The sequence below is a fragment of the Tetrao urogallus genome (genome assembly GCF_951394365.1).
Source record: "Tetrao urogallus genome assembly, chromosome: 14".
Taxonomy (NCBI): Eukaryota; Metazoa; Chordata; class Aves; order Galliformes; family Phasianidae; genus Tetrao; species Tetrao urogallus.
Genome location: NC_136827.1, coordinates 12,363,090 through 12,433,142, shown reverse-complemented (window position 1 = coordinate 12,433,142; position 70,053 = coordinate 12,363,090). Strand labels below are relative to the sequence as shown.

The following is a 70,053-nucleotide window of genomic DNA, read 5'->3' as shown; positions in this document are numbered from 1 at the left end:
TGGCTTTGGCTGGGACTTGTCTCAACCTAGACATTGGTGGATTAAATCGCAGGACACAAAAGCATGGGAAAATCCATATGATTTCATGGTCCAAATCCTAAAACACAGGAAGGGTGGACCCATGATCTTGGATACTTGGGGTTGGCAGTGAAGTTGAGTCAGAAAAATCTGCTGAAATTGCAGAAAACGCAGCTTTAAGGTCACTAAAATTCTTTAGATTCTTCTATCTAGGGAATAGTTTGGACCAAGAATCAGAGAGGAAATATCACCCCAGAGTGTAGATAGGGGTTGCCTTGGTTGGGAACCGATCTGTCAGCTTCTTGCTCCTCATCCTGCGCTACAAGCTCCTGCTGGGAGCTCTCCTTACTGCCATTTAACTCCACTTGGAAAATTATTTGGGTTCCAAGCTGGTCGTGCCCTTCCAGAAACTGTATGGGATAAATGAGAAGACACATAAATTCTGTTGGTTTTACACACTCGGCTTCTCCATTTTTTCTAGCTGGTGTAGTCAGATGACTTGCAGGGAACTTGAAGAAGCTTTGAGGATTATGAAAGTGATAGCAGATTTCATAGTAGCCTGAAAGTGCCAGTCAGCTCTTCATGACAATGGGTAGCCAATGGTGGGTGGTGCATTTCAGAAGAGTGAAAGGAAAAGTTCCTCCACGTGGCTGCATCTTGCAGCCATGGAAGGCAAGAAAATCTGGTATTGGTGGGTAGATTCCAATGGGGCTGAGACAGGGCTCAGCACAATGCGTGTATTATATTTAGACACACCAAAGTACAAATGAGCCAACCTCCAGCTTCAGGGCATCAGCTGACTGCTGCAAGGGTTGCCTGCATTTGGAGCCTTTCACAACTGACCATGTGCACCATTCCTTTCTCCTGCATCTGAGGCCACAGGTCACTCCAGAGACCACAGAGCTGGGGGCCTCGGTCTCATCTTGTGAAGCAAGTTGGGAGCCATCAGCTAGCAAGGGTGCAGTGCTGTTTTTCATTGAGGCAGGAGGTTACTGTGCCACCCACAAGACAGATGTCCTTTTTGCACTCTTTGCTTTTACAGGTGCTGACAGAAGCCCTCTCTCAGTCCCCTTTCTTCACTGCAGTAATGTTCATCGAGGCTGCTAGTGCTTATGGAAGAGCCACGTATCAGGCAGAACCTGCAGAGTGGTTGGGAAGAAGCTTAGGGTGTCTTTGAGATGGGCCCCTTACAAAATACCCACAAATGCCCAGTGAATATGCAGAAGCCACTGGCAACTCCACCTCATGGCCAGCAGACTGGGAGCACCGGGTTTTCCATTCCACAGCAGGGGCAGAGCCCTGTTAACAGCCTTGTTTGCTGTGGAGGGCTGCAGGGAACTTGGTTCCCCTCCTCAGAGAAGTGCTCCCTGATTACAGAGTGGAGAAACATCGAAAGATATGATCTCAAATATAGCTGTAAAAAAAAAAAAAAGATTGCATTTGGGGGATGCAAATCCTGAGCTGAAGAAGGACTTGTGCCATGAGGAAAGAAGGCAGAAAGATGGAGCTATGCATGGTGCCTGGCTTTGCCCTGAGTGCTGCTTCACACTGCTCAGACAGTAAATCAAACAAGCCAACAAAAGCCCATAAGCGGTGTCAACATCTCACCCCGCAACGGCTCTCAACTGGGAGCTTGACGTGGTGGGTGCCACAGGCATGGGGAATGTCTGGCTCTGCCACCTCACTGTCGAGGTGCTCCTCTCCCTCTAATCACAGCAAGAGATTTTGTTTCCTGGTTCCTCCCAAGATCTTCAGCTGATAGCACCAAGACGTTCAGCTGCAGGTTAGATGCACGCAAGGCGTTGTGCAGATAAGCGGCATGTTGGGGCTGGGTAAGGGAAATCACCACGGGCCTCTCTGGACCAACAAAAAAACACTTACGGGGTCCTTGCTGCCAAAGGCTATGCCTACTGGGTGCCCAAGCAGTTAGACCTGCCACCTCCTAAATGTGTGCTGTCCTCTGTGTGGCCCCTGTGGACATGGGGTCAGGGCAGTGCCATTGAGATGTGGCACTGCAGTGCTTCTCCAGACCCTCATGCCTTCAGAAACAGACCTGAGGGTAAAATCCCTTTATCCTGCAAGGTGCTTTCTAGATGGACCCAGCTCCCATTGCTCTTCCACAGTGTCTGATTTGTTCAGGCCACCTCTAAATCTACACCAAATGTCCTCTCACTGTGTGCCAGGATCGGAGGGCTGAGGTGAGCTGTTTCCTGCAGGGACAAACGCCTTTTGTTTCCTCTTTCCAGAAGGAGATCCAACCTATGGGTCTGGCCATTAAGCCTCGGTATCTGCTGAAATGCTCTGTGGGTATGTTTGCCGGGGAGCGTGCAGAGACTTGCTAGGGAAGGGGCGATTATCTGCCTGGAACAACAGCAGCCTTTTCCCCAACAAGCGGGAGCTTGTGGGTGGGGAGGATCCAGAGCTGTGCAGGAATCGGCTGCCTGTGTTTGTGTGTGCGCCGAAACCTCACTGACCAGCACCGACCATCACCCTCAGGGAGCTGCTCCCAGGTGCCAGGATGGATCCCTTGCAGCTGCAAACCCAGAGGTTTCTTACTGGGAGTCCTTCTCCATTGCACAGAGATTTAAAGGACAGAGATGTGCATTTTCCTGACTGGAAGTCAACTAAAGAGTGGGAGGTGATTAAAACTCACTTTTCTCTTGGCCTGGTTTTGCTTAGTTGGGTGTCTCTGGGTCCCAACATCGAGCTCTGCAGGCGTGCTTGGTGAAGCCTTCTATGAAGCATGGTGTGGATGCTTTGCTCCCTTTGTAGCTGCTCCTCTGAGCGGCACCCAGAAGCTCTGTGCCACAAACCTGGTTCTCACTGTGAGACTCTCCTTTTTTGTCTGATACGAATTTCAGATGGAATTTCCTTGGAGCATCTCTAAGTTATGCTGACCTGAGGTACGAGAGGATTCTATTGATGGGTGATTGGAGTCAAACCCATCATATGTTGTTTAGGGGATAGAGGTTGGTGGAATGCAAATATGAACAGTGTTGATCAACTTACTATGCCTGGTCTCCTTAGCATCCAGTGCAGGTGACACATTTTTTATTTTTGAGGCTGAATGCTGGTCAGTCCCTGCCCTTACATGCACAGCAGTGCATTGCCACAGAGCTCACGCTGCATTCGGTCCCTTGTTCTCCATAGGGTTGCACAGAGTCATCATGAGGGACAAACCTAACAGGTTGTAGAGGATGAGGGTCATTAGGTTGGTGTTGATCTTGTACTGGAGTTCACATTTCTTCAAGCCTTCTGTGGGGTCGTAGCCACTGCTGTGCTATGCTCCCGTTGTTGGCTTCGCCATCAAGGACGACACGCACTGATTCCCACAGGTGCTGCTGACAGATCCATTGCCCCTTTAAAAGGGATGAAGTCATCTGCCTCCGAAGCCATCTGGCACCAGGACAAAGTCAAGAGCTCAGCACAACAGAAGGCTGGGATGCCAGCCCGTGGAGGGGATGTCATCACTCTACAAACAGATGGGACCCTGATGGGATGGGGTGAGATGCTGTGCAAGACCTCAGGAGAAAGTGGTAAAGACCTTCTGGCAGGGAGCACCCGAGTGTGTTGCAGTCCTGCTTTCATCGTATGGGCCCAGTGGAACCCCATGTCCATTCACTGTCTTTCTGGGATGGCATGGGCCAGATCACGGCTCTCGTCACGGGATGAGCTAGCGATCAGCGTGCCTCCCTCCTCCCACTCCATCCGTCTGCACGGAGCAGCATTATCTCACCCTGAGCCAATCGGCCTGCACCGTGTGCCGGATGGCTGAGCTCATCGTTGGCGGCGGTGGCAGTGACTGAATCTGGCACGGCGTGTGCCTGCGGTCCCTGCAGGGTGACCGTCAGTCCACCATGGCCCTGCAAGATACGGGGAAGGGATCTCCAACAGATCTGCCACTGGACCAAAAGGGTGGTTTGATCACAACAAACTGGGGATGAGAAATCCTGCTGCAGGTGTCTCTGAGGAACTTCGTCATCCTAGCTTCAGTCTGGAGTTTGAGCAGAAGAGCGAGCTTGGTGGGGATAGCAGTGATAGAGAAGGGAGAGGAGAACATGGGCAATGATTGGGTCTTTAGGGGGCGGTGGGGAAAGAGGACAGAGAACTAAAATTATCTGGAGGGTAAAGAAGTGATGAGAGGTTAAACTACAAGTCCATGAGTCCACGGGGAATGGGCTGTTCAAGGCGGTGCCTCTCTCTCCTCACTGACCCTAAACAAGCAACTTAGAGTGGTTGTTTAACTTCTACAGTCCAGTGCGTTGGGTCGTATGTCAGGGATTGCACAGGCACTAGGAGGCCAGGATGGGCAGAGCAGGCACTGCCCATTCTCGTTTCACCCCGAGGTCCCCATTACTCAACCAGAAAACTCTTTCAAAATAGAGTTCAATTTTCATGCAGTGAAATAGCTTTTGTTTGTTTTGGTTTGGACGTCAAAATATAGGACCACCAACCCTTTGATTTTGGAAACACCATTCCTCTCCTGCTTCGTCTAGCTTGGGGAAAAGTCTGTTCTACTCCAGCCCATTGTCTAAAACCTCTTCTCCCATGTCATATCTGTTTGTCTTCATTAGAAATGTTAGATACACCTCAGCCCCAGACTTCTCTTCTCCTGTTTCAAGCCACACTCTGTCCCGCTTCTCCTTCAGCTTGCTGCTGAGACCTGATGCCCAGTCACACCTGCAGATAGCAAGCCTTGCTCCAAGGACATCATGAAGAGGTGCCATTGTGCAACGGAGCCTCGTACCAGGAATACGATCTGGGTGATGATTATCTTGATACCATCCTCACTGAACCAGGGGAGCCTGAGCCAAAAGAAAAATTTAGAGCTAAACAGCTCTTGTTTACAGGAAGCCAGAGCACAGTGTCTGGGCTTGTACCAGTGTAGCAGGAGATGTTGCTATTGTCTCACACTGCAAAATATTTTGCTGGTATTGATGGATGGTGTGTCCCTGAGATTTCCCAGGGATGCTATGGGAGCAATTTCCCTCATTTCTGAAGGATCTTGTGCAGCAGCCTGGAGGGAAAAGCGTTTGCTATGGTTGAACTGGACAATGAAGCAAAGGTCACTGGCTTTATTGACTGTTATTTTTGGCCAAAATCACTGTAGGCTTTGCAACCTACACACCACGACTAGTATTGCTAGAGATGAAAGTAGGGTCTCAGCCGTGTTGTAAAGGGTGATGGCCACCCATGAGCATGGTACTAGTAGCCCAAATCTCCATAAATTTGTAATAGTATACAATATTGTATACTATACAATAGTATACAATAGCATACAATATATACAATAATATACAAATACTACCCAAACTCCCACCAATTTCTCACAGGTTATCAAAGGAGAGGGGAGACATTTCTCTCCCAGCAATGAAGCTGTTTCTCTGTGGGCGTCGTTACCTTCCATCTGAGTTTACAAAACTGTGGTCCCACGGGCAAAAAGTTGGTAAACTGCTCTGCAGAAGTGCACGAAGAACATCATCTGCAAGGCTTGCCCTGCTCTGGGGCAAAGCAACAACGGAGAGGCAATCAAAATGGCTGACTGCTGTCCAGATGTGGGGGAGGGCTTGCCCACATCTGGCAGGGAGTGTTTTGTGGTGGGAACAGTTTTTCTTTGCCCTCAGCACACAGCTAGGGGCGGCTGTTGTGCCCACAAACAGGACGGTCCAGTTCCCGTGGAGGCAGAAGATCTGTTGGGCCAATTCCATGAGTCAAAGAATGTTTGCTGAGACCTTACGGTGGCAAGAATGGTGTTTGGATCAAACCAGGAGAAAGTTAAAAACATCTGACAAGTGAGAGAAATGCAGATTATAGAGGCATTGCCCCAGACCTAAGAGCGTGTCATAGTGCTGGGGGACACCATCCAGCCCAGTGGGACAGGCCATGAGATCCACCAGCCCATAGGGGTACAGATGGAACTTTCAACCTCTAGGGGACACCTCTAGGCCTGCAGCTTCTCCCAGATGTTTGGCATCTCCCAGTGCCTGCATCCTCTGAAGGATGTGGCAGGACTGGTTAACCTCCTTTACATAGGAGGGGAAACTGAGGCATGCAGATGTTCATCTATGCTTATGAAGCCAAACAGGGATTATGTGGCTGAGGGGAAGCAGAGGGATGGAGAAGGAATGCGACAGTCCAAATTCACCCAGAAATGGAGTTTCTCCATTTTGTGCAATGCCAGGGCTCTGTACCATTGTTGCTGGTTTGGGGCTTTTGCTCTGAAACAGCTTTGAGCCTCCACCCCCACCTCCTCCCCCTGTTTTGTGAAGTTTTGGGTAGAGCAAGAAGGGGCAACCTTCGTTAGGATAAATATGAGAGGCAGTCTGCCAGAAAGATAAATAGAAAAAGGGCTGGGTGAGAGGTGTGGAGGATCCCTGAAGCTGAGGGGCTCTGCATTTATTATCATATTAAGTGCCCTGAGCAGCCAAAATAACCATCTCCATTTTAAGGCACGTACACTTAAAAAAAAAAAAGAAAAAAACACCTTCTTTAATTGCTACACTTAATTCATTAAAGGATTATAGTGAAGGCTAAAGGAAAAAAAAGTGAAGTATGACGGGTGGTTTGGCATCCAAACCATCTATGTATGTTTTGGATGTCGCACAGACTCAAACGTGACTCCCCCGCCTGGCGTTCCTGACGCTGTTCCCAGCAGCGCCCCAGAGCCTGGACTACTGGGAGCAATGGGTGTGAGGAGCACGGCCACAGGCAGCACCCTGCTCAGCACAAATCCTTCCCTTCCCTTCCCTTCCCTTCCCTTCCCTTCCCTTCCCTTCCCTTCCCTTCCCTTCCCTTCCCTTCCCTTCCCTTCCCTTCCCTTCCCTTCCCTTCCCTTCCCTTCCCTTCCCTTCCCTTCCCTTCCCTTCCCTTCCCTTCCCTTCCCTTCCCTTCCCTTCCCTTCCCTTCCCTTCCCTTCCGCATGCTGCAATAAGAGTCAAGGTTTATTTATTTTTATTTATTTATTTTATTCAAAATGGATTCTGTCTTGATACGGGTTGAGCTATAATAATGAACCCAGGAAGCTGGTTTATCCCCCTGTCCTGTTTTTTATTTGGGTTTCCAAAGTTTGGAAGCAAGGTTGATGTACTTCATGCTGATGTACTGGTTGAAAAAGGGTTACAGGAAGCAGTGCTGGTGGCTGGTGCAGGTGGGGGCAATTGGGACCTGATAAATGGGAGGGGAGTGGGTCCTGGCTGCTCTGTGACTGAAAGGTTATAAGAGCTAAATGAATGCAGCCTGTCTGATCATTTTTGTCTGATTTGGGCTATGGTTGGAGTAGTGGCTTTGGAGCAGGGGAAAGAAAAGCATAAGGGTAAGTCCATCTCAGTGGAGATGTTTATCTACTGGCTAAATGAAGACTGGCTTCTGCAGCTGGGTGGAGTGATCCCTGTGGGTCCCTTCCAACTCTGTTCTGTGATTCTGAGCTGCCCCTTGTGGCTTGGTGCTAGGGCTTGGTCATGGGAGATGATGCTGTGCTTGAGGAGTTCAGGGTAGTGTGATAGTCCTCAGTGAGGTTGTCCCATATTGCATGGAGTGTATTGCCTTTCCAAATCAGGGTGGGCTGGGGAGAGGTGTTGCAACCAGTTTCATCCAACTGAGTGCAGATAAGCCCTGAACAAACAGGGTTGTCCTGAGGCCATGGCTTGGTCTACAAAGAGACCTGAGCATCTCCTGCTCCTGTGGAGCCTCATTTTTCCCACTGCTGTCAGTCAGTATCTTAACAACATCAAGAGTTATCTGCTATGGTGGGTGACCTGTGGTGGAGCTCCTGTGGCTGTTGGTTGCCTTGGACTGGAAGGACAGTGTTTGGATGTGTTTGGATGGCCATAGGAAGAGATAATGTGACTGCTCTTCGGAGCTGTCTGCAATGCTGCTGCTCAGGTTACAGGGGTATTATGCAGGGATTTAATTTGGGGAGTTGTCAGCAGTGCGTGCTCACTGGGGACTTCTTTTTGCAAGTGAAGCTCTTGCAGCTTTGGGTGTAATGTTCATTGTTTGAGATCTTCCCCCCCCTGGAGATTTTCCCTACCAACTCTTATCTGTCTCCGCCATCATAAATATTGTCTCATTTTCTCTCTTTCAAATGGGTCCTGGAATGAATGCTGTGGGCTGTCTTGTACCCCAGCCTGGGGAATTTGGATTTTATTTGCAACATGCCAGGGAATTTTGCTTGCCAGTAATGACTTGTGCTGTAATTGTGAACTTCCTCTTATGGCAGAGCTCTATCTCTTTGCTTCTCTGGTGAATGCTTGCTTTAAGAATGGAGGCTGGAGCCATGCTAGTGTTTTCTGGTATTCTTTTTGGAAGTCCCAAAGCATAGGTCTTGGTCACTTTTGCAGCACAGCATCTGGAGGGAGAGAGTTACGGCTAGAAGTGCCGTTGCAGCTAAACTTGCCCTGCAGGATGATGGGGAAGGCAGGGCCCCCTCTTACCCCCTCCATTTCCCCACAGCTGCACGCCTGCTCCTGTTTTCCATTGCCTTTGCCTCCTCTCCAAGCTCTGCCCCACAACCTGGCCCTGGGCCACCTCCGAATCAGGGCTGGGAGCCAAACTCACACCCGGGGCAGCAGCAGGAACGCAGCGCTCCATGCACGCCGCCCTGCTTGTGCCTGCCAGTGTCGTCTGTTGGCTGCAATTAGGGCAGGAGGAGAGAGTTTACTTAGCCAGCTCCTGCCAGACCCCAGGGTGATGAAAGTTGGTTTTAAAGGCGCTGAGATAGAGCCAGGGAGGGGATCAAAGCACCCTGCCTGCCTGTAGCCGCAGCAGGCGATGCGCGGTGCTGGCGGAGGCGATGCTCAGCCTGCGAGGCTGCAGGAATTGCATTTCCATTCAAATGCAGCTTGTGCTGCCTGGTGAGCAGGGAGCTGCCTCTGTTCCCACGGACTTATTTACCTGCTTGGAAGTGGAAAGTGTTCAGTACCTGGCGGGCTCTGCTGGGCTAATTAATTTATTTAATAACGATGCTTAGCTGCTCTCCAGGCCTGGCTGCTTTGCATCCCAAAGGCTGTGATGACTTTTGTTTTGTTGGTTTTTTCTTTTAGAAATTCCCAGTGGAGATGCACCCAGCTGATTTATGTTTCTTTTTGTTCTCCATTTTGTACAACACCTTGTCCAACACGGCTCTGATGTGCTGCTGTCATCCCAAAGCACATCCCTGGGCTCTGAGGAGCCTCCAGGAATGCGATATCAACAGAGTAATTCCTAGGGGTCCACGAATCTGTTGAGTTAATGGTGCAGTCCAGTTTTCCTAAAAGCAGGAGGAGGTTTTAAGGCTGCAGTCGCTAGAGGGAGATGGGAGCCCCTGCTGCTTGCCTGGATCTGAAGGATTCATGGGCACCCTTTTCCCTTTCCCCTGCAGTCTGTGGGAAGAAATCCAGCTGGCTTGGAGGGTGCAGGATGCCCTGCCAGCTTCCTACCATGGCTCTTGTCATCTCGACCTCCCTGCTTCCTGCAGACAGTGGCTGCTGGAAGTGGGTATCAGCCTGTGCCCCAGATGAGGGGCATGTGTGTCCTAGCAAGGCTTTCCCAATTGTTGCTACCTTAAAGGGAGCCTCTGCCCACTTTTCCTGCTGCCCCTGGCAAAGCTGTTGGGACAGCTCATTTCAGGGAGCCTGTGTCTTATTGCAACATTCAATGGAAATGTTGTCTAAGGTTGCCTTGCCTTCAGGGACAAGCAAGAAAAAAATGGGGTGTGGGAAAAACCCTGTTATCCTGTAGGGTAAGTGCAGTGCATGCAACTAGTATTACCCAAAGCACTGCCTGTGGAGGTATGCAGGCACTGGGGACATTGATTTCCTGCCAAGGCACGGGTGCAGGTCCTGCCCCAGGGACTGGGGAGGAGAGGAGAAGGTGATGTTGGTTGGGTTGCCGTAGCTTTGACTGGTGTGGGAGAGCTTTGCCAGAGCCTGTGTTTCCAGCACAGGTCTGCAGGATGAGCTCCAGCACCACCCAGCCCAGGTGTGGGTGACCATCCTGTTTGCGTGGGGTTTTGTGTGAGCAAAGCGTGTCCTGAAAGAGAAGAAAAAGCTTCCAGAACTCTGGCTGAATGCAGGTATATCTGAGCACAGCTGGGATGCAGCAGCCCCATCGGCGTAACAAGGTGCTGGAGCACAGGTGTCACCTTGCTGTTCTCCACATTTGCTCTCCTTTTCACCCTGAGCCTGCCCTGGGTGTTTCCCTGACTTGCACCCCTGGTTTGTGCCCCAGCGGGTTGTTCTCCTCCTTGCCTTACCGATTCATACCCCAAACTGCATTTTTCTCTGCGGGTGAGTCACACGTTGTGCTGTTGCAATACTCACCTTGCTGCGACCTCCTCAGGAGCCGTGTCCCTGCACGCCGCAGCTCATTTGGGGCTCAGTGATTCAGCTCAGCTCACGGGCCCTGTGCCTCCTTGCTATGCCCAGCTGTGTGTACCCAGGAGAGCACTTCTGCCTGCTGGGGAGTGAATCACCCAGGAGCGGCTCGCCCTGCCTGCTGCCAGCAGGAAGGGAATGGAGGAGAGGGGGAGAGCGGCTGGGAATGCACTGGTGCAGAAACCTTCCTCCAGACCTCGGGTTTGCGGCAGCCTTGCAGTGCAGTGCTTGGGTTTGGGGTGTGGAGGAGGTAGAGTTAAGTGAAGACGTGGCATTGTTGGCAGACTGGTGCTCTGCGGGTGCCTTGGGCAGGTTGGGACAAGGCCACCATCGTGCAGAGGATGTCTGCTTTGTCATGCTGAGCTCCCTTCTTGTTCCCACAGCTCGTGGCTGGAGCTGGAGGCAGGGGGTTTTCCATGGGGGAAGCTGAGATGAGGCTGTGCTCCTCAGCTGCCACCTCCAGCAGCTGTGGGTGGCATTTTGACTGAGCCTCCATTGTGTTTTCTTTCAGCTGATTTAATTTGTTGTGGTTTCAGTTTTCTGTTAGCTGGTGCTTACAGAAAATGGCTAAGGGTGTCTAATTGAAGAACTGCCAGAAGAGATGTGTTGTGGCACTGATAGCAGGCTTAAAGGATACCCACTTGGTGAGTCTTGCTGTTTGACCTGTCCCAATGGTACCATTGTCAGTTGGGAAGGATCCTACAGAAAAGAGCTGGAAGCTGAGGGTAAGGATTCTCTGGGATACTCAGAAAGCTGAGTGAATGGATGAGTCTAATGAGCACACACTCAGACAAAATCCTTTGTTGGGTACCAGGTGGAGGGCTGTTGCTTCCTAGGGTGGGGAAGAGGGCTCACAACCTTCCCTCATATTGTGTCACTGTCCTTCATCCACCCTCATGCTGGCACTGCTGCCATACACCATCCATACTGCTGGTGCTGAGGCACAGCAGGACAGGGGCTCCAAGGTGGTACAGCTACATGCCACCAAATAGCCACAGGGGATGGATCTCAGGTGCACATCTCTAGAGTAAGTTAGGAGACCCACAGCTTTTCTTTTGCAACCAAACATCCTGATAAAATCCCTGCTTCCAACCCCCTGAACACTCAGTGACTGCTGTGACGCTATAGCTGTGGGTAGGGAGCTGCCTGCAGACTGCTGACTATTAACACAGCCGTGAATACTCATCTGAGATGATTTTGTTCGTGATTTATCACAGAATAGGCCCACAGAAATGTAGGGAATAGTACAGGTGAGATCCCTTGGTCTGGTTCAGCATCCCAGTGGAATACTGTGGGGTCTGCAGCTCAGGGAGCACGGAGGTGGCACACAGAGCTCACACCCCTATGAAGCTGAGCTGAATGCTCTGTGGTGGCTGCATGATGCAGCTGCCTTTTGCTCAGTGCCTTTTGGAGGAGGATGAGGTAGATGCAGCGCAGCAGGGGTACTCCAGGAGCTGCTGCATGGTGCTGATGCAGGCGCTTCTCCTTAGCCCCAGGCAATTATCTAGCAGCAATTATCTCCTGTGGGTGCCACCCAGAGTGAAGCTCTCACTGGGTTTTGTTTCCCAGACGTCTAAAGACTTGCCTGGAAAAAAAAAAAAAAGAGTCCCACTGAAAAGCTTGCATCACTCCTCTTGGTGCGTTGGAGTGAAGGTATGCAGCTGGCAGCAGACCTGCAGCAGAAAACACTTTGCAGAGGGCACAGAAGCAGCACAGCGGCATCTGCATGGGCTCCAAAACATCATGACTGTGGGTTTAGAGGAGTGCGTGTCACTTATGCAGTGGCGTAAGCTGCTTTCTTTCTCAGCATCCTCTGAGGTGGATATGCTGTGGGGTCCCTGCCCCAGACTGGCTGAGAGCAGAGAGCTGCTGTGGAGATGCTGGAGAGGCTTCTGGGTGTCAGGCAGCCTTGTCACAGGGCATTAACCTAAGGGCATGCCCACGGGCTGCTGGGGGCTGTCCATGCTTTGGGTGGCAGAGCTGATGCATGGAAGTGTTCTGCCCTTTTCTTTGGTTCCAGAGGAGTGTCTCCCATCAGCTGTGTTTCCTTTGTTATTAATTACCCATATTGCAAAATCAATAACTCTGGGAGCACGCTGAGCTTGGAAAGGAAAGGAGGACAAAACCGAGGTTTGCTCTCATGACAAACCAGTACCATGCATCCTCAGAGCATGAGGTTATTTTTCATCACTGGGGTCTGAAGCTGTCTCATCTTTGGCATGGAACTAAATGACATCTTTATTGGCCATGTATCTGCAGGCAGACAGCTTGGACATCCTGGGTATTGAATCAGAGAGACAGAGTTGTTGAAATGAGTAATTCTCAGCACTAATAGAGCAGGAATTGACAAATAGCATCATGTTTCTTGGCCAACCATGGGAGAACTGCACACTGGTGGCTCTTCGGTGACCAACCCTGACATGGGAGTTTGATGTACATGTGTATAGGATGACGCCGAACAACCTAAACATGACTGTTGGGCAATTGATTGGCTGTTATGCAAATCATGCAGACATTTCACAATGAGGGAAGGGTGATTCAGGTGCCCCAGTGCCTCCACTGTGGCTCTGCTCAGCCCAGAGTCTTGTTTGAGTAATGCTGCAACAGTGTGGTGATCCTAGATGTCACCTTGTTCTGGATCTGGGAGACACTTCCTCAGCCTCTTTTTGTCACTGCTGTTACAGGGACCATCTGACAGTCACTCAGTGGCACAGTTGGTGGAGGGTCCTTCTGTCCATCAGCCACCTGTGGTCCTTCCACATAGGAGCCGTGTAAAGACATGGAAGATGTGGCTGTTATGCTGACATCAGACACAGAACTGTTGTTGGTTAAGCTTGGGGCCATGCTTTGACCCAGTTCTAAGCTTGAGTAACCTCACGTTTACAGCCCTGGGGTGTGAAGAACCTGGAGTGGCTGCAGCTCACTGCTCCAGTGCACATGGGCTCTGCTGCTGGGAGCTAATGGATAGTCTGCTCTGTGGTGTGCTCAGATGTGGCTGAGCACTGACTGATCCCCCATCAGGCCTGGATTGATGTGATTGTTGTCTTAATACTCCCTGGTCTGGTAGTAGAGGAAATACAGAGAGCTCATGGCAGCGCCTAAAGCACAGTCTGCAGCACAGCTTGCTATAGTATTGGCTTCAGCAATGTGCAGCCTTCCCAAATTAATAGAAAATAATGGTTTGTAGCCTTGTTAGGCACTCAGAAAGGATTCTTCTCTGTAAAAGCAGAAAGCTGTGTTAATGGGAAAATAAATAAATAAAGTGAATAGGAGTGGATGCAGATGATCCAAGGGGTTTACAGAATCACAGAATCACAGAATCACAGAATCACCCGGGTTGGAAGGGACCTCAAGGATCATGTAGTTCCAACCCCCCTGCCTAGCAGGGCCACCAAACATACACATTTAGATCAGGTTGCCCAGGACCCCGTCCAACCTGGCCTTGAACACGTCCAAGGACGGGGCATCCACAACCTCCCTGGGCAGCCCGTTCCAGGGCCTAACCACTCTCCTCGTAAAGAACTTCCCCCTAACATCCAACCTAAATCTTCCCTCCTTCAACTTGGATCCATTTCCCCTAGTCCTGCTATTGTCAGCCCTTATGAAGAGTTTACTCCCCTCCTGGGTGTAGGTTCCCTTCAGGTATTGATAGGCTGCAATGAGGTCGCCCCGCAGCCTTCTCTTCTCCAGGCTGAACAAGCCCAACTCCCTCAGCCTGTCCTCATAGGGGAGGTGCTCTAGCCCCCTGATCATCTTAGTCGCCCTCCTCTGGACCCTTTCCAAAATCTCCATGTCTTTCTTGTACTGAGGGCTCCACACCTGGACACAGTACTCCAGATGGGGCCTCACAAGAGCCGAGTAGAGAGGGACAATCACTTCCCTGTCCCTGCTGACCACCCCTCTCCTGATGGAGCCCAGGATCCCATTTGCCTTTCGAGCTGCCAGAGCGCACTGCTGGCTCATGTTGAGTCTCTCGTCCATCAGGACCCCCAGGTCCTTCTCTGCCGAGCTGCTCTCAAGGACCACTCCTCCCAGCTTGTACGGGTGCCTGGGGTTCTTCCGGCCCAAATGCAAAACCTTGCACTTTGCCGTGTTGAACCTCATTAGGTTCACCCGAGCCCAGCTTTCCAGCCTATCGAGGTCCCTCTGAATGGCATCCCTTCCTTCCACCGTATCAACCGCACCACTCAGCTTGGTGTCGTCAGCAAACTTGCTGAGGGTGCACTCAATTCCCTCATCGATGTCATTGATAAAGATGTTAAAGAGCACCGGTCCCAAGACAGACCCTTGGGGGACACCACTTGTTACCGGCCTCCACCTGGACATAGAGCCATTGACCATCACCCTCTGTCTGCGGCCTTTCAACCAATTGCTTATCCATCGGGTCGTCCACCCATCAAATCCACTTCCCTCCAATTTGGAGATGAGGATGTGGTGGGGGACCATGTCAAAGGCCTTGCTCAGGTCCAGGAAAATGACATCGGTCGCCTTCCCTTCGTCCACCAATGCCGTCACTCCATCATAGAAGGCCACAAGATTAGTTAGGCATGACCTTCCTTTGGTGAAGCCGTGCTGGCTGTCTCGGATCACATGCTCATTCTTTATGTGATCGAGCATGTTGTCCAGGAGGATCTGTTCCATGATTTTCCCAGGCACGGAGGTGAGACTCACCGGCCTGTAGTTCCCCGGGTCCTCCCTGCTCCCCTTCTTGTATATGGGAGTGACGTGACCCTTCCTCCAGTCGTCCGGGACCTCACCTGACAGCCACGACTTCTCAAATATGATGGAGAGCGGCTCGGCAACCACCTCAGCCAGCTCCTTCAGGACCCTGGGATGCACGCCATCCGGCCCCATAGACTTATATTCATTCAGTCTAAGGAGGTACTGTCGGACTTGCTCTGCCCTTACAGTGGGGAGGGATTTACCTCCTTGGTCCCCACATAGAGGTTTGGGGATGCAGGGCTCAGGGACGTGAAAAAGACTAGAATCCTGGCCACCAGTGAAGACCGAGGTGAAGAATTCATTCAGCACCTCAGCTTTTTCTTCATCTGTTGAAGCCAGTTCTCCTTTTAAATTTACCAAAGTAGGTACACCCGTTTTGGCCTGTCTCTTCTGGCCAATGTACCTGTAGAAGGTTTTCTTATTGTTTTTCACATCCCTTGCCAAGTTCAGTTCTGCCTGCGCCTTGGCTTCCCTGATCCCACGTCTGCAAGTCCGGACAGCATCCCTGTACTCTTCCCAGGTGACACAGCCTTGTTTCCAGAGCTTGTACACCCCTTTCTTCGCCCTCAGTTCTCTCAGCAGGTCCTTGCTGAGCCATGCCGGTTTCCTACCTCGCCTGCCCACTTTCTTATTCAGAGGAATGGAGACCTCTTGTGCTTCCAGGAGGGCATCCTTGAAGAGCAGCCAGCTCTCCTCAACATCTTTGTCTTTGAGGGCGGCGCGCCAGGGGATCTTGGCCAGCAATCCATTGAGTAGCTTGAAGTCTGCTCTTCTAAAGTTCAGCGTCCTGATCCTGCTCTTTGCCAGGCCCACATCGCTTGAGATCACAAACTCAACCAAGGCGTGGTCGCTGGAGCCCAGGCAGCCTCCAACTTTGACACCTTTGATGATCTCCTCAGCGTTTGTGAGCAGCAGGTCCAGCAACGCTTCACCTCTGGTCGGTCTGTCCAATACCTGAACCAGAAAGCTATCGTCAATGGATTCCAAGAGCTTTCTGGAGCTCTTGCAGCTCGCCGTGTGGTTTTCCCAGCAGATGTCCGGATGGTTGAAGTCCCCCACCAGGACAAGAGCCCGTGAGCCAGACATCTCACGCATCTGGAGCAAGAAAGCCTCGTCAACAGCCTCCCCCTGATCAGGTGGCCTGTAGTATACCCCTAACACCAGCTGACCTGTATTAGTCCCATCTCTAATCCTAACCCACAGGCTCTCAACCTGTTCCTGACTGTTTCTCGTAGGGAGCTCCTCACAGTTTATCCAATCTCTGACATAGAGAGCAACTCCCCCACCCCTCCTACCTCGCCTATCTCTCCTAAAGAGTCTATAGCCATCGATCGCAGTATCCCAATTGTGGGAGTCATCCCACCATGTTTCTGTGATAGCAACAAGGTCATAACTTTCCGAGTGCATCACAGTTTCCAGTTCCTCCTGCTTGTTACTCAGGCTGCGTGCATTGGTATAAAGGCACTTCAGCCGGGCTATCCGTCTCACCACCTTTATAAGGGATCTAGGATCCCCTAGAACAGCAGCATCCCCAGCATCCCCCTGCCCTACTCCTTCCCTGTGCACTCTGCCGTCATTGCTCATGGAGTTTGGTACAAGCCCTCGAATGACCCGTTCACCCCCAGTAGCCCCTATTTTGTCCCCTTCCCCCTTCGTTCCTAGTTTAAAGACCTGTCAATGAGTCCCGCTAATTCTTCAGCTAATATCCTCTTACCCCTCAGGGACAGGCTGCATGCATCAGCAGCCATCATGCCAGGTGCAGTGTAAATTGCCCCATGGTCAAAAAAGCCGAAATTCTTGTGTCTGCACCAGCTTTTTAGCCATCTATTTAAGAGTTGGGTGTTTTGGATCCTCCCTGTACCTTTCCCTGACACCACGGGCATAGAAGAAAAGACCACCTGCACCCCAGCACCTTCAAGCATTCGCCCCATACCCCTGAAGTCTTTCTTGATAGACCTCAGGCTTTCCTTATCAACTTCCTCACCGCCAGCCTGAATTATTAAAAGTGGGTAATAATCTGAAGGCCGAATCAACTCGGGAATTTTCTTTGAAATGTCTCTGACCCGAGCCCCAGGAAGGCAGCACACCTCTCTGCGGGTAGGGTCAGGCCGGCATATAGGGCCTTCTGTTCCTTGCAGAAGGGAGTCACCTATGACAATCACCCTTCTGTCCTTACGGGTAGAAGCAGTCTTGAGGCTTGTGGGCGACCGCTTCGCCTGAGGCAACCTCACGGGTGAACCTGTCTCCGCCCTCTCACTCGTCCCCCCCTCAAATTCCAGGGCCTCAAACCTGTTACGCAGAGGCACCTGGGGAGTCGGGGATGGACGGGTTGGGGGATGCCCCCTCCGCCGAGCAGGTACCCGTTTCCACTCCTCCTCCCTTCTCAAATTGCTGTTAGGGGGAAGAGAGGACAGGGGGCTCGCTGAAACGCTGTCAGCTGGCTGGTTCCCCTTTACCAGGTGTTTGTAAGGTGGCAGGGGCTGACGTGCTCCGTGAGGAGCCTCGTCTGTGTGCCGAGAACCTGAGGTTGAGAGGGACTGACACCACCAGTCAATCTCCCTCTCACACTCTTTTATAGTCCTCAGCCTCTCCACTTCCTCCTTCAAGCTAATCACAAGGCTGAGCAAGTCATTCAATTGCTCACACCTTATACAAGTGCTGCCTCCTTCATGTGGCATTGCAAATGCCAGGCTGTGGCACTCCTCACAGCCAGTGACCTGCACACTAGCATCTCGTGATGGTATCTCTGTCTGAGTCGCCACACACCTCATACTGTTATTCTCCCCTCTGTGCACGCACCAGACCTCAGTCTGGCTCTGGACCGTCTTCTTGGCTGCTGTCTTTCTGCTGCGTGTGCTCGGGACCTCTGCACGGGTCTTCACAGTTTTTGTGCTTGAAGCCTTCTGCCGGGGTGCACCCATGGCAACCAGCAGGCTCACTAACTCAACAAGAAAGTCCTAAAGGGGTGCAAGTGATCGGCCCTGCCCTGCTGCCCCCTACCCTCACACTGTTGCCAGGTTCGCTAAGTGCCCTGGCACTTACCACCAATAGCTGTAACAAGATTCCTTGCAGGAGAGTGCAGACAAGGGTAGCTTGCAAAAGCACCACGTTAAGACAGCCTGGGAGACAGCTATACTACCTCCTCTGCTGTGCCTCAGGTGGGCAGCGACGTGTCGCTGCCCTCCCTAGGGCTTTTTGTAGCAGCGATCAAGGGCTGCTTCCGGTTTGCGCCCGTTTAAATCTCCCGCCGATGCGTTGGCAACGCCCACTCTGCGTCAGCTGCTCTCGCGAGAGCAGCCCGACTGAGAGCGGCGTCCGCACGATTGCCGCGGGAATCCTCGATGAGGAAAGCGATTAAAATCCCCTTGTACCTCGCTAAAAGTCGCGGCGGTTCTGCCAGAGACAGCTTCGAGCCGCGGACCTCGGCGATCAAGGGCTGCTTCCGGTTTGCGCCCGTTTAAATCTCCCGCCGATGCGTTGGCAACGCCCACTCTGCGTCAGCTGCTCTCGCGAGAGCAGCCCGACTGAGAGCGGCGTCCGCACGATTGCCGCGGGAATCCTCGATGAGGAAAGCGATTAAAATCCCCTTGTACCTCGCTAAAAGTCGCGGCGGTTCTGCCAGAGACAGCTTCGAGCCGCGGACCTCGGCGATCAAGGATCAAGGGTTTAAGGTGGGCAGAAGCTGCCTGCTGAGTGTGTCCCTTGCTGGGCATGGAGTGAACCCAGGGCCTGGCTGCTGTGCTGGGTCCTGTTGTCCTGAGAAGGAAGACATCCATCAGAGCAGGGAGGTTTGCTTCTCAGCTGCGGGGTCTGCAATTCTTCTGCTATTTGTATGCTGGAAGAATGGGAAATGGATCCTGATGAGCACTGCTACCTCTGACTTACCTGTGTCCTCTAAATGCTTGAAATCGTTAAAGACTGGGGAAAGAAAGCCTGTTGTCTGACTGCCAGCAGCACTGAAAGGGCCCTCTATATTACCTCGTAGTTTATAATTTCACAAGTCTTTCTGTCCGAATTTACCAGCAGGCAGAGTGGCTGTAGGGAGCATGGAAACAGTAACAGCACAGACACAGCTTGCTCGTGCTTATGTGTGAGCACACACCTGCATCAGAGTGTCTGTGCAAGGTGCTAAAGCAGAAGTTTATGCAGGGTGTATCTGTGTGGAAGAATATCTTGTGCTAGTAAACACCAGTTTGTTCTCTCTTCCATGGATGCACACAAATGCTTTTCATGGCATCGTATCAATATGGCTAAGGGTGAATATTCCTGCTAATCAAGATGAGAAAAGATATGGAAACACATAAAAGAGGGAGATTACACATTCCTGTAAAGCCTTCAAAGATGAATTCGTGCACTGGCATAAAAATACACAGGGGGAAAGGGATGTACCCAAACACATCAATGGGGAGTTATATCCACAGAGAGCCCAGCAGACCCCCTTCTTTTTTGGATGGCTGTTTAATGCTTTTGCAGTGATAATTAATGCCCTGTTTGGGTGTTAGGTCTCATGACTTGCTGTGGCTTTATAAGTCCTTCTGCAATTTGAAATCTGCAGTGAACAAAGGTGTTGTGAAGGATTGGAAGAGAAACAAAATAGGTGCTGCACTGCAGTCAGAGGATGCATTGGAGTCTGCAGAGTGAGATGTGCCCAGGGCTCTCCATCGTCATTGTCAGGGGGCTCAATACCTTCCACCCAAGAGAGGCACCCATCTCCAGTACCTCACCCCTTTTGCAGCCATGGGAAGGGGACCTTGGGTAGGCAGATCTTTCTCAAAAGAGGAAACTTTATTATTTTTTTTCTTTTGATGGCTCTGTGCTGCTTGGGTATAAGAAGAATGGAAAAGAGCCTCAAAAGCCACCTGTGAGGCAGGCAGTGTTGTTAGAAGCTGGGGTGGAGGTGGGCAGGGTTGTGTCTGGGAGCAGACAGAAGGGTGTTGGAGGTGGAACTGGAAGGGGAAGTGGATCCCGATGAGGGATGTGACTGAGCAATGGAGAAGTGGAGCAAAAGGAACTAGGTGAGGTGTGCGCAATGAGTGGCTGTGGCAAGAGGTGGTGAATGGAGAAAAATAACAATATGAGAGCCAGTCTGAAAGGAAGGGCTGCAAGTCTGAAGGACTGGATGGACACAGAGAGGTGAGAGGGGAAAGAGAAGATCATATTCGTGCAGGAGAATGAGGAATACATCTCTCTGGGAGGCTGAACATGTGTGAGAGGTGGAAAGAGACCACAGACCATCTGCAGAGAGTACAGGCTTTTCTTTGCCATCAGCAGTGAACATCGTGCTTTGCCAATGGAGAGGGTGACTTCTAGCTTCTTTTCTAGGATGAGATCATTCACTGGATTCCCACCAAGAAATCAGCACTCACTTCCACATACAGTTCAAACCTGCTGAGGGCATCTGTGCTGATTATCACTGTAGATGAGTCTCCAGGAATGCCGAGGGGCTGATTGTTCAGAGTGCAGAAGTCTGGCTACTTGTAGGTGGATAGGAAAGTAAATAAATGGAAGAATGTAGATCTCGGTCAATGATCACCTGTCTGTGCTGGAAGGGCTCTTCACCAGGGTCAGGAGCGCTGGAAATCTTCAAAACTGGAGGAGTGCAGAAGTCAGTGAGAAGAGATGGCCTAAAGGTGCCAAAGAGGTGGGAAGTGGAGCCTCTGGTTTAGCACTAGTGTCACTCCCAAGATGGGGTAGCTGTGTTGGATGGCTGCTGGCCATGGCCCGTCCCTGGTGATTCAGATCTGGAGATATGGGGGAGGCTGGAAGCTCCAGCAGAAAGAAGCAGAAAAATGCCCTGCAGCACTTCCTGGGAAGGTGTGTGGGCTCAGAGTAGATACACAGAGAAATGGGTATGGGAGTTGGGTGTCCAACTCTGAAGAGCTTGAGGCTGCAGCCCTATGTGGTCCAGGGCCAGCTGCCCTCCCTGGCCCTGGGCAATCAGCTTATATCAGGCTGGAGGGGAGCAGAGGCAAAGCAAGGATGCACAGAGCTAGGCACCAGCTGTGGCTGGCAGCAGGGCCAACCTGCAGGCTTGTGGCTTGGGTTGAGGACTCTGAGTGCTGCCCTCCTTCAGAGTGGTAGGAGGATTCACAGCTGTCTCAACCCAGCTTTAGTATGATGTAACAGTGACTGGGACCAAAGGGGGCTGTGCAAGGACGGGCTGAGCCCGTGGAGGGTGTGGAACAACTTAGGAGGAGAGGAAACTTGGCAGGTAAACCAGGAACCCACGTGTGTGTGTGTGCACAAGTGTGCTAAGTATGGTTCTGCCGTGTGGTTTCTGTTGTCTGCACAAAAGGGAAAGATTTTTTTGATCTTCCTCCTAGAAGGAAAGAAGACTTTGAAAAGCACTGGCAGAAGGGAAGCCAAAGCAGGGGGAAATTCATTCATTTTTTTTCTTCCCTCAGATCCTTTGGCACCCTTGTGGAAGGAGCCCTTTGCAGAAGGGGTCTTGCCCCCGTCCATCTGCCAACCCATTCCTCCTTGGGTTAGCTTAGGAGCTCCCAAGATGGATCAACCGGGAAGCCAGGCTTCTCAGCCCTGGCAGCTCAAGGCTGGCCATTCCCCAGCAATTCAACCATTCCTCCTCTCAGAGCAGAACATGCCCTGACACCTTTGCCATGAACTGAATTGCGTTCAGGAGCCTGGGTTTGCCCACACATGTTAAAGGTACGGCTGGAGGCAAAAAGAAAGGAAGGCTCCAGTGCAGAGGAAAAAGGGAGCCATTAGCAGAGCCTGGAGCTGAGTGCTTGCACCCCGCGATGGTGAGGAAGGCTACCTGGCTATCCCAGCAGTGGGAACCCCAGAAGAGTTCCTTCCCACCCAACATCTGGCTTGTTAAGCCAGGACTCATCATTCTTGGGTGGATGACCCATCCCAAAGATGCTGATTCCATCAGCCAGGGACTTCCTGCTGTGGCACTGCAGCTGCTTGGGCTGACGGTGATGAGGTCTGGAGTGAAGGGAGAAGGAGAAGGGCTAGGTGCTGTGCTGTGGGCTGAGCATAGTGACACTGGGGCAGCAGAGCTGCTCGGTAACCAGGTTTTCAGGTGTGAAACATGTGCAGGGCACTTTCACCCTGCCAGTTTTTAGGCAGAGAGGCAGCTGAGGAGAGGGGCTTGGGCTTCTCCTCCAAATCTCATTCATTCTTTGCACTACTGAGGGGGGATATTATCTTGATGCTCCTTCCAGCTTGCCAGCAATGTGCCAGGATCTCCAGGAAAGTGAGCTTCCACAGCCAGGGAAGAAGTTTGCCAGCACTGGTTTGAGAGCATTTGAATGCACAGGCCCTGTGTTATGGTTAATGTGTGAGGGATGTGGGCATCTGCCTCTGAGGGGTGAACTGTAGTCCTCCAGATTTGCCCTCTGATTATTGCAGCATGTTTCTTCCTGCCACAGGTAGCTCATCAAATGCCAGCTGCTGGCTTGAGGAGCGGGATGCAAACAAGGCATGCAAGTAACATGCTCCAGCATACAGTGTGTGCTCTGAATGGCTGTACAGGAAGAGGAAGTGTTCCTGTAGAACAGGGTAGAGGCTCACCTGCGTGTGGGTAGTGCTCAGGATAGGGAACAGCTGTTTGAAGGGCATGAAAATCTGCACTGGGGCTTCATCCTACAGCTGGATCCCAGGTAGTGAAAGACCACCTGATGTGACACAGTGAGGATTTCATTGGAGCACCGTGACCAAGAGGAAATGAAGGAATCCCACAGGATACTCTGCTCAAGCCCAGGCAGCCAGTCCATGATTGTGGTGTAATTCATCTAGGATGATGGCAGGACCAAAGCCTGCCTTGACCCATCTCTGCACCCAGCAGCAGATGCTTCAGGGAGAGAGGTTGTGGCAAAAGTAAAGAGGTTACCACAGCTTCCATCAGTGTCCAGCTCAGGTGCTTGCAGGCCAGTGTTACTCATGTGGGGACACGAGCACTGAGGAAGGCTTGGCATAGCATGTGGGGAATTTTGGCCCCAAACCCAATAGCAACAAAGCTCCTGAACCTGGGCAGCAAAGGTGATCAGTGAGATGTTCAGGCAAGAAATAACGAGATCTGCATAGTCGCTCTGGTCCAATTGAAGCAGTGATCAAAAGGAATACGAAATTAAAAAAAAAATGTAGGGAATGCACATAAAGACGTGGCCTGGGGCAAGTCATTTCTGCAGAAACACTGAATCAGAGTTTCTGTGATTGTTGGATGTGCAACACTGAAGCTGAAGGAAAGTGGGTTTAATTGAGAAGTGGCCATGAGATCTGTGGGAGGCCATGAAATAAAACAGTGCGTAACTTCTCTGAGTGAGTGGTTGGGCAGTGGCACAGCTGCCCAGAGAGGTGATGGATCACCGTGCCTGGAGGTGTTCGAGGAATGTGGATATGTGGCACTGAGGGATGTGCTCAGTGGGCAGAGCTGGTGGCAGGTGGATTGTTGGACTTATGATCTTTCCAGCCTTAATGATTCTATGATTCTGTGTGGTCAGTGCAGACACTGTAATCCCCTACACAAATAATTACCTGCTGTGCCACTGCTTTGCACCTGAGCAGCTGGGAGGCAACATTAACCCAGCTCCTGTCCACACTTGTGTCCTGCCTCTGTCTGCTCTGAACTTGGAGGAACAAAACATCTTTGAGCTTCAATGCCCCATTGAATCAAGCAATAACTAACCAGTAGATCCAGAAATTTGAGGGAGAGAGTCAGGCACTCCCCCTCCAGGTCTGAGAGGCTTTCCTCATGCATTCTTTCTGCTGGAAGCACAGCTGTTAACTCCCCTCCCATCCTCTCTGATGAATGCAGGCAGGAGGATGCTCGGTGCACTGCTCTGTGGCACTGCCCTGAGGACTGCAACCAACCCATGAAGTGAATGAGCTCTGCCTGTGAGTGCTTGGCAGCACTTGAGCCAGATGGTGCTTGTGTCATGCTGCCTTCGGATCCAGAGCTTGACGTTATTTTTCTGTTCTCTTTTTTTCCCGTGTTTGCAAACCATGTCCTCAGTCAGCACTAACCACAGGGAGAATTTCCACGTGGAAAGTACAGCCGTGTTCCTTTACTGCTGAGCAGGCTCTCAAAGGCTCAATTTCAGCTATAACAGGGAGATGGCTGTTCTCATCCGCCGTCTGGGTCTGCAAGTTTAAAAAGGCCAGATTATTCCTCAAGTCCTGATTTAACCCCAGGTATGGCGTTTGCCCCAAGGCAGTGAAATTCCAGCAACCTGATGCTTCAGGCTGTGAGCTTCTAAGGGTTAAGAGCTGCCCTGCTGCAACCTTCTGTGGTGGCTTTGATGCTGCCTTGCAGCCAGGACAGCTGTGCTGAGTTGGATCCTTTGGGCTCTGCTAAACTGCTGGGACATGAGCATCATCCCCTCAAATGGGACACAGCCCTGGAGAGGGATCCTTTCTTCTCCTTGAGCTGTGATAACTGGTTTTGCTGATGGAGCTGCTGACTTACCCAACTGGCTGGGATGCCTTCTGTTGCATGAGAGCTGTGGCTGGAAGGAGTGCAGCTGCATCTTGGTGGAGCAGGAGGAGCTCCTGGCTGAGCAGGCAGCTATCCCCACCTGCATGCTGATCCTACAGCACCTGTCTGAGTGCGTTGTGCTAAGGGATGAGATGCACAGGGATGTCATGGCCTAACTCTTTGCCATGTGAATATTTTTAGCCTGTGCAATTGCCACTGTTTTTTTTTTCTACTGTTGTGCCTTTTCACTTTTCCCGGCAACTGGCACATCAGTGTGTAGGAGAATGTTTAGGTTTCCCATCACTACGCTTCACTTTTCCCAGCAGGAGTGTCGCTTATCCCAGGCACAACTATTCGGCAATTACTTAGCGCCTCCCAAAGTCCTCTGTTAACGTTGCACTCTGCAAAGCTCCCTCCCGTGTGCCGCAGTCCGTGCAGTTCTTCTCAGCCTTGGCATAAAGCGTGGCACTGAGCCCATCTTCCTCCCCAGAATGTAATTTTCACATTGATGCCTTCTTGGAGATGGTTGAGGGAACCGGCCATTCTTCATAGGTATTCCAAATCACAAAATGGATTGATTTCACAGGATGGAAAAGACTCCTAAGATCCTCAGTCCATCCCACCATGCCCACTGATGGCATCCCTCAGTGCCACATCTCCACAGTTCTCAAACATCCCCCGGGCAGCTGTGCCACTGCATCACCACTCTTTCTGGGAAGACATTTCTCCTAATTTCCAACCTGAATCTCTCCTAGCACAGCTTAAGGCCATTCCCTATTGTCCTATTGCTATCTTGATGAAGACCCTGAATATTCAGCATCTTTGGAGTCCTGGAGGTCAAACCTGAGATGTGTGGAAGTGTTGTTTCTGTGGGATCCATGTGCTGCCCTCCTCCCAGTTTGGGGTGGGAAGAAACAGAGGAACACTGCAAGCTCATTCTGCATCAGTGTTTCAAATCAGTATTTTTTTATTACAGAGACTCATTGGGTTGCTCACACTGTGGCAGAAATGTAATAATATAAGGCACAGGGAACATTCAGAGGTCAGAAAGAGTTCTCAGCCTGTGACGCTTAACCACCCCTTCATTCCCATCAGAACTCTTTCCATAAAGCAAAATCCAAATACTTTCTCCCTTCCCACCCGTCCCTCAACCCACAAATCCTCATCAAGAGGAAACAGTGCACAGTGTGTGTGTGGCACAGGCAGCTCCCCTGGAAGAACAAGGCTGGGATTTAAGGATGACCAAAGCAGAGGTGGGATGTGCTTGAGGACACCGTGATGTGGGACAGCTGAGTGCCTTATCTCAGCTGCAGCAGAACCACAAGAGCCAGGCCAGCCACCAGCACCCACGTCTGCACCGCATCACACCTTACAGAACACAACTGCAGTACAACTGGTGAGTAATGGTAAAGCATGAAGCACTTTCAAACCTTTATTTTTCAAGGGGGTTTTACAGGATGGGATGTATTCGTTTCATTTGTTTGTTTTTTTTTTTCTTCATTATTTTTTGTGTGCTTCCCCACTTGTTTCTTGGATTAGCCCTTTGTTTTGGTGCCTAGTGATTGTTAAATTCAAGCCCTGGGAATGAAACTTATGGGGGGGGGGGGGGGGGAAAGGGGACCAAAAAGCAAAATGACATCCTGCCTTTTTGTGCCTTCCTCAGCTCTCCCCATACCACGAGCCGGGTGGCCACAATGTCACCTGCAGCTCTGCTCAGAAAGCCCCATTTCCCACATCTTCTGACTCTGCCTTCCCTGCGGGCAGTCTGTGCTGTTAGTCAGGAGTTAACAGGAGTCGGTCTGAGAGCGAATACAGAGATGGAGCAGATATTTAGGACAGGAACAGGGTTGGTCAATTGTGAAGACACATTGGAGAGAGAGAGAGAGAGAGAGAGAGAGAGAGAGAGGAGAGTGAGAGCAGGTGGAAGTAGCTGGTGGGTAATCTAGTGGTAACAGGTTAGCTATGAAGGACTGTTATTTCTCTTAGCACCCATACTACATATGTTTAGACCTATATTAGCACCTTGTTCCCAGGGAAAACAAAACAAAAAAGCGATTCAAAAACCGAAGGAAGTGGGAAGGTTAAAACAAGACAAAAGTTGGCAGTAGAGAGGAGGAAGCTGGGGCTTTAGATCACCAGATCCTTGTCTATGTCCTCTGTGGAAGGAAAAGAGAGAATTGAAGTTAGAGGACAATGCTGCCCTGCAGGGGTCACTCCTGCACCCCCACTTCTCCCCTGCGTTCCACTCCCAGGAACCGTTGCTTCATCCCAATGGGGGCTTTTAGAAGGGGTCTGCAGGCAGGTACTTACTCTCCTTAATGCCAAAGCAGCTGGCCCATTCCTCCAGGGCGATGTACTTGTCGTTGTCCAAATCGCAGGCCTCAAAGAAGCGGGTGGTGCAGTGCTCCATGGGGATGAGTGGGGCACGGAGTGGGGCCAGCTCAGTGTGGGACAGGTACCTGCCAAGGTCCCATACTGTCAGCATCTTGCTGCTGGCTGTGGGAGCCAGAGCGGGACCCCAGCCCTCACTTTGTTTTGAACTCCTAGAGGTGTTCTAGGCCAGGTTGGACGGGGCTCTAGGCAGCCTGGTCTAGTATTAAACGGGGAGGTTGGTGCCCCTGTATGTGGCAGGGGGGTTGGAGATTTGTTGAGGTCCCTTCCAACCCTGGTCATTTTGTCATTCTGCCAGTGCCCTCCCAGCATCCACTACTGAGCACTGTCATGGATGTGTGTCTGGTTATGCAGCCAGCTGTGCTAGTCATTAAAGAGCCTGTGATGGAGGTGCTCACTGGCTGCTCCCTCCATGGGGCTGTGTGTGCAATTGCTCCCAGACACGTGTCCAGCTCACAGCTAAGCCAGCAGCCGCTCTTTCAGCTGCTGAAGTTATCCCTGTGGTCTTTGGGTGGAGGTGTTTTAGGGAACTGTCACCCAGCAGTAAATCTGAGAATGCTGAAACTCCACCCAAGAGAGGTGGGAGCAGCAGGACCCTCTTTCTGCAGCAGAGCTGTTGGCAGAAGGTGAGGCTGCCTCTTCCCCAGCTTCACCCCAGCCCTTGCCAGATGTGCTCAGCTCTTGTTCTCCATCATACTCTTGTCACGCCTCCAGCTTGCTCTAACTCCTGCTGCCACCAAACCACCTTGGGCAGGGAGAGGTGCCAAGTGCCCATCCTACTCTGCCAATGCTCACCCATCGATGGGGTGCTGGTCCAGCTGCCCAAACTGCCAGTGCACGGGGAAGATGTACATGTTGTAGTTCTTCTCAAAGTCGCGGGCCAGCAGCTCCACGGTGTGGTCACCGGCCTCCAGGCGCTTCTCATTCTCGTGGATCTTCTTCACCTGTCATAGGGGAGATTGGGGGCATTTGTCAGTGGGGCTGCACGTGGGGTGCCAGCATTTTGAGGGAGAGTTCTCTGGGTGCATGGAGAAAGTTGCAGGGTTTAGTTTGGTGTTTGGGAACGACGCAGTGGTTTTGGTGCACAGGTGTGTGTGGGGTTGCCCCCCCGGGCTCTGTTGGTAGGGTGAGCTCCTGGGTTCCCTCCCCTTGAGGGAGAGTTCCCTCACCTTGAGCTTCTGCTTCTCGGTCAGCAGGTTGTTGTCCTCATCACGCTCATACAGGGTGATCAGCACATTCTTCAGCCAGTCCCGCATGCGCAGGGGGAACTCTGTCAGCTCAGTGTCCAGGCAGGCAGGGATGACTGGAAGCCACACACAGCGGTCAGTATCCTCCCTCCCTCTCCCTGAACCCACGTGGACTTCTGCTTAAACCCTGGTCTAAGGGGCTGTGCTCAGGTTAGCCGTCCTTTTGACTAAGGCAAGGATCCCACTTACATTTGCAGGGCCCAATGTAGTCCAGGTGCAGCTTGTGTCCCTTCTTTGTTCCCTCCAAGGTGCACTTGGTGGCAAAGAAGTGGCAGGAGGAGTCATAGGTCTTGTTGTCGGTGCCGCAGACCTGCACAGGATGGGGAGATGCTGTGTGAGAGCCTCCAGAAGAGGCACGACTTCTTCCTTGGGGTGGACAAGGGGACCTGCCACCTCTGGAGCCAGCTGTGCCCCTTGGGGTGTCCCTCCCTGCTCCCACCCATCACCCAACTTCTTGCCCTCACCTTCTCAAAGACGCCGGAGGTGGCTGGGCAGCTGGAGGGGTCCTGGCACACACACATGGGTGAGTTGTTGTCGTCCACCTCGCACACCTTGCCGTGCTTGCAGTGATGGTTCTGGCAGGGATCTGGGACAAACCAGGAGTGATGTCAGAACCTGCCCTGTGCTCTCCCTTGGGAAACAGATCCTATCCTTTGGGCTTTTCCTGGGCTTCTTTAGAGTGACTGTGTGTCTCCTATCCCAGGAAGGGATGGCATCTCCGCTTGCTAGAGGGCAAAAGCTGTGGGGCATGGGAAGAGTGACTCACTCTCTGCGACGATCTCCTCTACATCTTCTGTAGGCTCCTCAAACTCTCCCACCTCCACCTGGACAGGGTTGGCCCCTACAGGCTCCTGCAAAAGAGGGCATTGTGTCCATGGGGTGTGCACAGCCCCCACTGCCCTGTGCTTTAGAGATGCTTTGGAAGAGCTGATGCAAGAAGTTCTTCCAGACAAACATTGATACCTGGAGGAAGAAACCTGAGAAACATCGCTCATTTCCACTATGGGGAATTTCCACAGCACAAGGGAGAGCACCCCAAGGAAAGCTTTCCAAGCCTTTTGCTCTTCCCAGGGCACTGTGTGCCATGAGGGATGGGTGATGGGGGGAAGTGCAGTCACCTACCTCTGTGGTGAGGTCTTCAATCACCTCCGTCTCATCAGGCAGAGCCTCTTGCTGCAGGGAAAAAGGACCATGAGCAGGGGGTTTTTGGGGACAATGATCCCAAGGTGATCACACCCTGGGGCAGGTGGCAAGATCACCTTTGGATTTCTACCTCCCCCATCCTTTGGGGACTATAGGAGAGTGTGAAGCTGCTCTGTCCTTCCCGTGGTGGGAGCGGGGTCCCAGTTTTATTCATTGTAAAAGAGAATCCCCGTTGGATGCATCGGGAGTCGCATACGTCCCTGTTGGGTGCAGCAGGGAGGGAGGCTCCATTACTCACCGGAGCTGCCAGGGCTTTGCCTGCCAGGCAGAGGAGGAAGAAAATCCAGGCTCTCATCTTTCAGCAAACCCTGAATAAAGGAGAGGAAGAGGAGGGATGAGCAATGAGGACACTGGAGCTCCCTGTGCCTCTCAGCTCCATGCTGAGCTCACAGCTGGCAGTAAGACATGCAGAGAAGGCTGCTTGCTCTATTTCCTGCCTTGTCTGGTCAATCGTGCAGCTCTACATGCTGGCTTTTCTGGCTGAAACCTTAGGCCAAATACTGTTTCCAAGACAAATTCTTTTTATTTTGCAAAGTGAGAAGGTGAGAGTTTAGACTTTTATCACTCTCCAGGATGCATTAGAAGAATTGCACGAAGATAGCTGTTCACATTTCCCTCACAGGAATTATTTCAGACCAAAAAAAAAAAAGCTAAAAGCCCCTGCTGAGAGCCCCAAGAACAGGCAGTGAAAGTCTCCATGATTTTGTTTGTCATTCGAAGAAAGCGGAGGAAGGCAAGAGGGAACAGAGGGGCAGGCTGCTTGAAGATTAAATCTCTTAGAAAAATGCTTCCCACTTGGACTCTGTAGAGGTGGCAGGGATCAGGCATCCATCTCTAGCACCCCAAATGCTGGAGTTTCTGCTATGCTTTTTCTCTTTCCTGCTCAGACCTGATGGTCCCAAACTGGCATGAAGGGCTACGATGTGATCTGGGAGGAGAGCTGCAGCTGTGAGCTCACCCTGTGTGCTCCCTGCTTCCTGTTTGGCAGGATGGAGCCCCCCAGCTGGGTGCTGGATATGCCAGCAGCATCCCATGCTCCCCGGTGGGATACCTGCTCCTTCTGCCCACTGAGGTGATGCTTCCACCACCACTGAAGTCAGTTCTCCTGCTGTTCTTCCCTTTACTCCCCCTGTGTGGATGTGGCTGGGGGCAGCCCTCTGTCTTTATTTGCTTAATAGGCTGTTGAGGGCCCTGCCTGGACCTGACTGAAATGGCTGGCTCTGCCCTCCTGGTGAGGTGGTTTTTGGGAGAGGAGGTGGAAAAGTACTGAATGTGGCCATTTCCTCCCCTGCTGCCATCCCCTGTCTTGTAAGGGCTGCTCCTGGGCTTCTCCCAAGGGGCTTGTTTGCCTTGGAAGGTGCTCTGAGGTTCAATGATGCTCTGTGGGCAGAGCCCAGCCTGGAGGAGAGGCCATGGCATGTGCACGTGGAAGAAGAACCCAACCCAGACCAAGGCCCTCTCAGATCATTTCCCCAAGCTCCTAAAGCACTGAGTTTCAAAGTCTGGGCACGCAGTGAACCGGGGTCAGGGAATTACATGCTTGCTAGGAGCCAGCAGACAGCTGGAGCTGCCGGTGTTGTGTTTGGAGGAAGAAGGAGCATGAAGGAGTCTGAGCAAACAACTTGCCGAGCCGTCCCATGCCAGAGATAGGAAAACAAGTTTATTTGAAAAACAACATCTTCCTGGAGTCAGAGGCTGCACACAGAGGACGTTGCAGTATTTGTGAGACCCTGACTGTTTTGCAAGGGCTCAGCCTTTCCTGAATATCTGATGGCCAGAACTCCTGAAATAACAGCACAGGAGCCTTTGACGTTGCTCTGGCAGAAGAGCACGGCTCACTGTGCGAGTCAATGCGTCCCTCCCTGTGGGCCTGCCATGGTTCTGCTATCCAAGAGGATGCTACCAGCCAACAGCTACCAACAGGAGGCAGTGCTTTCTAAGAAGCCAGAACCTCCTGGGCATAGGGAATATGCCAGGCAGAAAGTGTTCTGTGCCAATGATGGCATTTGAGGGCTGGCGCAGGTGTGGCGTTGGCACAGCAGAGAAGCTGCTCCCTGGTAGCTGGAACCGTGATGAGCTCAGAGCTGCGTGCAGGGGCTGTGGAGCAATATTCCCTCTGCTCTGACTGGGTTTTATGTGGGGAGCAAGGGGGAGGTCACAGTGGATCGTCCCCATGGCCCAGACAACACTTGACCCTACTTGCATCCTAAGTGAGGCCTTCATCTCCCAGCTGCTGTGTAAACACGTGCTTGTGGCTCCCATAAATGCCTCTTGATGGGTCTGCTCAGTCCTAGATGTCTCCTCCCATCCCACCAGAGTGCTTCTGTGGGTGGAGGAGGACAGGGGATGGAGGAACCTGGTCCATGTGGCACTGACCATGGCCAGGGTTGCATAAGCCCCACGGGATGCCACGTTAGCGTGGGGAGGAGCCTCCTCCTGGCCACTTTGACAGCTCCTCCCTGAGGCACAGGACAGGCAAGGACCCCAGGCCCACTGCAGAGGGTCCCCTCACACACTGTGGGCTCGCAGGGCCAAGAGAAATTCCCTCCAGGCCATGCACATGCTTACAAACATCCTCCCCACCACATCTCCCCATGCAGTCACTGAAGGCACAGCCACCCACTGCTGCACTATTAGCCCATAAACCTTGCAAACAGTTATTGAGGTGCTGCGACTGCATTTATAAACGCAGCAGATCTTTACAGAGCTCACTTCTATCAGGGGGAGAGCCCTCGTGCCAGCACAGCTGTGTGCTGGCCTGAAGCTGTCACAGCTTGCCTTGTTGCAAATTGCATCCAGTTAAAGCAGCACCAAGAGAATAGCATAGATGAGCCCCTTGCAGGCTGCACTTGGGAAGAGGAAGCAATGCAGCTTTTGGCTGTCCTGCCTGAGCTTCTCCTTTTGCTGGAGTGCCGCGCCAGGTGCAAGCGGGTCCCTCCGGCTCCCGGGGAGCACGGAAAGCTGATCTCTCACTGATGCGCAGCTCCACAAAGCAGAAAGCAAAGAAACCTCCCCCCCAACACCCCGCTAAATACGCTGCAAAAATGCGAACCATCTTCAAAGCATTCCCCGGGCTCGCCCTGCCACAGCCGCTGCGGCGATAACAGCCCCGACATCCATCCGAGCAGCGGACCCAGGAGGAGTTTCCATGGGAGCCGACATTCCTCCGGGGCTGAGTCATGGAAGAGCAGAGGGCTGAGGAAGGAGGGGCTTGCAGAAAGCTTGAAAAGTTTATTTCTGCTCTTCCCCCTCCCATCACCGCCCGCATCCCGGCTCCTGCCGATGTGGCAGACAATAGCCGGGCTGCAGCAGCTGCGCACTGCGCGACAGCTTTTAATTTCCACGTAAAACCCATCCGGCCCACCCTGTCGGGCTGCCGCGGTTTATTGTTGTCCTTGGAGGGGATGGCGGAGCGTTTCGGGCTGTTCCGAGCGCCCGGTGCTTCGCTCACCTCCCCGGTGCCCCCGATTTCACCGCAGCTCGAAAGCGCTGCGTTTCTTTGTGCTGGGAGCTGAGCTCCCGTCCCGCTCGGTGCGCTCCGTCGGGGGCACAAAGAACCGAGTTTAAGGCTGAACGTCACCGCACCCAGAGGTCGGCTGCTGCCTTTAAAGGAAGAGAGCCCTGGGCTCTTCTGCCTGGACGGGGGTTGAGGCTGACTGATTCCAAGCCATCAAAGCTAAGCCAAAAAAGAAAAGAGCTTTGTCCTTCCTCCCCCGCCTCTCCCTCCGACAGTTGAGCAGCTGGAGCTAAGCAGCCAGCAGGACCTGGAAAGGTTTCGAAATCTGCTCGGAACAGAAAGCTGAGTGTCTCGTTTTGTTGTTTTCGCAGGAGAAAACGAGAGCGGCCGCACTGAGATAAAGCCGAGAGCTCTTTTGTTCGTCCCCCCAGATATCCCGGTGAGTAACATCGCTGCCTCAGCCCGGACTGCGCACGCTGGGGCCGATTTGCTGCAGGTCGGTTATTCTTATGGGCCCCTTCCAACTCGGGATATTCTGTGTGTCCTGACCTCGGTAGGGAAATAACCCACAGCCCAGAGGGGAGAAAGGTCGGGTAATTAGGGGTGGCCAGGTGACACTAAAGCCGGGGGTCTGGCGGTGAAACTGAGCGACAGTTTAAGAGCTGAGATGCTGCAAAGAGAAGCGAGAAAAGAGGCAGGAGGGGTCCCCAAAGGCATCGCACGGCGGTGGTCGGGGCTGAGTGTCACGGGGAGGGGGGGGAAGGAGCGGGGCTCTGGCCGTACCTCGTAGTCCTGAGCAGGGCTGGGGGAACTCCAGGAGCTGGGAAGGACTGGAGGAGTCTGCAGGTTTTAGAAGGAGGCAGCAGGAAGGCAAAGTGTGGGCTGGGTTTCCTCTCCTCCTCCTCCTCCTCCTCCTCCTCCTCGCTATCTTTCCAAATCGGTCCCTTCCTCTCCCTCTCCCCGCGGTGGGCTGTCCCAGCTCCAAGTGCGGGCAGAGGCGCGGCCCGGAGCGCAGGGCAATCCAGAGAAGTCAAACGGACGGAGGGGCTGAAGGGGACCCTGAACCCCCTACGCACATTGCTGAGATGAATGTATCAGTTCTCTGGGAGGAAAACCGTGTCCCTGCTCGGTCTGTGCAGCTTCTGGAACTGTGGCTTGCATTAAAGCATGAAATGGTGTTTTGCAATAGTTTGGTCTCTGAACTGGTGCGTTCTGTTCTCAGGAGGGTGCAGAAGAAAGGAGAAGGGGCATTGCTCCTCCATTCTCTGCTGCCATAAGGAAATGCCTTGTGAGAAGGAGGAGGAAAACATGATCCCCTTTTTCCAGAGTGCAGAGTGTTATGGCGTGTCTGAGACATGCTCCCAGGGGGCACAGAAGTGCTCAGCTGGGAGAAAAAGCAAAACCCCCATCCTGGAAATTTGCAGGCCAGTTCAGTCTGATATCACTCGGTATTCTGACCTTGCAGCCCATAACTCAGCCTGAGCAGCTGCCCAGCCAGAGTCAGCCAAACAGCCAAACCTTTCAGGGCTGTTTTGCGCTTCTGTTCTTCCTGCTTAGGATGAAGTCCCCAGCACCCCTCTCCTTGCATTTCACCACAATAGACAGCATGGCCATGGTGCTGCACTGCAAAGCAAAAGCAGCAGCTAAGAAGGGAGGCTGTTGGTTGCTGGAGTTTGGGTGTCCCTGAAGAGTGTCTCTGCTCCCGGTGCTGGCTCCTGGCTCTACTGAGTGCCTGATACTCTGATTTATATCGTCAGCACAGCCCTCACAGCACTTCTGCTGCATGTGGAAGGAGCAGATATCAGCACAAACATCTGTATGGCCAAAGGGAAGCAAAAGATAAACAGAACAAAAAGGAAAAGGCAAGGGAAAAAAGAGATTGTGGTGGGGGTTGTGTCACCACTGCCACTTCCCATTGAGATGAGGAACATCTGCAGTCGGGATCCTGGGAAGGTGAGAGGGAAGATCCCTGTATGTGGCTGCATGCTGCCTAAAAGCCTTTCCTGGATGCTGTGTGGATGCTGCTGCCACCCTCATGGACATCCCAAAAGGGAACACCTCTGTGCCCATGGAGGTCACTTGGTGACGGTGTCTGATGCCACGTGGGTCCTTCTAATAGGAACAAGCACACCTGGAGCACCTTTTGCTCCTCAGCTCAGTGTCACTCATGGGTTCTATGGCTCCAGATGTCACATATCCCCAGGATCCAAGTTTCATTTGGCTGATCCACACCCGAGGAGTTGAATGCTCTCTGTGCTGGATTAGTCACGGCTCGTATTGAAGTCATACAGCTGTTGGTAGTTCTGTGGAGGAAGCAAAAAAAAAAAAAAAGAGACATCTGGAAAGAATTTTAGGGAGGGGAAAAAAAAAAAAGCAAGAGAAAAGAAACCACGTTTTTGTAACTGACAACGTGGCAATTGCTCAGTGCGCTTTAGTGCAGCCCAAAGCTAAGCCCTCTTCTAATAGCTCAGACAAATGGCAGTGCCAGGAAGATAATTATAACAGGGATCAGGGATTTCTTTACATACGTGGCGGCTTAAACCCTGGGTTTGGGAGAAAATCAATGAGAAGCCTGGTGCAGCAGTGCAGCCACTTCTGGAAATAGGGTGGCATGAGGAGTCCTGATGTCCTCCTGGTTATGGGGAAGAATGGGACCCCCAGTGTGGGGCATACTGCCCAGCCTGAGAGGATGACAGGGATTGGGAGGCAGAGCTGGAGCAGCTGGCTGGCTCTGTGACCTCAAGCTTTAAGGAGCTGTAGAAATGACGGAGAGCTTGCAAAAAACAGAGCCCTCTCTGCATTCACAAGGCTTAGCAGGGCTGTCGGAGATGAGATGTCAGGCTGCCAAGAGAAAGTGTGGACCTCACACATCTTGAGGATCATCAGATGTATCTGAAGCTCAGGTGCCAGGCAGAAGGTGGCCCAGGGTTCTCATCATCTTTGCAGTGCTTGTGGTGTTTTGCCCTGCTCCTGGTCCTGCTTGGTGCTTCCTGCACCCCACGGCACCCTGACACTCCACTGGAAATGCAAACAAGAGCAGAGTACGTGGGGCTTGACCTCAGCTTGCAGCAAAGCCAAGAGGTTTGCAGGCTGAGGGCTGAACTCGAGATAACCCCAGTTCCAAATCCAAATTTCTTCATCCTCCTGGAAGCCCCTTGGGCAGATCTGGGCTGGAGCAGTGCAGGGAACCCTGGGGCTCCCCAGAAGGTGAACAAATCTACTCTAAGGGAAGGAGAGAAAATTGAGTGGTGAAGATACAAAGGGGTTCATAACCCTGCAGTCACAGACCTGCTGATGGAACAGTCTTCCCTGCTCTCAGCTCTGGGAGGAAGAGCAAAGAGTAGGAAAGGAAGAACTTTCCCAGGAGTGTTTTTGGAGAGCAGTGCTCCTGCATTTATCGCTGGTGGATGCTACTGCCAAAGAACAAACCCAAAGTGCACACAGATAGGCAGGGTGCCCTGGGATGTCTGTGGGAATGTTGCTCGCTGAGATGTCATTGATCACCGTGCAGTGAGCTCAGGACACACAGCTGTGAGCTGCAGCCATGGGGTGCAGTGGGGAAGGATGGAGTGGGAGGGGAAGATGAGTGAATGAGCGAGTGTGGAGCACTGCTTCTCCCAACATCTCTTCCAGTGCCTGTTCCTGGAGGGCTCTGCAAGAGGGTAACACAGGTGAGCAGGCACTGGCTCTGCTTGAGGCAGATGGAGAGAGAAGAGTGGCTGTCACTGCAGATTTTCAGCCGGAGGGCTGTGGGAGGGGAGGAGAAGCCCAGCTGTGCGTGGCTCTGCAGTGAGTCACAGCCCGGCAGCAACTCTGTGTTCCCGCTGTGTGCGTGGGCTCCTCCATGGGAAGGAGCCTTCACCCTTTGCTCAGTGTGTCCCTGCATGAGCCCAGCATCTCCAGTATCCGAAGGGCCTCATTGCCTTTCCTAAAAGGACTTCCTTGCTGCAAGGGGCTGTTCTGCATTTCTTCATGAACACGGGAGTGCTGTGTGCCTGGGCTGTGGGGTGAAGGCTCAGCCCAGCTTCTTGGCTCTGGTACATGTGATGTGCAGAATGTGCCACAGAGCTTCTGAGAATAGTGCAGCGAATGCTGGAGGCTGCAGGTAGCCCCACCTTGCTTCAAGTGTTTGCCTAAGGTGCACTCCTGAATCCTTCTGGGGCTGACAGGTGCAGCTTGGCAGCTCCTGAAGCTACAAATAGAGCTACTTGAGGAAATACACATTAATCCACCTTCCAGCCCCTGGGACACAGAGCAAAGGAGGCTGGTGGGCTGCAGGGCAGCTCCTTGGCATGGAAATGCAGCAAAGAGCCCCCAAAGGCTTGAATGCTTGAAGGGCTCGGGAAGGTCTCTGGGATCAGCTGCCTCCACTCTGGCACCCCAGTGGGGCTCAGCAGGGCCCATGGTGAGTGCTGGAGTACCCCAGGAGCACGCAGACACTCTGGGAATGTGCAGCTTTCAATCTGTTGCTCTGACACTTTCTGCTGGAGCCAAGCTCACTTCAGGACAAGCCCTGGCTTGAGGTGTCCCAGATGATCGTGCTGGGCTGCCAGATGCAAGAAGCTTCATAAACCTCCTAAAGCAGGAGACAAAACGGAGTTGGTTTTGGCAGGACATATTTGGGAGGATCTTGTGCAGAGGGAAAAAGGAGTCACAGGTGGGCTCAGAAATGAGCAAGGGTTGTGTAGGGGAGACAGGAAGAGATGCTTTCTGACAGCAGGGCCGTCATCTGTCCCAAGCTGATTTGTAAGGGTTTCACTTTTCAGCATGAAAGAAACCAGAGAGGACACTAGCTGAAAACATAGCAGGATGCTGTGTTCTGCATATGAGGGCATATGCAGAAAATACCTCATCACTGCTCCAGTGTGATGAGTTCTGGGGAGCTCAGTTTAGCCCTGAAACCTGTTTACTTCCCTTTGAAAACCACTGCCCAGCTCGGCTGGGTTTGGCAGCAGTACTGGGGCTGTAGGAGGACCTGGGGCAGCTCCGTGCCTGTGGGTTTGGGCAAGGTGGGACGTGGTCAGCCCCAAAATAGCAGAGGGCTGCGGGCGAGCGCTGTGACTTTCCATCCCCTGCCCAGCTCAGGGCTGCCTCCCTCTCTTGGGACCTTCTGCTAAAATTAACAGTGCTGCCCTATGCCCTGCTTTGCTCTATCGGCAGCTGTCTGAGTGGATGGGGAGGGGGTGGAAAGCACACTTAAAAAAGCAAAAGTGTTAGATACGGATAATTCCCCTTTAAATGTCTCACTTATGGGGGGGGGGGAGGAAAAAACAATAAAAGTCATGGAAAAATGTCTTTACTTGCAGTATGAACCTTGGGGAGGTCCCTAGGCTCTTTCCTTTGTGATGCTGTGACTGCAAATGAATTAATTATATGAAGAGTCTGCAAAGAGCAGTGAGAAAACTACAGAGGAGTGAAATGAGCATTGGTGATGCCACACCCCCAGTCCCTTAATTTCACCACTCTTCTTCATCCGCAGGCTTAGAAACAAGGAATGTTATGGAGAATGTTACAGCTCCCCCACCACGACTGTGGAATCTGGAATAAGAGTTGGAGGCTTTCTGCCTTCTTCCCCCTGTGGGGGGTGAATTTTGAAACCCTCCTCCCTGGGTTGGGCTGCCCATTGTTTTGCAGGGCGATGATGAGTGGTGCTGGTTCCTGCCTAGCTTCCCTCTGTCTGAACGTGGCCCTTCCAGTGTCTGTCCCATGGCTCCTGCTGTGCCCAGGAGGTTTGTGGAGGGGGTGGCCCTGGCTGACCCCTTTCTGGGGGTGCATGGTGCTGTGCATGGGCCCTTGGTGAGAAGCCTTAAGGAATCAGAGCTGGCCTCTTGGTTTCCTCAGCTTTGTGTCCTGATCATCACTTTGACATACGCCAACCTCAGGGCAGGGCGAGCTTGGAGGACTGCTCCTGAAACTGGAAAGCTGAAAATCCTCCCCCCCCCCCCCCCCGTGGTTGGAAGGCCACAGAGAGGGCTCTGGATGTGCCACATCTCTGCTTTCTTGGCTTCTCCGCTGGCAGAGGAAAAGCTGAATTAAGAAAGCAAACGGAGAGGAAACTGGGGAGGAATAATGGCGGCACTGTGTGCTGAGGACAGCTCTGGACTCAGTCCTGTACTGGTTGCCCTGGAAATTGGATGCTTCCCACTGAGCTGCCCACTTTGCTGGCTGCTGCTGGGAGGGGAGCAATGTCCAGAACCACCAGGGAGGAAAAAACAAAGGGGAATATGGATGCATATGATGGTATCAGGGTTTTCTCCATTAAGGGAGACCCCAAGCTCTTTTCCCTATGCCTTTTTGGACAGTCGAAAGAAGTAAACCCTACCAGCTCAGCAAACACAAAGTGAGGCAAAATCCAAGCACTCTGGGGGCTGGCTGTGGGTCTGCAGCCCTGCAGTGGGGCTCATCCACAGAACCTGGGAGCCAGCGTGGTGCTCAGCACAGAAACAGCAGCCCCAGAAACACAGCATCTCTAGGAAGAAGCAGTGGACCGATGCTTCAATCCAACCAGGCAGCAAAAGACTCCCTGCAATCAGTGCCCAGCACCACCTTTATGGGCACTGCAGTGTGTGCCCCCTGCAGCACCCTGTCCCATGCAGCCTTTTGATGCCAGCACTGCACTATTATTATTATTATTTAAAGGTATGCACAAGAGATTAAGCCAGCAGTCCCTGTTATGATTGCTGGGCATTGTGCTCCATGCTGACTCTGGTTTCTGTGGGCCAAGCTCCATCCATGAGCGAGCAGCAGCTTCAGAGGGGGGATTTAGCTCAGCTGAGTGCGTTCGGACATAGTGGATTCCTGCTGCATTCAAGCATCTCCTTTTACTCACCAGGGAATGGGCTGAGTTTGTTGTTTCAACATTTTCTCATCCATCTGTTGGAAATGGGTGAGCTGATCCCTGATGGGCTGAGAGATGGCCCTGTCCTGGGAATTCCCTAACAGCTGTGTTCCGTGGGAAACTCAGACACACAGCAGCATCTCAACACAGCACGACTGCTCTGGACCAGTGAGGACAAAGCTGGGGCAGCAGCCAGCAGCCCTTCGGGAGGAGTTGGGAGGGTACAAGAGCAGGGCAGGATGGCAAACGGGGGACCCTGCATCGTGCCCCATGCACTGCCTCCCTACCTGCGCCCTGCCACTGCCCCCAGTGCCACCACCTGCAACAGCTGCAGGGCTTGGAAACTCCACTTGCCCAGAGCCTGATAAATTATACCTTAGTCCTAAAGGGGCTCGGGCTTTTTTTTTTTTTTTTTTGCAAACACATGCAGCACAAAAGCTGCCTTTCTCCCTCTCATTTGACTTTGTTTTCTCTCCCTCCTCATCTGCTTTCAGCCAAATGGGTGAATAGCTTCAGTATATACTGTGGGAGGATAAAGCCAAGGCTGGAGCAGTGGGAAGGATGCAGAACAGCAGTGCCCTGTGCCCGCTGCCTTCCGGAGGGGTGGGCACTGTTTGCTACCCTCGCTCTGTGACCCAGCCTCCATCACCTCGCTGAACCCTTTAAGACTACAGCACTGAAAGAAAATATTTGTGCTCTGGCTAGCACATGTGCACACTTCCTGCTCTTGAAATCCCTAATTAAGCTTGTTTTTTATTTATTTATTTTTTCTTTTTGTTTAGAAAATCCTTCCCTTTCGGGACATGGGATGTTTTTTTCCAAGCCATTGGGGATCACCACGTGCAGGAACCAAGGGGGATCTCCCATCCCTTGCCTGCTTTCTGCAGCCTGTGGGGTTATTTTGGAGATTCTCTCATTTACTGGGTGGTTCAGCTGAGTCCAACCTCTCCTTGGGCTAAAATCATATCCTGTCAGTCAGATGGTAATTAGAAAGCATCAAAAAGCCAGTGGTGCTTAAGGCAGTGCCGGGGTAACCAAGGCAGCTTCTACTTCTGTGGATAAAGGACTGAGTTTGGAAGCTGTAGACGTTTCCACTGAAATCAGATTTTCGTTTAAAAAGGGGAAGGAAGGTAGCATGGGGTGAAAAATGCCTCCCAGGAGCATAGCAGCACTACAGCACTGCTGCAGCCCATCTATCTGGGCTCACCCAGCTCTTACTGGTGCTGCGGTTAGACGTGGCCCTGCATACCTAAGCGAGGTGACACAGGGTGTTATTACCCATCCCTGGCTGCATGCTCATGGCCTTGGAGATGCACACTGCACTCCCTGGAGGCAGGACACCAGAAGGTAATTTTTCTGGAGGTTCCTTATCTTATCCCAATGAGACAAAGGAAGGCAGAGAGCGTTCTGCAGGTCTGGCTGAAACGCTCTGTTCCCTGATAAGCTTGCAAGGTTGACGCAGGAACACAGGAGATGCTGTCCTGCTGGGTTGTGATGGAGAAAACAAGCAGCAGCTTGGGCTCATCCAGCAGCCCTGATCTAATAGGAATCACTGTTGTTTGGTGTTCTCCCTGATGTGCCTGTTCAGAACAGGGTCAGTGCAGCAGAGACAGCAAACACCATGAGCCACACACACACGGAGCTTCCATAGGAAAGCAAGGACACCCTCGGGGAGGCTGCAGTCCTGCAGATGGATGCTGAAGCTTCAGGCATCTGGAGGAGTCTCCCAGCTGGTGGAGGGCACAAACCTCTGCTTGTCTGGCTCAGTGATAAGCAGGCTTCAAGCAAAACAGCCAGTTCAGCAGCAGGGAGGATAAGCCAGGGGAGTAGGGACAGTGTAAGCTGCAGCCAAGGACGAGCAGCCTGGATCCCAGCAAGCCAGACTAGGAGTTACTGCCTTGTGTGCACGACAAGGACAGCTGGCTCCAGGCACAGCAGTGCCACAGTGTGCCACTCAGCTCTACGCCAAGCTAATGGCATGCACCCTGTCCCTGCACATGGCCATCAGAGCAGAGCTGCTGGGCATGCAGCTGCCAGTAATGGGCTGGCTGTGTCTGGGAGGAAGCTGAAAGCAAAAATTAGCTCATATGGGCAAGAATACCAGCTGAGAAAATGCAAGAAAATGATGCAGTGATGTTACTTTTATCATTGATCTTATTCTCTTTTTGAGAATCGTGATCATTGATCATTCTCTTAAATTAAAAAGTAATTAAAAGGGTCTGCAATGTGTTCCTTGAAATGTCTGCAGCCCCTGGAAGTGCATCTGCAGCAGTTAGTTGTGCTTCAGATCAATGGTCAAGAAGAACTTGACGTACTGAAGCTCTCCAGGAAAAGATCAAGTTGCAACAGTGCCAAATGTAACTTCAATGTACAAGTGTGAAATATCTCCTAAATATAAAGTGACCACTTCCTTCCAACTTCCGCTGGTTTTCCTGTCTGCAGATCAAGCCACACGTAACTGGTAGACATGGAAGACATCCTCTGAGTGAAATGACCGTGGACAATCCCATCAGTGGGCTGAGAGACTTGAACTGAACAAACGGAAGCTGGACCAAGCAACAGTGTAGCCCATAAGAGAGAATCCCAAATCCCCCTGCTTCCTCCATCCCTTCTGCACTGCTCATCAGCATGGGCATTCTCCTGCCATGCCAGTCACACCTGGGGATCTTGCCCAGCATCAGGGCTTTGTGGTGCTGTTATATTTGGTAAGCAGGCATGGAAAGAGGCAAAAAGGTGAAGGGATTGATCCAGGTGTGCTGAACTGGACTCAGGATCCAGAACGATTCTTCACATTCCTATGGGAATGTACTGACCTGATAAGCACTGCACTACTGCCAAGTCTGTGTTTCTGCTCCTACCTGCAATGTGGTTGGCCTCTTAGCTAAACCATGTTACTGGGGTCCAGTGACTTCTGCCCAGCGGTCTCCTGCAGCCCCAAAGCACGCTTGGTTATCCCTGACCTACAGCACCCACTCTGCAAAAATTCCTTCTTCCCATTCTGAATGGAAAGTTAGTGTGTTCTGTGGAGGAAGCAAACATCCGCCACAGATTCCCTGAATCTAAGTGACCTTCAGCTGAGTTTTCCTGAGCCATGTCTCTCAGGCAGAGGTTGCAGTCAGCTTCTAAAGATAGGTGCAACTTCCTCAGACCTGCCTTGCATGTGATGGTAGTTTCCCACCCTTAAAAGCCACTTGTACAGAAAACCGCATAAAGACACACAAGACACACAGACACATGCTGAAAGATAGAAGCAGCACCTCGATTTACTGTGGGACTAGAAACAACATATAACCTCCTTCTCTAGATTTGTCCACTTTTAAAGCCCAAATGCAGCTGTCTCCTCCTGCCAGCTCTCTCCTTTCCGACATCTGGCAGGGTAGCAAAGGTCAAATGGCAGAGCAAGGTGGGAGATATGCAAACAGCTTAAACCATCTTATTTGCTGGTCAGGTTTTGAGTTCCTGTAACAAATAAATAAATAAACAAGCAAACAAATAAGTGGGAGAAAAAAAAAAAAAAGCAGAGGCACGGAGGAGATAAAGCTATGCAAAGATGCCCTCTGCTGGCCACAAGTCAAAGGAAAAGGTGATGGTTAATTCTTTGCAGATATTTCAGATGTAGTTCATAGGTTCCCCTGCAGATTGATACTGGCTCCTGCAGTCAGTACTGTGAGCTGGAAACTATTTGAGGCACCAATCAAGTCAGAGCGTGCTCCCCTCTCTCTCTTTTAAATAGCAATGTTAGTTGATTAAAGTTAGGATTTAAACATGACTTCTTAGAAGTATTGTTAGCATGCTCATATGATACAAATTGCAGATATTTTGTCTGTTAAATCAGTCTACTAAACAGTGCAGATATACTGCATGCAGATATTACTATCAGTTCGACTTTTTCTTCAGTCATTTTAAGTCCTGCTGGCTTAAACCTCTCCTTTAACTTACTGACTGGGAATTAATCAGCGTGAACTGATTTTGGTGCACCTCTGCTGGATAATTGTGAAGATCAAGTGAGACCATTTTAAGACAAACTAGGCCATTTTAAAACAATGCTACTGCATTAGAAAGCTCCAGCACAGAGCCAAGCTTTTAAGAGATGCTGCATAATTATCAAGGACACTAAAGAAATGCACATACAGTGAGTGGGCAACCCTCTCCTCTCACTTCATTCTCTTTCACTGAAATTCAATCCTGTCCACAAAAACCTTTCACAGGAAGGAGGGTGCATGTCAGCATCATGCAGGGGCTCCAGGAAAATCCACAGGCTGCAATTGGGTTGTCTTTGAGATAGATGTCCAATTGGCCAGGGGCTGAAAGAGTTGGGAGCCAATTTGGAAACCAGCATTTCAGCAGCGTGCTGCTCCTTTGTACCCTTGGAGGATGTGTAAGTGCAGTAACAACATGATCAAAAGCTGGAGTTTCCTTTGCTAACAAACAACCCCCTGCAGCACCTACTCACAGGTGTCTTTCTGTCTCATCACTGTCCCCAGCATTTTTGGTCACTCTCTCTGGCCATTTCACCAACATCCTTGGGGTTTGTTTTCATTCATGATATACTCTGGCAAACTCTAGGTTCACCTAGTAATTGCGCAGAGTCTACGTTCTACCTCTCCACACAATTAGATCATACAAGCATCAGTCAAAACCTCTCAAATTATCAAATGCCATAGTTCTCCTTTGGCTGCAGATACTACAGCCATAGTTCGGATCCTATGGGCTTTGCAGAGCAACTGAGGAGTCCTATATGGAAATGGTGCTGGCTGCATGTGCTCCCACTGCTTCTCCAGCATGAGGGGATTGCTAAAGCTAGACCTACAAGTCTCTCCTCCTTTGTGCTTCCCAGGAAACAGTGTGGTTTACTGAGAAAGCTGGAACAAGCTCAGATCTCTTCAGTGTTTCATACACCTGATATATACCTAGCCTCCTCACAGCAGGCTACTGCACAGACTTCTCCCCCAGGTAGGATGCGCTCTTTCCAGTCTTCTTTAGAGTTTCCAATAGGGTGTCAACATTGTGCTCTGACTCAATGTACACCTTCTTGTTGGGCAGGTCAATATCAAACTGGACACCTGGAAGGAAAGCAAAAACATTTTACTTAGGTAGAAGCAAATGGTATGAGAGCAGGGAAAAGCTCACTTTCATGCATTTGTGCTCCCAAGGCCACCAGGTCAATCGTACATGCCTCTTGTCAGCAAACTTCTATCCCGTGACCAGCCAGCACAACCAGAGCGGGATCCCACCAGCACTGGTACAAAGGAAGCCAGATTGCCTATAGATGTGCATTAGGTGCCATAGCTTTATTAGGGGGCTTTATTAGACTAGCACAATCACAAGCATTAACGAGAACGAGTAGAGTTTAAACCGACCACTATAACCTCCAGACAGCTCACTCTGTACTGAGATTTGGAATGGAGGGACACTAACAAGGAGATGATGTGGAAGTTAAGATGGGGTTGGGGCAGGTTTCATCAGTGGCAGTACCAGCTAGCAGCTGGAAGCAGGAGGAGGACAAAGACACCTTCCATGTGGGTATCCCACTGGTAAATAAAGGTCAGCCACTCTCAAACCAGTGAGAACTCAATGAAGCTTCTACCCAACCATACAATGTCACAAAACTTGTAGATATATAATAGCTTTGGCAGTTCTGTTGCTCCATCCCATGAGGCTGAATTTGGCCAGCATGTCAAAGAGTGATGGGAGAACAGAGGTGCTGAAAACCACACACAGAGGAACAGAAATCACCACAGCCTGGTAATGGGGTCCTGAAGAATTCCCACAGCTTGGCGATTGTGAGCTGTTCCCACTCGGTGAGGATGGGTAAACAGGATGACAAGTCCTCATAACTGGTGAGTGCAGGCCAAATCCTGCTCTCCTGCTGATCTCAGCATAGAGGAGACACAAGTTATAATTTTCCAGGTTGTACAAAAAGCAGGCTGTGCAAGCAGCCACCAAACCCTCTGTTCAGCAGCTCTTCACCATGACTGTTCTACATTTGGATGCCGATGACACATCCAGGGAAGCAGCACAGCTACCATCGGCCTCCTAAGGAATGGCACCTGGCAGGAGATCCACCTCCTCTTCTGCCCAGCCATCCTGAGCATTGGGGTGCAGCTCCTGGCAGCTTCGGGACGAGGTCCTGGTGGTGCACAGAGCCACCTGATGCTTGAAGCCTCCCGCATCCCCAGCACCTCCTCCTTCCCATGCTATTTCTCCAAGGCTCACACCAGTTCTGCTAGCAATCAGCTACCAGCAGCTCAAAAGCAGAGCATTTGGTGCAGAGTTTTCCACCCGGACACTTCCAGCTGTTACCCACATTGCTTCCTGCTCAAAACGGAGGACCACGAGGCAGTGATGTCTGGCCCCAGAGTCGTCACACACCCTGTAGCTTGACTCACCTCCCAGTCTGTGCAGGACACGGGTGACTGCATTGGAGCAGCCTTCGCAGGTCATGTCCACAAAGAACTCGTGTCTCTGCAAAAAGACAGACGAGGGGTCAGGAGCTTTCACCACCATCTTCCACGTTCTCCTCTGGCCTCAGGGAGGACAGCTCCAACCTTCCTCAGTCAAAACGTCCAAACGTTCCAAGATGGGTTCCTCAGCAGAACTGAGAGCTCTCAGTACTTCTCACTGTGGTGTCCTCGTGTTGTCCCTCACAGAACAACCACAAGGGACCTCTAGAAACCGCCTGGTCCAACCATGCACTGAAAGCAGGACACCTCCAGGGCCAGTTCAGCCCTCTGGGGGTTCTGCTGGACCCACGTACCATGCACAGCCCAGGGGGAGCAAGTCCCCTGCTTTGCTCTGCAATGCCCACCCTATTCTTGTGCCTCTGGGCCCCGATGTCACAAACCCATAAAAACATCACAAAAATAAGTTTGAGGACTGCTCCCCAGCACTACCTGCAGTACTCATGAGTGGCACTGGGCAATGAACACGTGCACGGCCCTAACACTGACCACTGCTCTCAGCCTTCAGTACCGGACAGACCCTCATCTCCCCTACTTCCTCCTTTTCTTACTTTTTCTTTCTTTTTTTTTCTTACTTTTCCTTTTACTTACTATCATTGTTTTTAAGCTCTTTACTATGAGAGTGGTGAGGTGCTGGAACAGCTGCCCAGAGAGGCTGTGGATGCCCCGTCCCTGGAGGTGTTCAAGGCCAGATTGGATGGGGCCCTGGGCAGCCTGGTCTGGTATTAAATGTGGAGGTCAGTGGCCCTGCGTGTAACGGGGGGTTGGAGATTCATGATCCTCGAGGTCCCTTCCAACCCGGGCCATTCTGCGACTGTGATTCTTTACCTGATTTCCTTAAAAAAGAAAAGCAAGATCGCTGCTTCCTACCTGCAATCCCTCCATCTTTTTACTCCAAACCAAGCCTTTCGCCCCCCCACCATCTTCACAGCACGGATCAGTCCGGAACTGAGCAGAACCGCAGCGCTCAGCACCACCATTTATTACCATTTTCAATCTGAACTGGCACTTCCTTGATGTTTTGACAAGCCAGCGGGAAGGACGGACCCTGCAGTTCCCAGGCTGGGAGCTCGCCACGCTGCCCGCAGCCCCCGGCCCTTCGATCCCCCTCCCCCCGCCTCCCGCCGCCCCGCACCCCGCCCGCCCGGCCCGCACCCACCGGCATGGCGCGGCCCGGCGCGGCTCCCGGCTCGGAGGAAGGGGCGGGCGCTGAGCTCAGCTCCGCACAGCGCCCCCGGGGCCTCGGGAGGCTGAGCCGGGTACTCGTTGCCCGTGTCTGCAGCGGGAGCTTTGGAGCTCTCGGCTTCGGCTCACCCGTTTGCTGCGCGTGTTTGTTTCGATGCGTTCTTAAGCGTTTTTAATGGGACGGTGTAAGTTTTAGGAGAGTTGCTTTTGTTCTGAGAGCCGCACCTTGGTTATGTTTCTCTTCCCATTTATCTGATCTGTGCGTTAGAGTTGTTGAGGCTGAATGGCGGCTCTCTGGGTCACAGCGAAACAGAATTTCGGCCGAAAGCCCTCGCTCTGCTCACCCAAGGTGGGAGCAAGGCTGATGCCAACTGAGAGGCCAAGAGGCTTAGAGAAAGTGGTTTTGAGATGTGCCGTGGGGTTATGGACAGATAGAGGAATCAGGGGTCATCTCTACTTCCGAGCATGCTGAGTGAGAGGATGCTGGTCCCTGAGGATGGTTCTCTCTGCTCTGCTTGGCTTCTCCCCAGCTGTTTGGCCCTTTGAAGGAGGATGGGCTCCTTTCACGGAATCACAGAATGGCCAGGGTTGGAAGGGGCCTCAGGGATCATGAATCTCCAACCCCCCTGCCACATGCGGAGCCACCAACCTCCACATTTAATACCAGACCAGGCTGCCCAGAGCCCCATCCAACCTGGCCTTGAACACCTCCAGGGACGGAGCATCCACAGCCTCTCTGGGCAGCTGTTCCAGCACCTCACCACTCTCTCTGTAAAGAACTTCCCCCTGACATCCAACCTAAATCTTCCCTCCCTCAACTTAAAACCCCTTGTCCTGCCATTACCTGCCCTTTCAAAGAGTTGATTCCCCTCCTGTACTGAAAGGCTGCAATGAGGTCACCCCGCAGCCTTCTTTTCTCCAGACTGAAGAAGCCCTTTCCTACACACTGCAGCAAGGTGGAGGAGCTGGGGCAGAGCCCAGCAGCTCAGGTGCACCAGGCAATGAGACAGGCTGAGGAGCACTGGGTGGATGTGAGACTTCCTGAGCAGTGCTGGGCTTCACAGTCCTCCTCCTCAGGAGCTGACCCTGTAGCTGGAAGGATAACGGGAATGCATCTGGTTATTTGCTCACACACTGAATAGAGCTGTGTCCTGGGGTGTCGGCAAGCTTTGGCTGACCCCCATACACTGAGTTTATACCCTCCAGACTGAGCCCTGCTGGGAGACCGAGCAGAAGGGGCCATGGATGCCTTTTCCAGCACGCTTCCACGCGGGCATTCATTTTGTTGTGCACAGGACCTGGTTGTTGTGCTGCTTTATCAAAACATGAGCTCCCTATTCCTACATTGCCACCGTGGTCCCAGCTGCAGCAGTTATTTTAGCTGTTGTTGTGGGTCATCGGTCTGACGTTGAGCTCCACAGCAGCGCGTGTGATTTATGCACTGGCAGATTGCAGTGCAGCTCTATAAATAGTGGCGGTGGGGGAGAAGGATATTAAGGCAGAGCACGGCCCAGCACCGGGCACACAGGGAGGGATTTGGGTAGCAGGCAGGGATGTGGTGGTGGAGAAGGAAGTCAGTTTGAGAGGGTCAAATATATCTCAGAGTGCTTCACGTCGTAGATGCGATGGGATGTGATATAAACACAGCGGGCTTGCTCAGCCGTCTGCCTGCTTCTCCTCCATCCTGCTCTCCTCAGGGTCTGAGCATCTGCACTACGAGGGCCGGATGAAGCCCTAGTGAGGCCCGGTGGTTCTGTATGGAGCTCGCAGCCTGCTCGAAGTGATGGCCCAGGCCTGTCCTCCAGCAGGGGGAGGTGCGGGCATCCAGTGCCGCCCCTCGTGCGGGCTGACGGTCCCTTTAAGGATGCCGGGGCCTGCCTGTCCGTCAGAGCCCGCCGCGCTCTCCTATTGGTCGCTACGCCCCGTGCCGCATGGGGGTTCCGCCCCTATCTATAACGGGGTTTACCAGCACCTTCTCAAGGGCGCTGCCGTGCGCCTCAACCACACTACCGCGTCACGCCTGCCCCGCCTTTCGCGCCTGTTCGCGCGGGCAGCGTCGTCCTATTGGCTACGAGGAAAATCCATTAGGCCTCGCCCCGCCTCAGCACGGAGAACTTCGCCGCCCATTGGTTCGTATTGGTGTCGGTCAATCTCCCTTCTTCGCGGAGCCAGTCCTCGTGGTTGATGGAGTGAGCTGCCATTCAGTTACCAGCCCGCCTCCTTTCCCCTCTCTGAGCCAACCGGCGTCCGAGTGAGGGCGAGCGGCGCTCTCTGATTGGTGGAGCCGCCTCCGCCGGGTTAGGCTGCGCGCCGGATATATCTAGCCGGCGGCAGAGCACGCCGTTGCGTGAGGTGCTTCTCGTCCGCCGGGCAGGCCTGTGGTCAAGCGACGCCTCCCGCTCCCGTCCCGCTCCGCCCGCAGGTGAGGGGGAGGGCCGGGGGTGGGCGGGAGGGAGCTGGCGGCAGGGCCGCGGCCTCGCGGGGACGGCGGAGGGCCGCGTGCGGCGGGGCGATCCCCTTTCCATCCCCCACCTCCACGTTCCCCCTCTCCTCTTCCCCCCCAAACCCTGGGGTAGGCCGCGGCCTGGAGGGGTCGATGGGGACGGGGATGGGGACGGCGCTGAGGCCCCCGCTCGTTCTCGGCCCTCGTCCTGCGGTGAAGCCCGCCCGGCCCCGGCGCGGCTTTGTGGGCAGCACGGTGGGGCGGGCAGCGCCCTCGGGGCCGTGCGTGGAGGGTGCGGGGCTGCCGGGCGCCGTTGGGCTGCGTGCTTACCGAGCGCGGGGGGAGGAGCGGCCGGCGCGATGTGGGGCTGCGAGCTTTGTTCTGCGCGCTGCGTGTTTTTTTTTCTTCCTTCTATTTTTTTCTTTCAATCCCGTGCTTTTTATCCTTTGGCCGGTTTGTTTTTGCTGTGAGGTAACACGGCGCTGGTCTCCAAGGGCTCAGCGCTTCTTCCGGGCCGCCGGCAGCTCGGTGCCGCACGCGTGATTTCGGGGCGCTGGATGCAGGATTGCGGCGCGGCACCGCTGCCCGTGTGACCTTGGCCGGGCCGGGATCGAGCCGAGATTTAAAGCGGTGCTGCTGAGAAGGCCGCTCAGCCTCCTGCGAAGCCCGAAATACGCCTGGTTGAGCGGGGGGAACAACGGCGGAAAGGTTTGGGTATCGTCCACGTGCGCTTTGCTCTTGGATCTGCATGACCTGATGAATTTTTCCGGGGATACTGATGGCTTCTTTTGTTATGGCTTTCGTACACGTAGTGAGCATTCATTGCAAAAACAATGACTTGTTTTTGTGTTGTCGTCCCCCCCCTTCCCCCCCCCCCCCCCCCCCCCCACGGTTGGCTGAAAGCAGCTTTTGCAGCAAGCCGCCATGTTTCCAGGCATGCTATTTTTGTCCGGCCTGTGTTCCACGGGATGAAGTGACAGCTTTAAGAAACCTGGACGGTGCTATCGAGCTCTGGAAGCTCACGCTTTCAGGTGCCCTGAATTGAATGTTGTGTATTGGGTTGTTTTCAGCCAACCAAGGCTCTGAGCACGGGCATCAAAAAGGAGGGAGTGCAGAAGCTGGCAGACAAAAACTGCACTTGAGTTTGTTTCTAAAATCTTCCTTTTGGCCTGGTTTTCACTTTTTAATAATAACTTCCTTTTCAAGTAAAGAGGAAGCCTAATCATTTTTGCTAAAAGATAATTCTGTGATCGTTCTATGGTGCTGTTATAAGCCCAGTCCCGTGAACTGGGCTCACCTCTTCCAGAGGGCTTTGAGTCCTTATATTCAGTGAAGTCTTCATTCACTGTATTTACTTCAGTCAATGTATTTAGAGAAGTTCAGTGTCCTGTTTTTGACGAGCTTAGTAGATCTCATAGCAAAATATAAGGTTACATCTCATCATTTATGTGATGACGGATCTTGTACTCCAGAAGTCACAGAACGTCTTTGTGATAAAAATCTCTAGCTTTTTTTATAGTAATGCCTATTCTAGTACCTTCCAGTTTGCCTGAAAGACAGCATTAAAACACACTGGGAAGTGGCATTCTGCAGTCTTAGGAAAAGAATCCCATCCACTTCAGAGCTTTAGCAGATGTGTATCTCATTTTTTAAGTGTAAATAATTTTCTAGAAGGAATCTTGTATACATCAAATCTGGCTGTGAACAATGGTTTCTGTTTCTCGAGTTGTGGGAAATAGGGGACTGCCTTTTTTTAATGTGCTTTCTGAGTGTGAATATGTTTGGCTGAAGCTAGAGAACGCAGTTAAAGTAAAGGAGAAGACCTGGCAGGAAGCTCTTTGCTTAAGTCTGGATTTCTGAGTATTTATCTGTAGTCTTTTGAGAATGTATTGCAGAAGCTTGAGTTTGGTATCACAGTTTACACTTCAGAGTAGCAATTAGTTCAGAAAGAGCTAAACTATGCTAATGTTTCTTGACAGGGTTATCGTTCACTTTCTGTGGTGGCTGAAGGTGCACCTGAAAGCTGGTTCAGAATCATGGAGTCATGCATTCTATGATCATAAAAAAGCAACCAACCCAGCAGTTTCCTTTTTCTCCTTGCAAATGGTTGTAACAGTGTATACTGAGGAGCATAATTTAATGAAAATGCAATAAAGAAAACAAAGATGGTGTTACTGTGTATTGATAGTTCTGTTTGTAACTTCTGAGAGAGCGTTCATGAGATCAATGTAAATGGCCTGCTGGAAAACAGAACTTGAATTGTTGTAGTTTAATATTAAACCTGAGTTGTTTTGGTCCATCCAAGCAATACGATGAAAAAATCAAAGAGGAAATCAAAGTAAAGCAGGGCTTTGGGTGGTGCTTGTTGTTAGCTGTAATCTGCTGTATTTGAAATAAACCAAAGGGGGGAAGTGATGGGATCCAGTCAGTGATAGGCAAAACTTCCTATGGATGCCTGTGTGAAATATCCAGAATTGATGTGAAGCAACTGGCAGTGAACTTCCTGTGGGAATGAATAGTCCTGATGATCCTAAGCTACCTCACTGAGTAATTAAAACTAGCAAAATGCTGCCCCCAACAACAACAAAAATCCACCAGACAAAACCCTTCATCTTCAACTACTGTAAGAATGCCCAAAACTTTGCAGGCAGTGAATATTCTCCTGGTGTGGAGTCCTAGTCTTGCTATATTAAGACTGGACCTCTTCCAGAAAGGCGTAGCTGGTGGGATACTTGCTTTGAGAGCTTGGAGATGGCGAGCTGTTGGTTATGGAGCTCTTCACAGATTTCTACATTCCTTACTGAGGCAAATGTGAAATACTGAGTTTCAAAGCATTGGTGGCCATTTCCCACTTCCTTCTGTGTTGCCTCATCCTGCTTCTACTTCACCTTATGGTTTGCTACGCTGATTTTGTTTTGATTATGAATCTTAACAAGGGACGGATCAGTCTGAGTTGGCTGATAGATGTCTGAGGAATAGCAGTCTTCTGTAGCAAAATGGACAGCAGTGCAGTAGTTGACTCTTGAAAGGAATCTGTTGCTTGGCATGCAGAAAGCATTTCTGTTAAACCTTAGTTCTTGTGACTCGAATCCAAATGGGAGTGAGCTTGAATTTCACAGCAATATCTGTGTGGCTAGGTGTTCTAATCTGCTTCATCTGACTGCTCCTGAGTAACTTTTCCTTTTTACTTTGAGAAGCTGCAGTGGAGCCAAATGGAAAAAATGGCAGAGCTAAGAAGAGGACTGGACCTGCTGCCAACTTCATCGGGTTGTTGGAGCAGCTCTTGGATGTCAAAACAAAACCTGTTCTAATGGGAAAATCATAGGGTTTAAGTTGCTGCTTTATAGAGGAGCAATTTAGAGAACAGTATGGGCTCAAAGCTGACCAACTTCTCATTAAGGAAATAATTGATAAACAATTCAGATTATTGCTGTCTTTGAATAGATAGCACTTCTTAAGATTGAATTTTCATGGCTAAAATGTGTGGAAAAACAATTCTTCTCATCATAGAATAATTGAAGTTGGAATGTGTCCAGTTCGATATGAAAGTCCTTCACCTTTGTTGTGGTAAACAGCCTCTTTGGGAAGATCTGATTTTTTTTTTTTTACTGAAAGGGTAGGAATATTTCTGTGGGGTTTTGAGGCTTTGAGAATTGAGAGAACTCAGATTTTCAAGAGGAATTAACTCTGGATTTCTGTCATATCACAAGGACCATTTGCTATAATGCTTAATGCAGTGTAGCTAGCTTGTGGTCATCTGAAGTGTACTGATTGTGCTCAAGGCAGGTTATCTTAGTTTCCTGCATCAAGTTCTGTACAGTAGCCTTCCTTAGCTTGTTCTGTTTTAGTATCAGGACAATTCCAGTTTCCTACATCAAAGTGAAGCAGGGTATAAGCAGCCCAAGAAGCATTTCAGTACGAGGAGGAAATGGAACGAGGCCTGCACTCCAGTGTGTTGGGGCTGTTTGCCTAACACTGCATCCCTGGTTACAGCTTCTCAGTAGTAAAACCGTATGTCCAGATATGCACAAAGAACTTCAGAGGATTTAGTGTATGTGGGGGTTGTTGTGATGGTCTTGGGGTGCTCTAAAAACAGTGGCTATTTACAGACCTCTGTAGGCACCTGTTGAAGGTGAAAATTGGCTTTTGCTGCTTTCTCTAGATTTCCTCCTACAGTTCTTGCAGTAGTGCCTCTGAGACCACGTACCACTCTGTTCTCAATAGCTGAGTCCTCCCTCTGGAAGAATTCAGAATAGTAACTGCCAGCTCAGACCTCTCCTGCTTTCTCTAGAAAGATCAGGGATTAAGATGTATAGTTTGGTGCCTTGGTAACCAAAGCTTGGGATCCCTTTTTTAGGTCAGTGAGTATCAGATATTTGGAACTGAAATTTGTGTGCTCCCTGGAGCTTCTCCCTTACCTGTTTTGTGTCTCCTTTATGTAAGGAGTGACATGCAGCTTCTGGTAACTTGCTGAGAAATGCAAACGTTTCATGTTCCAGTATCATAAATCTGTAGTACGTGTTATTGAAACAAGAGTAAATAATACGCCTGTGAAAGTCAGTGTTGTTATCTCTTGGTAACATAAGGAATAACTTGGCTGGCTGTCTTCTGAGTTGGGGAACTTTTCCCCAGTGGTACAGAACAGCAGAACTTCCCCAAAAGTGATGCCAAATAGGCAGTGTGAAGTGAGCTTCTCAAGCAGACGGCTGTAAAACCTGACCTGTCATGGATGTGAGGCAGCTGCAGTAAGCATTACCTCACAATAAAACATGTTTCTTGATGATAATTCCAAGCAGGAACACAAATGCTTCTGCTGCAGTGTTACCCCTCTGTGTGTGGCTAATTTCACAGGTTTTGCTGAGTAGGAATAATTGCATGGTGTGAAGTAGGAAATTGGAAGCCACTTGAAAGAACTTTAGAAAGGAGGAGTGGGAAAAATACTACTGGTGGTGTAGACCCTACATTAAGGAAAAGGAAAGTGCTTTATGGGTGAAGGCGAAGAAAATTGATGAGAAACACTTGTGATATTTGTAAGCTATTACTTAGATTCCAAGTTAGATCCCTTTGTGTCCTTTCCCCTTTAAACAGAACCTGACTTTGCTGTCTGTCTTTGCACCATAAGTGAGCCTAGATGCTTCTACCTATGAGGACAGTGTATATTTTATTGCCCTGGTTCACTGTTCCTTACTGTGCAGGTACAGGTGCTGCTCCCAACTGGCTTTGTATTTTGTTTCTCTGCTTTTGATCTTCACGTTCTTGGAGTTGCATTCCTCTGGATGTGTCACTGTTCATTTAGATTCTGACTAATAGCAGTAAAAATCACAAGTTTGTCTCTTTCTTGCTTGGCAGAGCTGAGCATTAAGAGAAATGCTGAATGTTGACTGGAAGCTGTCAGACTCCATCACATCTGTGTACTTGTGGCTCACGCTTGGGTCTGTTAGCAAAAACACAGCCTGACTTGTAGAATGACAGCTCTTCTGCAGCAATTCATGGTTTATTTGTATTCCTAGAGCGTTCAAGGGGCTGTGCATTGCCCTGGGGTGAGGCTCCCCATCTGCACAGCCAGCAGGGGCTGTTCAGTACCAGCACCTGCAGTGCTGAGTGTAATTCTGAGTAACTTGTTTTAGTTCTGTAATAGCACACTTCACTTACAGGTAACATTGGATACTTTCTTATCCTGATTATTTGGATAGTCTGAATAGAAAACAGTTAAGCTTTGATTTGGAGGTTTTTTTGTAATGATGTATCTTGCAGATGGTACAATGTGCAGCTCTTCTGTGGTGTCCTTCACTGGTAGGTGTCAAAGATTCTAGAAAGTGCTTTTAATGTTGCTCTCCCTTCCTGCAGCGTGATGTTAATAAAGCACAGAGAGATGTTTGCCTGAAGATGGCCATTCTGGTTCCAGACTAATTTTTAGATTTCAGCTCTTTAATGCCTCAGATGCCCTATGAAGCACTCCCTCTTTGTAGGAAGTGTGGCTGTGGTACAGGAGATGCTGTTCTTTGTAACGAATGGAGGCAGTTTGGTTTAAGGATCCAGATATGCATCTTGCAGGCTATTACTGAAGGCTCATCTGTGATGTGCCTTGGACTGCATGCTGCTTTCCTCTGAGGAGTACCTGCTTCTAGAATTTCCTATCAATACTTACTTTCCATGGACTTACTGGTGTTCTGGGGTTACTAAGACTTGAAGCTGATAATCTCACAAAGTTTGTTCTTCAAGTGTTTCATTATTCCTTAGGCAAGTTATCCCATCACTGAACTCTCAGCACTTGCCTGCAGAGTGCCTTGCCTTTATGAAATAGTGCTGCCTCCAAAGGTGATTTTTCCAGACAGAACCCTTTTCATGTGGCTCTGTCACAATATAAAAAATAGGAGGAGCTGTGGACAGGTATGCAATGGCCTCTATATAAAATGCAGGCTGTGTTGCTCCTTGTGATGCTGCGCTTCTGAATTCTGTGTAACCTCTAAAGGAGAGCAGTTTTCAAACTTGTGTTGCCTACTTATTTGAACGGCTTTTCAGTCCTTTATTAATAGTTGGGTCTTGAGGTCAACAACAGGTAGTTCTTCCTTCTCTCCCTCAAATAGTTAAGACTGTTTTAAAATAAGGGCATCTCACATCTCAGTGTACTTGATATCTTGTTTTTAAATATGCATTCCCTTGGAAAGGTTTACATTACTCTTCCTCTTGAAAGAAAGCTGGTGCAGAGACCTGAACCCCTGGATGAGACAGGCTCTGGAGTTTGCCTAGTGATGCAAGCTTAGTTTGTTGGTCTTTCACTGTTCACTCCAGTGTTTTGTATCTCAGTTCACACAGGTACTGGCTTGTTGGTGTTTGTTTTTTTTTTTTTTTTTGCTTAATCAGCAGCAGTAGCAAAGAGTGGTCGTGTAAAATGGTGGGGAGTGAGAAGAACTCCAGTTAATTCCCCTTTGTTGATTAACTTCCACTGCAGATTGTGCCTGCTGGAAGCATATTGGGCTGCTTTCATTATTTGTACTGGCTTTTTTCTCTTGTCTGAAACAGCAATCTTATCTGTTTCTAATGCTGGCCACTCTAGATAGATAGTTTAAGGCTTTGAACACTGTTACCAGAGCATTTTAAGAAATCCAAAATGATACTTAATAACACAACCTTATTAACTGTTGATGAAACCTTTTAAAGTCCAGCAAAACTGCCATTTGCCAGCTTTGTGCTGTGACGTGCTTTGATGCAGGCATCTTTCTTCCACATGAGCTCCTCTGGGAGTTTCTTAGCTCTTTCTATGTGAAGGAATTAACTGACATGCAAATAAGGGAGTAGAGCTGCATCAGGAGTCTCCCATTCCTGGTTTAAATGAGAAAAAGCTCTGTATAGGGAGCACATCAGTTACAGCATATTAACTTGCATAGAAAGGTAAAATTGCAGAAATGAAGGGCATGAATTCCACATAGGAGAAACTGATTAGAGTGTTGGAAGCAGCATAACAGCTCTGATAGTATCTTAATCAGTTAAACCTGTAATTAAAAGCATGGGGGGGAAACTGTTTTGGTGCTCTGTAAAATGCACCAATTTGTTGAGACTCATCTGCTATTCCTGCTTACGTAGCACACCGACAGCCAGCAGGGCACGTGGGGCTGCTGCAGGGCTGTTCCCTGTCTGCTGTGCAATATTCCAGTCAAATGGAACTGTGATGCACTGTAGTGATCTTGTGGCTTTCGGATGGGCTGCTGCTTCTGTTGGAACAGAAGTTAAAAATACAGATATAAAAAGCAGAGAAACCAGGATGATATAAGAGTGAACTGTGGCCTGTTTGGAATGGGCTCCAACTTCAAAAATGTTGCTTGTCTTTGTAAGTACCGTTGTTTTTATTGACAGAAGATAATTAAAACCCCAGCGTGCTTTAGGAAATGAAATTTGTGTTATTCCAGCCTGAAAGACTTGGTGAAGTCTGAAGGCTTCCCACCTTGAGTCCTGTAGTCTCTGGTTGTCCTGAGAACCTGAACGCTGCAGTGTGTGTTGGAGATGCTTGTAGTACATGGGCAGTAATAGAAACAAGATGGAGGCTTGAGGTTTTCTAATTGTGGGCAGCTGATGGTCAGTTGACTTTTTTCCAGTTTTCTCACCAAATTACTGTACACAACCAACTAGCTAGCTGTTCTTTGACCCTATTAATTTTGTGGATGCTGATGGGTTCTGTGGACCTAAATCTAAATTTAATACACCATTTGCATAAATGGCTCTACTTTACATAACTGTACTTTAGAAATTCAGTGCCTAGCATTGATTTTCTGCCAAGTAGGAACGCTGTAACAGATGGTGGAATTTTCCACCAGCCAGGTGATAACCACTGTAAAGGAGGTATTTGTCTTCCCCTAAGTCTCCTGGCTTAAGGAGTGGCATCACACTGCAGAATTGTTCTGATCCATTTGCTATAATTTGAGTTATTCTCTGCTTTGCGTATATGGGGTAATATGAATGTGTGTTTCTGGATGGACTTGAAATCATCAAATTTTCAGCTTTTCCTGTTAACACCCTTTCATTTCAATTGACAAAAATGTGTGGATAAGCTTCCATCAGAAGTAATACAGTGATAGCCCAGACATTTGGTCCTGTCACGTTCTGTGCAGTATGAAACATTTCTCATTATTGTCGGTCAAGGAATAGAGGAACAGTGAAAATCACTTGGAGTAGTAGGCAGCAAATAGTATCTGGAGGTGCTTGGCTTGTATCGTTCAGGTTGTGCTGCTGGCTGGAGATCAGGAACAGATGGCTGCTGGCAGAATAGCAGCAGGTGCAGCAGGAGTGAAAACAGATTGCTGTCCTCTGGTCAGATCATAGAAAGGCTTTTCCCGTTTCTGTTTGGATGTTAATGAGAAGTGGGCACTCTGCTATTCTTCCTTCTGTGGTAAGAGTCAGTTCTGAGAGGACTTCTTGTGCCTTTTTCACTTTCAGTAGGGAGATCCTTTATTTTTGTCTTGCAAATATGAGGTGCAGTCAGGAGCCACTGCCTTCTGTATGCCTTCAGTGCAGTGCTGGAGTGAGTCAGAACAGCTCTGGAGATGAGCGTGCTGGTGGGTTCATACAGGTGAGCTGTTGAGATCTGAGTGCAGCAGGTAACAGTTCCACGTCAGGTGAGGAGGGGAAGCTTTGTACGTTCATCCCAGAAGATAGGGGAAAATAATTCTCAGAGGAACCTGCTGTAACACTTATCACAAGTGAGTAGGAAGTCTTCTGGACATCAGTGGAAAAAAAGAAGGGGTCTTCGTTGAGGAGTGATGCACTGCCTGTACTCTCACCTTCAGCCAGGATAGAGGAGCAAACAAGCAGTTCATGAATGTTCTTCTGTATGGAGTTGCTGTGATCTGAGGGGATGCCATAGGACTGCTTTTCTAATAAAGTAAACTCATGGCACAGGGGCAAGGTTTTAAACAGTTCAGTTTTGTATTGCCAGTTACACCAATGGCCTGAATGTGGAGGAGTTGCCTGCCACTTGGTCCCACTCCTTCAGGATTCTGCTGCTTGCTGTGCTGGTGTTTCAGAAGTGCTCTGTGGGAAATGGGTGCATGAGGACATCAGCTATGGTACTCACAGCTTGCCCTTGCTTTCCCTGTGGGGTAACACCTGATATTTTGTAGGGATCTTAATGTATGTTTGAAGGCAATCAGTTTCGTAGATTTGAGGGTTTAGTTCAGTCCATCCTCTTAGACATCTGTATATGTAATATACAGTGCTTACAATTGAAAGGTTTCTTTAAAACCACAGATACTGAGAACTTCCTAAAATGAAAGTGATCTGCAGAATCTGAGCATCTCCTGCAGGGCAGACCCAGCTGTGGCGTATCACTTGCTTCATGGTTAGCTCGTGAAGATATGAAAACATGGAAAGCTTCTTGGTGTACTGAAATGTGTGTTCTGCCTCAATATTGCCTTGTCTTTTGTTTACAGTATGTTTGGTGTTACACTATGGCTTGGTATGGAGCAAGGGTGCCAGACTTGATTCAGCTCTATGTGAAATCCTGTGCTGTGGGTCTCTTATGTTTTCTTTGGCATTTGACACTTCTGTTTCACATTTCTGATACCACCTGCAGTGTGGTGGGTTCCTTTGCAGACCCATACATGCTGTGCATTTGAGCTGTCAATGCAGTAGACTTCCCTGGTAGGTCATCTCCCTGCTGAAGCTGTAATTTGTCACTGGTTCGTGGCATTTATGGGGCTTCTTGTCTGAGGTACAGCAAACACAATGAAAGCATCATACTGGAATGAACTGGAGCAAGGCTTAAAGCAGTACAGAGGAAAGGCAGTCTGAATGAAGCCGTGGAGGAACAGATGATACCCATGGGCAACTATTTACCCAGAGTAAAGGATGCTGTCCTGTGCAGTGACAAGAGAGCTAGTTCCAGCATAGCTGCCAAGTGCTCTGCAGGCTCCATCAGATGGGTCTGTGTTAGCTTAGCTTGACTGTGTGTTTCTAGATAGCACTGCTGCTACTTGAGGCTGCTTAACAGTTCTAGTATTAAATAAAAGCACACAAACACAAATTCAGGAGTCATTGACTTTTTTTTTTTCCTCGAGGGCTCAAGTCAGTGGTGTATTAGTTTTGATTTGCAGCACACCTGAAGTATGTTCTGTTTGTATGGGCTGTGTTGTGTAGGGAAGGGATTCTGTAGGTCAGCAATAGGGAGGAGGTTCTCTCAGTTTTTACATCTAGATTTTGATCTTCTTTTGATAGCATTTGTTTGCCTCATTGTTGGTACCACTGCAAGCTCTTACTGTGAGCACTACAAAGCCAGGATAGTTTCAGGGAAACTGACTACTATGTAGCCTATGTGACATCCAGAGCTCAACTGTCAGCTCAGCACCTATTCTGCTACCTTTTGGTATCACAGAACACAAAGAAAACCTCATTGTGCTTATATTAGGAAGCTTTGTTAGGAGCACTATGGTGCCTTTTTTAATCAGTTTGAACAATTTGTACAAATACTTGAAGAGAAGGAAACAGATGCGCACTGTGTAACCTTCCTACAAAGACTTTTTTCTTACGACTTAGGCCTGCTGAAATGAGATAGGAGGTACTTAAATCAATTTGTCCCTTGGCCTGGGAATGGTACTGTTCATCTGACTTGGATTTAAATGACAGTGGACTTGTTCAGGAGAAATAAGGGAAGAGCAGCATGCGTTGGTTTGTAGCGCAGTACCTTTGATATAATCCGATATTCTTCCAGTGCTCCCGAGCAGCAAGTGCTGCACTGCTGACAAAAATAGATTGGACTTTTTCTGACCTTTTATAAATGCCCTTAATACAGTAGCACAGGCTTTACTTTGAAACATATGACTTTTAATTCTGATTGTGAAGTCAAGTGAGGTAAGTCGAACTTGGATCAACTGCAAATGACTTAGCTTCTTAGCAAATCCTCTTGGAGAGCCATTCTTGTTTGCTACCTGCATTTTGCTGAGGGTATGTAGGATGACTAAATGCTGGAATGCTATGAGGTAATGTCCCTTGCCTGTGCAGCCTCTCCCACCTCTGGTTTGCTCCCCTGCAGTCCTCTCCCTCTCTTCAGCACCAAAGATTGATGACTCTGAAAATACATTGGGTAAACTGCTTACTGTGTAAAACTGCTAATAGGTTTTGGTGTGTGCTTTCTACTGTGATTATGTGGCTTATGCTGTCTGTATGAGAACAGCAACACAAAAATGCTACTGTTTGATAGGGCTTTTGCTTTTCTTTTAGTTTTCAGTTGACCAAAGAAATGGTGATGGAGAAGCCAAGTCCCCTGCTGGTCGGGCGGGAGTTTGTGAGGCAGTACTATACTCTGCTGAACCAGGCACCTGACTATTTGCACAGGTAAAGCTCTTGCTTCACTTCATGATCAGCTTTTGTGTGGTTTCTTTAAATCGTATGTTCAAAATCAGTAAGTAAACTTATTCCCATGCCTTAGCTTCATGTTTTTGAAGACAGTTGCATTTCATTTCATTGTGCTTTGAGGTGGTATTCAAGCAATTGTTTTGAAACCTTCCTTCTAATTTCAGGATCTGTTAAAAGACTTCTCAGACCTTTCCACTTAAGTGGACAGCTGATCTCTATTTAGCAGGGAGAAAAGTTTAGGACATTGTGAACTTGAGTTCCAGATTTTATCTGCTGTCAGAATATTGTCCCATGATATTTAGCTTCGGCTTGCAATCCCTAGTTATAAAACAGGTAACTTACCTGCAGTGCTTTAATTAAATAAACAGACATTGCTTCTTGCCTCAAACTTGAAGCCACAGCTTGAGGGAAGCCTCCAGTGTCCTGTGTGTTCAGGGTACTGTGTTTCTTTATAGCAGGGTAAGGAGAACAGGGTGCACATCTAGTTCCTATGAGAGACTTTAGTCTTGGCTGTTATTGTTTGGGTACCTGATGTATCTGAAGACTGCAGCTTATGCAGTTCTTTCTTTCCAATAGGTTTTATGGAAAGAACTCTTCTTATGTCCATGGTGGCTTGGATTCCAATGGAAAACCTGCTGATGCAGTCTATGGGCAGTCTGTAAGTATTTGGAAAAACTTACTGTCACTTACTACTTTCTTTTCTCCTTTGTGGTTGAGACACATCCAGCTGTGATTCATCCACTTTGTCAGGTGGCTTTCTGTAGAGAAACATAGTGGAAGGGATGCCATTCAGAGAGACCTCAACAGACTTGAAAGGTGGGCCCAGATGAACCTAATGAAGTTCAAGACAGCAAAGTGCAAAGTTTTGCACTTGGGTCAAAGGAATCCGAGGCATGTATATAGACTGGGGGGAACGGTCCTTGAGAGTAGCCCTGCAGAGAAGGATCTGGGGGTTCTGATGGATGGGAAAACTTGACGTGAGCCAGCAGTGAGCTCTTGCAGCTCAGAAAGCAAATGGTATCTTGGGCTCCATCAGAAGAGGGGTGGACAGCAGGGCCAGGGAGGTGATTGTCCCTCTCCTTGTGAGGCCCCATCTGCAGTATTTTGTCCAGGTCTGGAGCCCCCAGTGCAAGAAAGATGGAGAACTGTTAGAGGGTCCAGAGGAGGGCCACAGAGATGATCAGAGAGGTGGAGCACCTCCCCCATGAAGACAGACTGGGCTTTTTCAGCCTGGAGAAAAGGCGGCTGTGGGGTGACCTCCTTGCAGCCTTTCAGTACCTAAAGGGAGCCTATAAACAGGGGGAGAGTCAAATCTTTGGAAGGGTAGATAACATCAGGATGAGGAGAAATGGTTTTAAGTTGAAGGAGGAAAGACAGGTTGTATGTCAGGGGGAAGTTCTTTACAGAGAGAGTGGTGAGGTGCTGGAACAGCTGCCCGGAGAGGCTATGGATGACCTGTCCCTGGAAGTGTTCATGACCAAGTTGGATGGGGCTCTGGGCAGCCTGGTCTAGCATTAAATGTGGAGGTTGGTGGCCCTGCATGTGGCAGGGGGGTTGGAGATTCATGATCCTTGATGTTTCTTCCAATCCAGGCTGTTCTGTGAAAGGGGAGGAACAGCTGCCTAATTTTACACAGCAATAGTTAATCAAGGTATGCTTCCTTTTGTTGAAGTTCACAGTGTGAAATAGCTTGCAGAGCGAGCTTAGAGCTTACTGTCAAACTTTCTTGTATAAGTTTGGGTATATAAGTGTGTTGTTTCTTCTTTCACTGGAAGCTTCTAATTTATCAGAAATGACTCTCACAGTATAACCTGTATTCTGTCCTTCATAGGATATCCACAAGAAGGTTCTGTCACTAAACTTCAAGGACTGCCACACAAAGATCCGTCACGTGGATGCCCATGCCACTCTCAATGATGGGGTTGTAGTGCAGGTGATGGGAGAGCTCTCCAATAACATGCAGCCCGTGCGCAGGTTCATGCAAACGTTTGTACTCGCACCTGAGGTATGTTATATTGAGTGACAGCAGTATTGCAGTGCTATCATGTCAAGATTTGAGGTCTGTTTCAGTGTTGGAATCTCCAGTGTTACACTGGGGAGGTAGTTTGCCATGCAGTTGGGTAGGAGTGCTCTGCAAATTCGTAGGGAATTTGTGCTACTTCTGTGTGTTCATCAATTAACCTTGGGTATCATAATTACAGATGTAAATGCCCTGACTTGTGGCTTCTTGATAGCTACAGCACTTTTTTTTTTCCTTATGCATTCTTTAAAATGGTTCTGTCCTTAGTTTGCCTTCCTAGCTACTTGTCCTTGTATTGGAATGAGTGGAAAGAAGAAAATCTTTCTGTCCCTTGAAGACAGCATTTAGATTTTCTTGTTTGGTAAAGCACTTACATGGTGTTTGAGGTGGCTTTCAAAATACACTACTTGAACAAAATGATAATGGGAGATGGAGGGAGGATTGCAAATTCACATTACTCTTCAGGCTTACTTGGGGCTAAGAACTAGAACCTTGAATCACAGGTTGCTCTGCTTACTGCTCCATCAGCTATAAGAACAAAAAGCATTACATTTCCTGTTGAATCATGCTAGGAAGTCAAGCATGCATGAAATCTTTTTACCTGTGTAGTGCACTCTTTTAAAGGAGGCAGCTTTGGATTGATCTTCTGTATTTGTGGGGGAAGGGTGACTTGCTTCAGCTGTTTGTTTTGTTACGTTACTTTTTGATATTGCATTTCATGTAATTGAATTATTTCTCCTCTTTTTCTTCTAGGGCTCTGTTGCAAACAAATTCTATGTCCACAATGATATCTTCCGCTACCAAGATGAGGTTTTTGGGGACTCCGACACTGAGCCTCCCGAAGGTGGGCACCAGCAGACTTGGTGTGATTCTGTTGGTGTTTGTCCCTGGGTCTGCTACGTGCTTTGTTTCCAGACTACAGGAAGTCTCTTTCTGCAGCATTAATCTTTATGATGTTCTGAGTCTTTTCCTTGCCTGTAGTTTTATTGTTTCAACACTGTAGTTTTCTGGTATCTTCTCTTTCTATTGAAAGAACTGCAAGGCCTTTTTTGGGCAGTAGCAATCAGATTTGTAGGCAACGATAGTTTTCTGAAGTATTTAGAAAATGTTATTTGATGTCAGACAAAAGCAAGAACTCAAGTGGAAGCATAGCTATAAGGAAATGTCTGCTTAGCACTGTTTTGGTAGTATTTCCTTGTGCTCCTCGCAGAGACTTCAAATGTGTGTTGGTGGGAGATGAGTTGGAATTGAGTACTAAAGCAGTGTGTGGTGTTTCTTCTTACTTCAATTAGAATCGGAGGAAGAAGGGGAGGAACCTGAGGAAAGACAACAGACACCTGAGGCTGTTCCTGATGATACTGGTGCTTATTATGAGCAGACTGTCAGGTAATACCTTTGTTAGATGGTAATATTGACTACTTAAAGAACAAGTCGTATGAACTTGCTGCTAGATGTGATTCTTCCCTTTTGACAGTTGAAAGACAACTGAAACTTAAATGCTGTTACACTTAGTGCAGAGACTCCAGATTATCAGAAGATGTAATGCTTTGGTCTGTAGTGTAATAATGTGAAGCTTGCATACTTCTGCAGTGTAGTTTTATTTAGATTACCTTTGTTCTTCCTCTTTAATGAAAAGTGGTTGGCTTCTTTGTTAAACAGGTAGCATTCCTTACTACTCAGTAATCTAATCAGATGCAGTAAATACCATCCTTATTTTCTTGTGCTAATAGCAATGACATTGAAGAACACCTGGAAGAGACAACTGCAGAGGCAGAGCCTGAGCCAGAGCCAGAACCTGAACAGGAACCTGAGCCAGAGGTGCAGGAAGAAAAATCTGAGCCAGTATTGGAGGAATCGGCTCCAGAAGAAACTGTGGAGAAGAGTCCTTCTCCAGCTCCTGCTGATCCAGCTCCTGCTGTGCAAGAGGACTCCAGGGTAATAACCATGTGTGACTCTTCATGTTCTTTCGTCAGGAAGTTTGACGTGCTGCTTTCTGGTGAGGGAAGTATCTGGAATTAGATCAGTGTTTAAATGCTCTGTAATTCTTTCCTGAGTCCAGATACTTCTTTTCATGAGCAGTTGCCTTTTTCTCATTGGCTTTTATACAACAGTAGATAGTTGAATTTCTACGTAATAACTACTTGTCTAAATTCCTATGATCTAAAGGAAAACTTTGTAAACTTGGGGGTTTTGGAACTTTTGTAACAGTGAGAGGCTCAATTTCTTAGGTTCTTAGTTCATAAACAGAGCTTCTGACATTATTTACAGACTGTAGCCAAGATGCAGAATCAGGAAAGTGGTTGAGATTCATTCCTAGCTGTTTCTTTTTTTTGCTCCTCTGCAGTGTCAAAGGAGTCAAAAGTTGATAAATGAGTATTCCATAGAGCAATGCTTTGATTAACTTTATTGTGGTACTTGGTGCTAGGCTGTTGCTGTCTCAAATTTCAATTCTACTTGCGTGCCAGAAACAGGCTAGAAGTGGAGTTCAGTTATTGTAATAATATGTCTTCTGAATTGGGATGATGTGAAGGGGATTTGGGCAAACTGCTGATAGTTGAATCCATAATGTCACGGATTACTTAAAACTTTGACACTGCTAACAGACATGGTAACATCAGGAATATGGAGTTGAGTCTAATCTCTATTTCTTCAGGCATTTTCTTGGGCATCAGTAACCAGTAAGAACCTCCCTCCCAGTGGAGCTGTTCCAGTATCGGGGATACCGCCTCATGTTGTGAAAGTACCAGTCTCACAGGTAGGAATTCAGCATCTAAAGCTGTTTCACTGCTAAACTGGCTGGCAGGAAGCTGAGATGGGAAAGAAGTAGTGAAATCAGTGTGATGATGAACTGAATTCTTAGGCAATGAGGACTGTCTAATTCAGTATTCCATGGTGGATGTCATAAATGCTGTTCCTTGGTTTTTGGACTGAGTAATTCCTCATGGAGAAAAGAGATTATGACTGCTGATTGTATCTGCAGTCTAAAAGAAATGTGCTTAAGAGGAGAAGCAGTTTCTCTGACTCTCTTCCTTTGCTTATTGAGGAACAAGGTTTTGTCATGAAATGAGTGTATTCTGATACAGCCATCCTTCAGGCAGTCACTTCTTGTGCAGTTGTATGGAATGACATAGGGAACTTTAGGCTGTGGCACTCAATATCAAATCAATGTGTTTAGTCACAGGTGAGAAGATGGAATTCAGGCTTTTGACTTAATTTTCAAGAGAATTGGTAAAATTACTTGATAGTGAGCTCTTAAATGCACTGCTGTTCTCTGTTTGCATGATAATTGTCTTTGAATTCATATAGCCCCGTCCTGAGGCCAAGCCTGAATCTCAGACTCCACCACAGAGACCTCAGAGGGATCAGAGAGTGAGGGAGCAGCGAACAAGCATCCCGCCTCAGAGGGGTCCTAGGCCAAGTAAGAAAAGCCACAGAGTGTGAAACTTTTCTGCTCTTTAATTTGGTGGTTTTGGGGAATTGGTAAACAGGAGTGTTGAGAGTCTCACTAACATTGAGGTTTTTCTGCTTACCTGGATATTGAATGGCATTCTCTGAAGTATCCAGGTTTTTATTTGCTATTTGCTTTCAGTCAGATGACAGAAAGCAAGCTTTTAGAAAATTCCTGGTGTAGGGTATGTATAAATGGGTATAAATTCCTATGTGTAAATGGGTACGCAGTCTGGATGCTCATTCTAACTGTGATGCTGTTCTTGTTTGTCTGTGGAACTGTCTTTTCTTAAACTTTACTCTTATGTTCAAGTTCGTGAGGGTGAACAAGGTGATGTGGAAACAAGGCGGATTGTGAGGTACCCAGACAGTCACCAGCTCTTTGTTGGGAACCTTCCCCACGATGTGGATAAAAGTGAGCTAAAAGACTTTTTCCAAAGTAAGTTGGTAGTTCTACTCCTCAGGCTTTTGGGGTTGCAGCCATTGGTGTGGCCAACAGAACATTCTAATGTATGACCCAAGAACTTGGCTCTTCTCTTGCAGGCTATGGCAATGTTGTTGAACTGCGCATCAACAGTGGTGGAAAGCTCCCCAATTTTGGGTTTGTGGTGTTTGATGATCCTGAACCAGTTCAGAAGATCCTTAGCAACAGGGTAAATAAACTTTCAGTCAGGCTTCTTGCTCTGTTAATAACAGGCAGTGTTTTCCAGGTGCTTCTGATACAAAAAGGTAGAGTCTGATCCTCTGAACAAGTAAGATCTTTCCTTATTGAATTGTTCACAAAAGGGGTTGAGAGGGAGAAACTATACTAGTGTTCAAGCTGAGAAGGGTTCCTTGTAACAAAGGAAAAGTACCTGCTTAGTTTATCAGCAGTGATTGTTCATGGAAAATGCACACTCCATGAGTGTGTGTGGGATGATGGTAGGCAGTGAATCTGGATGCACCTCAACTGTGCCACGTGCTCCCTTACAGTGTGTTTTCTCAGTGGAATCCTTTCTTTTCTTTAATGCTATATGACAGTATTACTCCTGTATTTCTGACCTTAAATTGAAAGGTAGGTTATCATAGAATGGCTTAATTGGGAGAAACCTTAAAGATCTAGTTCCATACCTCTTGCTGTGGATGGTGTTGCCAGCTACTGCATCAGGGCCCCTTTCAGTGTGGCCTTGAATGCTTCCAGGGATTGGGCTTCAACTTCCCTAGGCAGACTTTTTTTCCTTGAGGTGCAGTTTAAGACTAGGATATTTTGTGTGGTTAGGCACCTTTAGCTGTAGAGTGTCAGCAGCATTTCTAGCAAAGTTTGAGTTAGTGTTGTTGAGCTTCATGTGATTATAGAAGCTCTTAAAGGGAGCTGGTAATTTAAGATCTTAGTGCTGATAGAGTTGCTTCCTTTAAACGCTTTCATTTTTGCAGACAGAGCAGTTCCAGTGTGGTCTAGGGTAAAGTTTGAAATGGGTAACTTGAAACCATTGCTAAAAGTAGGTTGAGTTGATCTGACTTTGACCCTAATTGGTTTGGGAGCAAGTAGTTCAGTGGCAGTGGGTCCTTAAGAAGTTATCCACAGCTAGTGTGCAAACATCACCTTTAGTAGTGATTTAAACTTGCCTGTTTGTGTTCTTGAATTGAAACCAGAGAAATCCACTTCTGTGCCCTTTTGCAGTGGGAGACGTAGCTAAGGGCTGAGTGCTGGGCTTTGTGTATGGAGTGTACAATACCAGAGATGTGCTCAGCTGGGGGATTTGTGGCCTTTGTGTACTTGTTCTAACTGTTCCACTCTAGCTGGAGCCAGAGAACAAAGTGGATGCTGAATTCTTAGACGTGGGATGTGTAATAGGCTTTCAGAGTTGGTTCATTCGGAGCATCTTTCATGCAGGCTCGTGTAAATGCTTAAGTTACAATGGATGGACATGCTTTTCTAAGATTTGATTTTTCTAAATACATCTTTAAACCTTTGAAAGTGATTTTTACACGTCTCCTACCTTGCTTGAAGAGCACTAAATTCTATTGCATTGCAAGGAGACCCAGTGCTTCAGGCAAAAATGTGTTCCTGAAACAGACCAAAGTGGAAGATTTCACACTGCTATGCAGGCCAGTGATAGAGAGGATCTGTCATTCTTCGTGTCATAGGATTAAGCCATCTGGGATTCTGGTGACAGACTGAATTGGTGTGTATTAATGAGATCAGGGTACTGCTAATAGGTCAGCTCTTTTTGTAAGAGGTATTGGAATGCTCATCTTTTATATCGTGTTTTCAGAAGTGTCACTTCTCCACATCTCCAGCCACTTTTCATCTGTGGTCAAGCATGAGACCGGTTGTATGGTTTGACCACAGTTACAATCTAATCACAAGTTATAAACACTTTTCTTTCCTTGGATGGAAAGAAGAGGATGAAAGAAAATCGCAGAAATCTGCTCGACTTCTGGAGGCTTCCAGATTAATTCTGAACGAAAGTATTTTCTCTTCTGTTCCAGCCCATCATGTTCAGGGGAGAGGTGCGCTTGAACGTGGAGGAGAAGAAAACACGAGCTGCCAGGGAGGGCGACCGCAGAGATAACAGACCACGTGGACCTGGAGGCACTCGCGGGGGGCTGGGAGGTGGGATTCGAGGGCCTCCACGTGGAGGAATGTCCCAGAAGCCAGGATTTGGAGCTGGAAGGGGGATCGGGCAACGCCAGTGAATGCATCGTGGATGTTGACGTGGTGGTGCAACCCCTTTTTACCTGCAGATTTGTGAATTTCAGCCTTGGGTATCTTGGAATGTGGCCCTAGCCTGTTATAGACTGCTACGTTTGATACTATTTTGGCCCCTTTTTTTGTTTGTGTTATGGTTTTGTGATTTTTTTTTTTTTCTAGTCCTTGTCCCAGATTCCAGCTTTGTGGAACAACGCTTTAGGAAAAGTGGATTTTAAAAAGAAAAGAACTGAATTTCCTTGCTCACCTCAAACTTACGGACTGGATTTTTTTGGTACCAGTGGTCTTTCCTAG

General features: G+C 49.6%; 3 protein-coding genes across 3 annotated transcripts; 1 reads left to right on the top strand and 2 right to left on the bottom strand.

The window, feature by feature from the left end:
* Positions 1 to 26,658: 26,658 nt before the first annotated feature.
* Positions 26,659 to 29,667, bottom strand: SPARC (secreted protein acidic and cysteine rich; the record flags this gene model as incomplete). Its single annotated transcript, XM_079542360.1, has 9 exons — positions 26,659 to 26,687; positions 26,842 to 26,990; positions 27,718 to 27,866; positions 28,092 to 28,225; positions 28,359 to 28,479; positions 28,634 to 28,755; positions 28,936 to 29,020; positions 29,292 to 29,342; positions 29,611 to 29,667. The coding sequence occupies 9 exons, from the start codon at positions 29,665 to 29,667 to the stop codon at positions 26,659 to 26,661; spliced, it is 897 nt and encodes a 298-aa protein (XP_079398486.1).
* Positions 29,668 to 42,905: 13,238 nt separating this feature from the next.
* On the bottom strand, positions 42,906 to 47,293 carry ATOX1 (antioxidant 1 copper chaperone; the record flags this gene model as incomplete). The annotated part of the gene is made up of 4 exons (XM_079542260.1): positions 42,906 to 43,126; positions 44,578 to 44,730; positions 46,057 to 46,132; positions 47,288 to 47,293. The coding sequence occupies 3 exons, from the start codon at positions 47,291 to 47,293 to the stop codon at positions 44,597 to 44,599; spliced, it is 216 nt and encodes a 71-aa protein (XP_079398386.1). The 3' UTR covers positions 42,906 to 43,126; positions 44,578 to 44,596.
* A 14,191-nt stretch (positions 47,294 to 61,484) lies between these two features.
* G3BP1 (G3BP stress granule assembly factor 1) lies at positions 61,485 to 69,746 on the top strand (the record flags this gene model as incomplete). Its single annotated transcript, XM_079542443.1, has 11 exons — positions 61,485 to 61,579; positions 62,177 to 62,258; positions 63,432 to 63,605; positions 64,374 to 64,464; positions 64,913 to 65,006; positions 65,351 to 65,555; positions 66,274 to 66,375; positions 66,927 to 67,038; positions 67,381 to 67,506; positions 67,611 to 67,720; positions 69,540 to 69,746. The coding sequence occupies 11 exons, from the start codon at positions 61,485 to 61,487 to the stop codon at positions 69,744 to 69,746; spliced, it is 1,398 nt and encodes a 465-aa protein (XP_079398569.1).
* Positions 69,747 to 70,053: the final 307 nt, after the last annotated feature.